General features: G+C 38.0%; 1 protein-coding gene across 4 annotated transcripts; it reads right to left on the bottom strand.

The window, feature by feature from the left end:
• Window positions 1–24,152: 24,152 nt before the first annotated feature.
• DIO2 (iodothyronine deiodinase 2) lies at window positions 24,153–49,481 on the bottom strand. Of its 4 annotated transcripts, none has more exons than XM_070753971.1 (3): window positions 49,406–49,481; window positions 47,716–48,012; window positions 24,153–31,744 (listed from the first exon to the last, which is right to left on the bottom strand). In XM_070753971.1, the coding sequence occupies exons 2-3, from the start codon at window positions 47,935–47,937 to the stop codon at window positions 31,124–31,126; spliced, it is 843 nt and encodes a 280-aa protein (XP_070610072.1). In that variant the 5' UTR covers window positions 47,938–48,012; window positions 49,406–49,481; the 3' UTR covers window positions 24,153–31,123. The 4 variants fall into 4 exon arrangements, with proteins under 4 accessions (XP_070610072.1, XP_070610068.1, XP_070610080.1 ...); XM_070753967.1 differs by lacking the exon at window positions 49,406–49,481 and adding an exon at window positions 48,405–48,627; XM_070753979.1 differs by lacking the exon at window positions 49,406–49,481 and adding an exon at window positions 48,405–48,627 and having other exon boundaries at window positions 47,716–48,003.
• Window positions 49,482–72,089: the final 22,608 nt, after the last annotated feature.

The following is a 72,089-nucleotide window of genomic DNA, read 5'->3' as shown; positions in this document are numbered from 1 at the left end:
ACACTTTTGAATGTATGGATATGAAGTGTGTTCATACAAGTATTTTATTTTTTGTACTCACAAAGACATTTAAGAACATAATGGCAAGTCCAAGGTAGATGGCACCAACTGAGTGGTGGGGCAGAGGGCAGAGCTGAATGTAAGGTTTAGTGTTATTGTATTAAAGAAGGGGGTGCAGAGGTCTTGTCAGAACCTTGAATAGAAATCCAGCAAATAAAATCAAAAAGCCTATTCACCAAAGGAAGGAAGGAGGGAGGGTGGGAGGGAGGGAGGAAAGGAAGGAAGGAAGGAAGAAACAAACTAACTGATTAATTGACTGATGATTAACTAATATTAAGATCTGATTTTATACTATCAATTATTAATTTTATGAATTTTTTCTACCTTCTATTTTATACTTATTTATTGTGACATATTTTAACTATTATTAATTTAATTCTTTTTTAATATTATTGGGGGGTCTTTTAATTAATGGATGATTGGGATGGATATAATCTTGTGCATGGAGTGAATGATTGGTATGAGTGTGATGGTTGGGGTGGGTGTGAGTATGGTATGAATGAGATAATTGGAAATAGTATGAATGACGGATTTGGCCCACCTGATGCTGGAGAGGCGGGAGGAGCGGGGGCGCTAATCTCTGGGGTGAGAGAGGGTCAGAATATCCCGATGTTGCTGGGGAGAGGCAGATATGGCGGGGGCCACAGAGTTAGCCGTTCCAGGGGAACGATGGATCGTTGCTTAATAACGATCCCTTGTTCTGGCTCTGTGAGCTCAACCTTGGGTACTGGTGATGAGTGTAATTCTAGCCCTGGGCTCAGGTTGCTGCTGCTTAATGCCAGGTCGGTGGTAAATAAAGCTCTCCTCATCCGGGACTTAATCCTGGATGAGGAGGCCGACCTGGCATGTATTATTGAAACCTGGCTGGGCCCAGAGGGAGGAGTTCCTCTCTCTGAAATTTGCCCAGCTGGGTTTCAGATATGGCATCAACCTCGACCCCAGGGAAGGGGGGGAGGAGTGGCTATTATAGCCAGGGAGAGCCTTTGCCTACGTGGACTCATTGCTCCAGAGATTGCGGGTTGCGAGTCTCTCTTGATGAAGTTGGACTTAGGGGTTCAGGTGGGCTTATTTCTCACGTACCTGCCTCCCAGCTGCATGTCAAAAGCCCTGCCTGTGCTGCTCGAGGAGGTAGCCGGGTTGGCGGTGGAGTTCCCCGGACTTATTGTCCTGGGGGATTTCAACCTGCCGTCACTCGGTGAAGCCTCTGGACTGGCACAGGAGTTCATGGCCACTGTGACAGCCATGGACCTGACTCAAGTAATACAGGGTCCGACTCACGAGGGAGGGCACGCACCCAACATGGTATTCCTCTCTGAGCAACTGAGTAATGGTCTGAGATTAAGGGGCTTAGAAGTATTGCCTTTGTCATGGTCAGACCATTTTCTACTATGGCTTGACTTCCTGGCTCCAATCCTTCCCCGCAGGGAGGCAGAACCAATTAAGATGTTCCGCCCCAGACGCCTGATGGACCCAGAGGGCTTTCAGATGGCGCTTGGGGTCATTCCAGATGCACTCATCCATAGTTCGGCGGAGTCTCTTGCGGAAGCCTGGAACAAGGCTGCAGCGGAGGCTCTCGATTGGATTGCGCCTTTGCGACCTCTCCGTGGCGCTAGACCCCGTAGAGCTCCATGGTTCAACGAGGAGCTCCGGGAGTTGAAACGCCAGAAGAGACGTCTAGAGAAGCGATGGAGGAAGAGAAAATCTGAATCCGATCGAACACTTGTAAGAGCTTTTATTAAGACTTACACAGTGGCGCTCAAGGCGGCAAGATGCGCGTATCATGCCGCCTTGATTGCATCAGCGGAACCCCACCTGGCCGCTCTGTTTAGGGTGACCCGCTCCCTTCTTAACCAGGGGGGAGTTGGGGAGCCCTTACAGAGTAGTGCCGAGGATTTTAACACGTTTTTCGCTGATAAAATCGCTCAGATCAAGGCGGACCTCGACTCCAATTGGAAAACAGAGTCGGCTGACAATGAGTCAGTTGAGGTGACTGGGGACCGTACTTGTCCACCTATCTGGGAGGAGTTTGATCTGGTGACACCTGATGAAGTGGACAAGGCCATTGGAGCTGTGAGTTCCGCCACCTGTTTACTGGATCCGTGTCCCTCCTGGCTGGTTTCGGCCAGCAGGGAGGTGACACGGAGCTGGGTCCAGGAGATTGTCAATGCTTCCTTGGGGAGGGGATCCTTTCCATCATCCTATAAAGAGGTGCTCGTGCGCCCCCTCCTCAAGAAGGCTTCCCTGGACTCAGCCGTACTCAATAACTACCGTCCAGTCTCCAACCTTCCCTTTATGGGGAAGGTTGTCGAGAAGGTGGTGGCACCAACGGTCAGCTCCAATGGTCCTTGGAAGAAACTGATTATCTAGGTCCCCAGCAGTCGGGTTTCAGGCCCGGTTACAGCATGGAAACTGCTTTGGTCGCGTTGATGGATGATCTCTGGCGGGCCCGGGACAGGGGTTTATCCTCTGTCCTGGTGCTTCTTGACCTCTCAGCAGCTTTCGATACCATCGACCATGGTATCCTTCTGCACCGGCTGGAGGGGTTGGGGGTGGGGGGCACTGTTCTCCAGTGGTTCTCCTCCTACCTCTCCGGTCGGTCACACTCGGTGTTAGTAGGGGGCGAGAGGTCGACCCCGAGGTCTCTTCCTTGTGGGGTGCCTCAGGGGTCAGTTCTCTCCCCCCTGCTATTTAATATCTACATGAAACCGCTGGGTGAGATCATTCAAGGGCATGGGGTGAAGTATCATCAGTACGCTGATGATACCCAGCTTTACATCTCCACCCCATGTCCAGTCAACGAAGCAGTGGAAGTGATGTGCCGATGTCTGGAGGCTGTTGGGGCCTGGATGGGTGTCAACAGACTCAAACTCAACCCGGATAAGATGGAGTGGCTGTGGGTTTTGCCTCCCAAGGACAATTCCATCTGTCCTTCCATTACCCTGGGGGGGAAATTATTGACCCCCTCGGAGAGGGTCCACAACTTGGGCATCCTCCTCGATCCACAGCTCACATTAGAGAACCATCTTTCAGCTGTGGCGAGGGGGGCGTTTGCCCAGGTTCACCTGGTGCACCAGTTACGGCCCTATTTGGACCGGGACTCACTGCTCACAGTCACTCATGCCCTCATCACCTTGAGGTTCGACTACTGTAATGCTCTCTACATGGAGCTACCTTTGAAAAGTGTTCGGAAACTCCAGATCGTGCAGAATGCAGCTGCGAGAGCAGTCATGGGCTTACCTAGGTATGCCCATGTTTCACCAACACTCCGCAGTCTGCATTGGTTGCCAATCAATTTCCGGTCACAATTCAAAGTGTTGGTTATGACCTTTAAAGCCCTTCATGGCACTGGACCAGAATATCTCCGAGACTGCCTGCTGCCGCACGAATCCCAGTGACTGATTAGGTCCCACAGAGTGGGCCTTCTCCGGGTCCCGTCAACTAAACAATGTCGGTTGGCAGGCCCCAGGGGAAGAGCCTTCTCTGTGGTGGCCCCGGCCCTCTGGAACCAACTCCCCCCGGAGATTAGAACTGCCCCTACTCTCCTTGCCTTCCGTAAGCTCCTTAAGACCCACCTTTGTTGTCAGGCATGGGGGAACTGAGACATCTCCCCCGGGCATATACAATTTATGAATGGTATGTCTGGATGTATGTTTGTTTAGAAAATGGGGTTTTTAAAATATTTTTAAACAGTAATTTAGATTTGTCATAAATTGTTTTTCACTTTGTTGTGAGCCGCCCCGAGTCTGTGGAGAGGGGCGGCATACAAATCTAAATAATAAATAAATAAATAAAAATAAATAACTGGCAGGAATAGCCAACTGTCCGGAAGATAGGCTTAAGATATAGAAGGATCTTTACAGACTTGAAAATTGGGCACTATCACACAAAATGAAATTCAATGGTGAAAAATGTAAGGCTCTACATTTAGGCAATAAAAACAAAACATACAGGTACAGTATATGTGATACCTTGCTCAACAGTAGTAACTGTGAGATGGATCTTGGAGTCCTAGTGGACAACCATTTAAATATGAGCCAGAAGCATGCAGCAGCTGCCAAAAAGCCAACACAGTTCTAGGCTGCATTAACAGAGGGATAAATCAAGATCACGTGAAGTGTTAATACCACTTTATAATGCCTTGGTAAGGCCACTTGGAATACTGCATTCAGTTTTGGTCATCACGATGTAAAAAGGATGTTGAGACTCTAGAAAGAGTGCAGAGAAGAGCAACAAAGATTATTAGGGGCTAGAGGCTAAAACATATGAAGAACGATTGCAGGAACTGGATATGTCTAGTTTAATGAAAAAGAAGGACCATGGGAGATATGATAGCAGTGTTCCAATATCTCACAGGTTGCCACAAAGAAGAGGGAGTGAGGTTTTTCTCCAAAGCACCTGAGGGCATGGTTCCCTCTAAGCTGAGCAGTGAGCAATCGCTCACTTAAAAATCATCATCAACTCAGAGTTTTCCAAACCTGCCCAGAAGCCGAGAGGGAAAGAGTGAGAGGGAAGGAGAGAGAGAGGAAGAGAGGAAGAGAGAGAAACAGATAGAAAAAAGAGAGGAAGGAAAAGAGAAAGAAAAAGAATGGGAGTAAGGAAGAGAGAAAGAAAATCAAAATCTAGTTTGAAACTAGCTCAACTATTTAAGTGTCATTTTGATATTGATAGAGTTGCCCTATTATGAGCTCACTGTTATAGACACACAGTACAGTATTTTATTTTGAAATTCTCTGAGGCAAAACAGGGTGGGTTTTTTATTTGTTTGTTTGTTTATTATTTCTGTGCTGCCCAGTCCCGAAGGGACTGCTGCTCAGACACTATACTTTTCCGTCCCCCCCAAAAAAAAAAATTAGAGGGAACACTGCCTGAGGGTAGAACAAGATGCAATGGGTGGAAACTAAACAAGGAGCGAAGTAACTTAGAACTAAGGAGAAATTTCCTGTCAGAACAATTAATCAGGGGAACGGCTTGCCTCCAGAAGTTGTGAATACTCGAACACTGGAAGATTTGAAGAAGATATTAGATAACTATTTGTCTGAAGTAGTATTGAGTCTCCTGCCCAAGCAGGGGTTTGGAGTAAAGACCTTCAATGTCCCTTCCAACTTTGTTGTTGTTGTTGTTGTTGTTGTTGTTATTATTATTATTATTGTTATTATAGAATTGATCAATTCATTAATGTAATAACTGCCTAGTGGTAAGTTAGAGACACCTCATGCACAGCAGATAAATATTTACTTCACAATGTCTGTTGCTGTTATTTAAATCAGGAAATGTAGGAAGAAACCTGCCCTGTTTCTATCTCAGATAGCCATTATGCTCTGTAATAACCTTGTCCTGCTTCTACCATTTTAAAATTAAATGCCTCTTATATGGGAGGCAAGTCAGCTTTTTCCCATGATTACATTATACAATCTTGTCTTTTGATTGCTCCAGAAGGCATTGTGGACTCATTTTTGACTGAAATTAGAGTAGTAGAAAGGTAAACATAAATAAATGAATAAAAAGGAATGGGAAATTTTTCAGACTTGAACAAATGCTTAACAGCTGTATTTTTAAAATGTTTATGCTTTTAAAAATATGATGCAACCTTCTATGAAACAAGTGTTAATCCCATCAAATTTGATTGGGAAAAAAATCCAGGGCAGTGCTGTAAGGACACTGAATATTCCCCTATGGGTGTGTCTTCAATGAATAATCAAGCTTTTCTATCACAAAGACCACTGTTTTGATTATTACCAGAATTCAGGAATTATCATACACAAGAAATAGCCACTGGTCAAATTACTATGGTTACCTGTGATGAACACATTCCATTTTCTGAATGTCAGAAACATTTATGTAAAACACCAGGTCACATTATTCATTTTATTCCCAGGATGATACAATTGGCCATTAATAAGATCACTAATCTATGTTGTTATTACAGGAAATGCTCTGTTGAGTTTACAGTCAAAAAACAGCCCCAGAAGATTCAGGAGCCACTGCCCAAAAGGTTAATTAAAAACAATGCATGAAGGAACAAGGAAAGAGCAAAATGTTTACCAAAAACTTACATAGAAATAGTATCCCATAAAATATGTCAACAACAGAAAGACAGCCAATTATTTATGAAACAGAAAGAATTGGACTGGTACATATTTTTGTGAATGAAGGCCTCTGAGGAACAATTCCACTGCTGAAATAAAAGCAAAATGGGAATGAGAATTACTTTAAGTAGTAATGCTCAAGAATGAGACAATCTGGTGTGGTGTTGCTGGGCTATAATCTTTGGTGGTGAATAAAAATGTTTTATTTTCTCCCTAGATAGCTTTTCAATTTTTTAAAATATGATATAATTTATCAATTTCTTTTAAAGATATTTTATTTGTCCCTTGGGGTGAAGGTAGCATTCTCACATTCTAGTTCACTGCATAGATCCACAAATTTGTTTCCTGCAATAAGCATATCTTAACCTGTCCATGTCTGTTTGTATTGGTTCACTCCTTGCAGCACCTAGAAACAAGAAGATTTTATTTTCTCTGTATCATTCTTTCTTTCCTGGTGCATTTGCTTAGCTTTTTATTGTATGATTTCTTAATTGCTTAGTGACATTAATGTACGACTTCTTATTAGCTCAGTGACACTGAAAGAAGAATTGGAAAGCTGGGTGTGTTTGTGTTTTTTCCACTTGCATCTGGGTAGCAGTTATTTGTTTGGTTTAGAAACAAAGAAAATCCTTCATCATTCCTGTAATAAGAAAATCAGATATTTTAGGTCACCAGATTTATAATCAAAAGGAGAACACTTATCAATCAATCAGAATAGAACAGAAAGGGACCTTGGAGATCTTCAAATCCAACCCTCTGATTAAGCAGGACATCCTGTACAATTTGAGGCAAGTGGCTCTCCAATCTCTTTTTAAAAAACTCCAATGATGAAGCACCCATACCTTCTGAAGACAAGCTGTTTCACTGGTTAATTGTTCTCACTCTTAGGAAGTTTCTCTTTTTGCTTCTCGCATTGATCATTTCTATCCATTGTTTCTTGTCTTGCCTTCTAGTGCTTTTGAAAATAAGCTGATCCATTCTTTTTTGTGGTAGCCTCTCAAATATTGGCATACTGCTATCATGTCACCCCTTCTTTTTTCAAAACTAGCTATACCCAGTTCCTGAAACAATTGTTAATGTTTTATTCTCCAGGCCTTTAATCATCTTAGTTGCTCTTCTCAGCACTTCAAAAGAGATAGGTTAGAACAAACATCTCAAACCAGAGAATTAAATGGCCTATGTTCCTAAAGATAATGCAGGAAGCAGGATTATCATACATAACCACAATGCTACGATGTAATTGAGTCTAATGAAATATTTAGGGATGTATGACAAATAATCCATACAAGGCACTCTATCGTAGGACATCCATTGGAAAAGAACAGAAAGGAAACATAGAAGAAGACAAATGGAATGCTCTGCTTATAGAAATGCCTGATCAAAATCTTAGGAAGAAAAAAAGAAACAGAATTGATTCTGTAATGCAGCATAATTTTCTGGGTGCTTTACCTGCTTTTCACTTTCAGAAATACTGATCTGAAACTATGACAAAGGTGAGTGACCTTTTTCAGATTCAGGAGAGTGAATATTGTATAGGGCACTCCACTCCAAAAAAGCATACACAAATACAGTACATATGTAACACATATATACACATAAGCATGCCTGTCCATGCGTATCAGGTCTAAAAAGAATGCCATGACCCTTATAAAAAATTTCACTGGCTCTAAGAAGAGAGAACTCTTCAGGCTACACAAGAGTATTTGTGGTTTATAGTTAGACCTGGAGTGAAGATTGCTCCGCTCTATTAGCATTTAGATCACTACCAAACTTACTTGTAGAAATAGCAAACAACATTGTGATTCTAGCTAGATACAGGCAAAATCACTGTTGACATTCCCCCTGCACCAAGTGTCCTTACAGTGAAATGTAAGGGAAACAGTATTTTGAAGCAAACACTAATAGTCATAGTGTCAGCAATCCGCACTGGTCTAACAACCAATGATAGAAATACTGTATTTGAAACAGGGTATATGTGGCAGTGGTGATTGTTCAGTCATCAATAAAGACCAATATATAGTAAAGGCATTATTTACAAGATATACAATATCATTAACATTACACAGTAACTATGATACAATTCATAATGCATAATACACACAGATCCATATCATTTAGCACATAGCAATACTTTTAGCACACAGCAAGTACATTAGACCAATTAGCACACAGCAATATAATATATTATCTTATTTGCACATAGCAGGTACATATACAATTACGCACAGAGCAATATAGTATGTTCTCTTATTTGCACACAGCATATACCTTTACAACTTAGCACACATTGAGCATTAGCACACAGCTTATTCTCTTATATTAATAGCAAGCAGCAAAACATACAGCATACAGTTATATAACATGTTCTCTTATTAGCACACAGCAAAGAGTATCAATACTAACCAACATATATACACCAACAACCTCCACTCGAAATAGAATACCCTACGAGACTAGACTTTCAATCCTGGGCCTAGAAAGTTTAGAACTAAGATGCCTTAAACAAGATCTAAGTATTGCCCACAAAATCATATGCTGCAACGTCCTGCCTGTCGGCGACTACTTCAGCTTCAACCACAACAATACAAGAGCACACAACAGATTTAAACGTAATATTAACCGCTCCAAACTTGACTGTAAAAAATATGACTTCAGTAACCGAGTTGTTGAAGCGTGGAACTCATTACCGGACTCCATAGTGCCATCCTCAAACCCCCAACACTTTACCCTTAGATTATCTACGGTTGACCTATCCAGATTCCTAAGAGGTCAGTAAGGGACGAGTACAAGTGCACTAGAATGCCTTCCATCCCCTGTCCTATTGCTCTCCTATATTTCCTATACCTTTCTTCTATTCTTACATCTCTTCTTCTGTTCTTTCATTGATATGTTCTATTCCTATATCTTCTCTTCTCTTCTTTCTTAGATATATTTTACTATGAGTATCTCCTCTATAACCTTCATCATGTATTTTACTATGTGTATATAGATATATACCCACTAAAACCCTCATTGTGTATTGGACTAACTAACTAACTAACTAATTAACTAACTAACTAAACAAACAAACAAACAAACAAACAAACAATACAATGTAAGACAAAAGAACAGACGCAGTGCAACAAAGCTCAACACAATAGAATGCAACTGAAAGCAGCACTTCTGTCTTCTTTATATGTCTAAATTACAGCCTAGCTCATAATTTCTACCTAACTCTTAAAGTAATACTACTATTTTCTCCTAATATACATTGCTTAGGCCCTAAATAGCTCTTTGGAAGCAGTTTTAGCAATTGAAGGGGTGGGGGATCAATAAAGCTTGAAGGGATGGATTGTTTAGAAAGCATTATGTAGAAATGAAGGAGTAGAAAGTAGATTCATCATGGGCAAGAAGTTAATGGATAGAACTGGAAAAGGAAGACTTGAACAAAAAGAGGCGAGGTGGTGCAGCAGGTAGAGTGCAGTACTGCAGACCACTAAAGCTGACTGTAGGTCAGCAGTTTAAATCTCAGTACCGGCTCAAGGTTGACAGCTTTCCATCCTTCCGAAATGGGTAAAATGAGGACCCGGATTGTGGGGGCAATATGCTGGCTCTGTTAAAAAGTGCTATTGCTAACATGTTGTAAGCCGCCTTGAGTCTAAGGAGAAGAGCGGCATAAATAAATAAATAAATAATAAATAAATACTCATTAGAAGAATGAAGATTAGATAAGAAATCTAATAAGAATATTTGTTATCCAATTAGACATAACATAACACAGGAATATCAAGGTTACAGATAATTAACAATCTGAATTGGTCTCTCCAGACATCATCCTTAGTGAAGTATACAAACCAGCATTTTCCTTTTCCTGCATCGGATGAATAGAGGACATCTTTCACCTTCTGTTCTTGGCCACTTTTTACAGATTGAGGTCACTCACGATTGAGAGAATTTTAACAAACTGCATCACTCTTTGGTTTGGTGGTAGCAGTGCTTCAGATAGAAGGTGCATATAGAGAGTGGTAAGGACAGGTGACATTATAGGATGCTCGCTTCCCATTATTCAGAATATTGCTTATAACCACTATGTGCTTAGAGCTCAAAGCATTGTTAGAGATCCCACACAACCACTTTACGGTCTGCTTCTCTAGCTCCTCTCTGTGAGGAAGTTTTAAAGTATTTCTAGCAAGACTACCCAATTCTGTAACAGCTTTGTTTCCTGTGCTATCTGTCTGGTAGACCAATTTGTTTGGTCTACCAGACAAATATATCCAGTCTGTGTTATTGATTGATTGATTGATTGATTGATTGATTGAGCTGTATTTATTTATTTATTATTTATTATTTGGATTTGTATGCCGCCCCTCTCCGAAGACTCTGAATATGCAATAAAATTTCATTTTATTGTATGGTGACAAGTGTACATTTACAGTGACAATCCATGATTGACCTCTCCAGGTTCCTAAGAGGTCAGTAAGGGGCGTGATAAGTGCACTAGTATGCCTTCCGTCCCCTGTCCAATTGTCTCTCCTTTATCTTTTTTTCCTTTCATACATCTTCTCCTTTATTTTTATATCTTTTCTCCTATCCTTTTCTTTATATATATTACTACTTGTCTATTCTCTTCAATGTGTATTGTATATTGGACAAAATAAATAAATAAAATAAAAATCTCCTCATTGTAATTAAGGGCCCTGTCAATCACTACAATTTCTTCCACTTGTTCCGTTTTCCTCTTGTTTTGAAGACATGTGTAAACTTTCAAAGATATAAGCTGTTACTTGTTTGTTCCCATATTTAAATGGCCAGTAAGAGAAACTTACTTCCAGACATCTGCAAATAACTTTCTGATACTACTGCTCTTTGGCAGCTCTAAGTTTGTCTGTTTGTTTTTGCTTTCTGGGAATTTTGCATTTTAAGGAGCCAAAAAAAGAAAAGAAAAGAAAGAAAAGAAGAAAACCCTTGGGCTTGCTCTCCTTTTTGTTGTTCATGTTATTTGGAGAACTGTTAATATGTATTGTCTCTCCTATATCCCATATATCTACTCTTCTATACCTGTATCTTTCTTCTATTCTCTCATTGATTATCTTATCCTATACTCTCTCTTCTATTCTTTCTCTAATTCTATTTCCTTGAAGGTGTCCTCTATTACCTTCATTGTGTATTATTGTGTATTGGACAAAATGGATAGATAGATAGATAGATAGATAGATAGATAGATAGATAGATAGATAGGCAGGCAGGCAGGCAGGCAGGCAGGCAGGCAGGCAGGCAGGCAGGCAGGCAGGCAGGCAGGCAGGCAGGCAGGCAGGCAGGCAGACAAACAAACAAATAAATGTATTAATAAACAGGAAAGGAACAAGGTTTAAGTTTGAAACAATGAGCTCGAATCGAGATCATGTCTTTTGTCTACAACATAGAATAGAATTTTATTGGCCAAGTGTGATTGGACATACAAGGAATTTGTCTTGGTGCATATGCTCTCAGCGTACATAAAATAAAATATACATTTGTCAAGAATCATGTGGTACAACACTTAATGATTGTCATAGGGGTCAAATAAGCAATGAAGAAGCAATATTAATAAAAATCTTAGGATATAAGCAACAAGTTACAGTCATACAGTCAACATGGGAGGAAATGGGTGAAAGGAATGATGAGAAAAACTGTAACATGCTGTAACATATGATGGCTCTCCTGAAGAGTGTCAGTAATTCCAGCGATCTTTTCCCTGCGGGCAGTGATTCCCCATTCTTTAAGGATTCAGAAGTAGTGGAATTGAAAAAGCCTTTCTCCCTATGGTGAAAAGTAAGGTTATCAATGGCCCAATCAACTCTCCTTCCCTCTCTTAAGGAAATGCAAATATCTATAATAAATAAAACCAAATAAAAATGTCATTGTCAAGTTATATCATCTGCCATTTTAGGCTGTGTGTCTAGAGTCTAGACTACTCCTGTGGCATTTGACATAGTGGGTACTCCTGCCAGACAAGTGAGACCACCTGGCTGAGGACACAGCTGGGAGCTGTAGGACAGCATTGCCTATTCTGTTGAAAGCAGGAGCGGAAGCGCCCTGGTGATGTAACTACTGTCTCTTCCAAGAAGTCTGTTGTGTGATTTGTTGATTTGCCTCTGCTGCTGATCTGGGAATATTTGCTTTAAATGAAAGTTAAAATGAAAATAAATCAGTTGAAAAATAGTGATTATATAGACTGCAGATCTCGGTTAATTTATTGATCTCTGGGATATGATAATTTAGACCAGACTACAATAAATTTTGTTTATGAGACAAGTGACTATGTGGATCAAAACAGTGTTTCTTCAAATGTTTTCCAAAAGTACTTTTATTTTTATTATTTAACATAATACTACAGGGATGTTTCTAATGTTCTTTAAGCAATTTTAATAATGTGATCACCACCAGAAAATTTGGCAAATTAATCCTGCCCAAAAGCCATGGGATGGGGAGAGAAGTAAAACTATAGTCATCTGTGTCCAATTTTTGAAAAGTTTGAATAGTGAAGTTTGAATGGAGAAAGATGTAGCAATATATTTGTATATTTATTATATATATATATATATATATATATATATATATATATATATATATACACACACATACATACATACATACATACATATATATATATATATATACATATTTGTGTGTGCGCGTGCGTGCATGCATATGTATGTATGTAGCTGATAAAAGGGAGTAGAGATTATGGCTTAGAGGAAAAATCACTGCCTAGCAAGGCATAAGCAGCCCAGATTTGAATCCTAGAAGGGTATGGCTGGCTGATGAAAGCTAATAAGCTTGAAATAGATCTATACCAGTCTCCTTTATTTCTTTGTGTGTGTGTGTATGTGTAGCATATGTTTGCTGATTATGAAAATGATAATATGTATATGTATATGCAGTGAAGGGCTACCAAAATTTTTACTACCACACTATGGGCGTGGCTTATGCAGGACACCCTGCATTTTCTTTCAACACCTTTCAATGCAAATTGGGTGCTCTAGGGTGGACCTCCATTTTTGCTACTCCACTGCATTCATATTTGGGTTTCTTCCCATGTAAATTTCAGAGATTTCTCGCGACATTTCAACAAGGTCCCACTCGTCATCTTCAGGATGGTGTTTTTTTCCTTGATCCATTTTTGCTACTCCACTGCATCCCCCCCCCCCCCCCCCCCGTCCGGGCAGTAGCAATCTCTGAAACATCCATGGGAAGAAACCCATATATATATATATGAAGGTCTTGGGCATATTCGGGTTTCTTCCCAGGTATGTTTCAGAGATTCCTGGTGACGTTTTGATGAGGTCCCACTGTAAATGGCAACAATAATATATTTAAATTATGCCTATAATAGATGTTTCTTTAGAACAAGCACTAAGATTATGACATTTAAGTTACAATTTCATGGTTATTTGATTAAGGAAGAATTGTAGACACCAGGACTTTTGAGATGATTCAGTGTTACAGGGAAATCAATAAAGGGGATTATGGAACTGTGAAGAGTAACAAATATAATTATACCTTAAATCAGTCTTGCCTATTCTGGTATTTTTGAGATGGCCTAGGTCATGTTAACAGGGATTATAGGGCTTGTTGTCCAACTATATCCAACATAATTTTGAAGTTTATATCATAATAAATTATCTTCATTCATTCCCTTTATGTTGCCTGATTTATTAAAACTAATAATGTAATTTTGAAATATGTCGTATAATAAAACTAATCCAAAGAAGAATGCAATCAAACAAACAAACAAGACTACACAGCAATAAGAGAAATTTGTCGTGTTTATCAAAATGATGAAAGTAATGTCATAACATTATTCCTCAAGCTCTGTCTTTTTTTGTATACTTGTTTTGTCATGGCCTACATAGAAAAGAAGAAGAGCTTTCATTGTGAGTAACAAACTTCAAATAAAAACGTAACAATAACATCATGCTGCTCATATGACCAAGCTCAAATTATTATACTTTATATACATGCAGTGTGCAAAGACCTAACTCTCTAGAGAAGACTATAAGGATAGGTAAAGTCAGACGTCTTCAAACCTGGCAAATTTATGACTTATGGATTTCAACTCCCAGAATTCTCCAGCCAGTGACTGAATGGAGAATTCTGGGGGTTGATGTCCACAAGTCTTAAAGTTCCAAAGTTTGGGGACCTCTGGTAAAATGAATGAAAAAAGAAGATAATCACCAGCAAGACATATGGGCGTGTGTGTGTGTGTGTGTGTGTGTGTGTGTGTGTGTGTGTACACCAATGAAAACATGAATGGCCAAGTTGGGACAGATCATCCTGGAGAAGGTCTGTCTATATGTAGTTGCTAAAAAATTGTAGTTGCTAAAAAGTTTACTTTCAACAGTCTAGATGTATGATTTTTCTATTAGTTGCTGTATCCAGACTAGAAGATTGCTGTAACTCAACCCTCATATTATGAGTTTATGCATCTCTATGCCTAGACTGTCCTGTACAATGAAGAAATATTGTAGCAGGCAATCAACACTGACTTTGAGAATGACATACAATAAATGTAGAAGTTCTTAAGCACCCCTGGGACTCTTTTGCTTTCTCTACAAGATTGCATTCTCATCGGGCAATCCTATACATGTCTGCTGAGGAATACGTTGCAAGGTTTTTTCCTTCTGTCCATTTAGCATTGAATAAATTCTCTGTGACATCCCATCAATCTGGAGTGAGTCAATATGCTGATGACAATGTGAGGTGGGAGCCAAAATTAATCTTTGCTCTGATTTTTTGGAATATGCTTCCCCAAGATCCAGGTAACCCCTATTATAGTCACCTTTCAGAATTATGAAATCCATTGAAAATGCAATTTATTTTATTTAAATATTTCTAGATTATTTTTTAAAACTATTGCTTCTCAGGGCAGATTCATTTCATAGTCTAGACCAAATAAGTGTAATTTAAGGATACACTCAGTGTTCCCTCTAATTTTTTTTTGGGGGGGTGGAAAACTATAGTGTCTGAGCGGCTTCTGGGCAGGTTTGAAAAACTCTGAGTTGATGATGATTTTTAAGTGAGCCATTGCTCACTGCTCAGCTTAGAGGGAACTATGGATACACTTTAAAAAGATGTAACCCAATATCTGCAAGAGAGAGGTCAAAAAACATGAATTGACAGTTGGTGTTGGAAGTGCAGTTGAAACATGCATAAAAAGTTGACAGAAGTACAACAAGGCAGGTCTTTGAATGTACCGTGGTGCCTTCTGATGACCATTTTGACATATGCTGCCTCAATAGACATGGAAGTTGACACTGCAGCATAGGAAAGTTAATGATAAAGAATAAAAAGGCCCAGGAGAACAAAAACATCTTTGCCTGCTGTCAAAAAAGATAATTGAGATAGTGTCCACCGGTGACATATTTTCTGCTGGAGGATCTCTACAAGCATTTGGTGGCACCTTTTCAGACTAACAAACAGCAAAAAGTGGACACATTGTCTGATGAAGTGAACTGTAGTTCATGAAAGTTTATTTACGACTTTTAATAAAACGTGTTAGTTTGAAAAGGTAATGCATGGCTTTCCCTAATTTGTGAGAACCATAAACGCACACAGCTCTCATCATACAAAGCCCACAAGTAGGATTTCCAATTTAGAAAGGGAGCAGAGTAGAGAACTTGATAGTTATGATGAGAAGATTCTTTTCCCTTCCTGACAGCACTGATGAGTCCAGGCAGCATAGCCATTCATTATTTATATCGGTCAGAGAGATATCATCTCTCACCAGATGCCATGGCCTCTTTCTCATTGTCCTTTTCTTCCCATCTTCTCTAACCATTGGTAAGACAATCTGTTTTAAAAGGTAACAAGGCTGCTTCAATAAGCTCATTTCTGGTGATTATTTATTTATTTATTTATTTATTTATCAGATTTGTATGCTGCCCCTCTCCGCTGACTCGAGGCGGCTAACAGCAATAATAATACAATGTAAACAAATCTAATATTTAAGTTAATTTAAAACCCCAATTTAGAAACCAATCATACATACTAATATACCATGCATAAATTTTATAAGCCTAGGGCGAGGGAAAATCTCATTTCCCCCATGCCTGATGACAGAGGTGGGTTTTAAGGAGCTTACAAAAGGCAAGGAGGGTGGGGGCAACTCTGATATCTGGGGGGAGTTGGTTCCAAAGGGTCGGGGCCACCACAGAGAAGGCTCTTCCCCTGGGTCCCGCCAAATGACATTGTTTAGTTGACAGGACCCGGAGAAGGCCAACTCTGTGGGACCTAACTGGTCGCTGGGATTCGTGCGGCAGAAGGCGGTCCTGGAGATATTCTGGTCCGGTGCCATGAAGGGCTTTATAGGTCATAACCAACACTTTGAATTGTGACCGGAAACTGATCGGCAACCAATGCAGACTGCGGATTATATTTAATTAAAGGCTTCTTTTTGATTTAATAGATTGTGAGTGACACCCGATTATAGCATTAGCAATAGCATTTATACTAATATGCCTCTTCATAGTGTTTTTACAGCCTTCTCTAAGCGGTTTAAAGAATCAGCATATTGCCCCCAACAATCTGGTCCCTCATTTTACCACCTCGGAAAGATGGAAAGCTGAGTAAACCTTGAACTGCTGTGAGATTTGAACTGCTGAACTCCAGCTAGCAATTAGCTGAAGTAGCCTGCAGTGCTGCACTCTAACCACTGTGCCACCCTAGCTGTTGTAGCAGAGACCATTTAAAAAGAGGTACCTGACTTTCTACATGTCTGTCAAGTGGACTGATTTATCTCATCAACCACAAGTGAGCATCTGAGACAATTTAATGACAGCTTAATAAGGGGAGGCATGATAAAACAACAGCAGATGGTATTCTGGGTAATGATCCAGCCCATAATGATTTTAGTAATGGCTTGTCTTATCTACTTACCTGGCCTGGAACAAAGCACACCAACAAAGGAAAACTTAGAGTTCAATTGGATTAGATTGTCCCAGAGACAGAAGCATTTAAATCACTGAAGCAGCCCATTTGCTTCTGCTGCAAGATAAAATGTGAAATTGATTAAAACACTTAAAATTCTACCCTTGAGGGCCCAGCCAGCTGCTTTTGCAGCCCAGAAGGCAAGTGAGTCTTTCATTTTCTCTACTATGGGTATCTTAAAGCCCAGCAACTTTAATGAGGTAGGGACTCTGGGACGAGTAGTTAAGCAATTTAGCACCAAACTATGAAGTGGCCAATGAATGGGTGAGGCACAAATATTTCATAAAAACATCATCTAGGTATCTGACATTTGCTTTGCCCAGATTGCCCAGTCCTTTTTTTTAAAAAAATTGAGAAATTCTAGCTGGCTAACATATATTAAAATATATACAGTACACAGTACTGTACTTAAAAAGCTGATTTGTGAACTCTATCTTGCTTGGTACTGTATATCCATTCAAAAACTAAAAACAAGGATATTGGTCAGTTAATCTTAACAACTGAGCCTCTGAAATCTGTTCTATGTGAAGCTACCTTCAGAGACAGCCTGGAAGCTGCAATTGAAATAAATATGGCAGGCACTATCCTGGCAGAATAACCTATCAGTAAATTCTATATCTATTAAAGTCATTGCATTGGCTTCTAGACTCAATTCAAAATGCTGGCTATTATCCAGACAACTCTTAAAAATATGGCATTAGGATACATCAGACTACTTCATCAATGCCAAATCTGTTCTTCTAGATCAGTCATTCAAAGAAGGCCTATTGTAAACCCCACTTTTCCTATTCTACTATATGACTGAGATGGCAGGATTTATAGAGTATCTCTCTCAGAACTGTATGACCACTACCTTGCTGATGTTTTGTACATAATTCAATGTAATTCTATTTCAATGAGTCTTTGGCCTGGTTAACAGTGAAACACGTGTCTTGAGTTTTGTCTTGTGAAGGAGGTTTGAATTGTATTTGTAATTGTTAGGAGGATTGCCTATGTTTTGTGTGTATTTATTATATACAGTGGTACCTCTATTTAAGAATGTCCCTACTTAAGAACTTTTCTAGATAAGAACCAGGTGTTCAAAGATTTTTTTTGCCTCTACTTAAGAACCATTTTCTACTTAAAAACCCGAGCCAGGAAAAAATTCCCAGGAAATTTGAGAGCGGCACGAAATCCCAGCCAGTTTCCTGCCATTCCTCCTTTAATCCCAACCATTTGGGCTGCCAGCCCTTTTGGTGACACTTAAGGAGGCTTTGGCAGTCCAGAGTGAACAAAGCATTTTCCTTTCTCTGGGTGCTTGGACAGGGAATAAACCTCTGCAGTGTATGGGAGACAGCCTTGTGCCGGGTGTATTGGAGGCGTGTGCTCCTCGTCGCCGCCTCAGAGTCCCTCTTTTTTTTTTTAAGCCTTAAAGTTTTGGATTTTTTTTATTCCCCTCACTTCACCTTCTTCCTTCGGCAGTGGTTCTCCTCCTCCTCTTCTTCCTCCCCCTCCAACCCAAATTCTGAGCTTTTATTTCTTTCCTAATGGGTTTGCATGCATTAATTGCTTTTACATTGATTCTTATGGGAAAAATTGATTCTACTTAGGAACGTTTCTACTTAAGAACCTGGTCACAGAATGAATTAAGTTCTTAAGCAGAGGTACCACTGTACTGCCAAGGCACCACAGGGATTGGGTCAGTTTATACATATTTGGAATAAATATTGGTGTTTGAACTAGTTCAATGCAAGTGAACAGAGAACTTGAGGAAGTGAGCACCTGCCCCATTTTTTCTTATTCTGCTCCTCATGGTGTAAACTTGAGTTGGGGACTCTGCAATCCATTGGCAGTTATGTGAAGAAAGAATGGAAGATGAAATGCTGCCTGATAATATTTAGATTATCAACCAAAAAAAAAGAGAAGAAAGAATGAATTGGTCACGATTATTGCTTTGTGTTTTAATGGCTTGCAGTGGAATGGAAGAGGAGTGGCTTCTTTGGGTCCTTGAGTCAGGAAGGCTTTTATTAATAAAAGCAAATTGTTTTGTAAAAAACTGCAACTTTGCTGGAGTCTTCAACTAATCAGCTAACAATACGTAGGAACAGCATGAAGGCTGTTCTACACCCACAGTCTTGAAAAGAAAAGGAATCTGTTAATCACAAGGGAAGTGAGTATAGCCTCTTATTTTTCCAAAGACTTTTTCCTTTTGCAACTCCAAAAAGAGTGACTTAAATGGAAGTGCAATTTTAAGCATTTATCAGCAGCATTGGGATTACAAAGTTAACCTTTACTGGCATATGATTTATCCAATCAAACACCAAAGAGAAGGTAACCTGCACAAATTGTTCATTAGAGTTATGAATTTCATACAACTATTATTCATTCGTACTGAAAGTTTTTAACCTTACGGCAGCTTTCCTGAGTGTCAGATTTGCAAGACTGGTGTCCATACAGATTGGTTGAATGAGTAGATAGATATAAAATTGATACACTTTCAAAATATATTACATTGCATCGAAAAGATTCAAAAGATTCACTTTTGTGAATCAAAACATGTGCTGTTGTGCCAAACTCTTTGCAACCCCATAGACAAGTGATGGCAAACCTTTTTTTCCTCAAGTGCCAAAAGAGCATGGGTGTACACTATTGTGCATGCGTGAGTGCCCACACCCATAACTTAATGCCTGGGGAGGGCAAAAACAGCTTCTCCTGCCCCCTGGAGGCCCTCTGGAGGCCAGAAATGCCCTGTTTCCCAACTTCTGGTGGGCTCAGTAGGCTCGTGTCTCACCTTCCCCAGGCTCCAAAGGCTTCCATTGAGCTGGTGGAGGGTAAAAATGCCCTCCCCCGTCCCCCCAGAGCTTCTCTGGAAGCAAAAAAAACCCTCTCAGAGCCTCTGTGCAAGCCAAAAATCAGCTGGCCGGCACACACATGGATGTTGGAGCTGAGCTAAGGCAACAGCTCGCATGCCAGCAGATATGGCTCTCATATCCCGTGCCATAGGTTCACCATCACTGCACATCAAACCCCCATATTAAAAAATATAGTAAAATTTAACTCAAGAGTAAAAAGTCAAAAATATTATTTCATTTGTTCACTCTATATTCAAGAGAACATTATGAATAGGATGCTGGGCATGATAAACTGATGAGACATTAAATTGTGATGGGGTTTATAAATCCCATGCCTCAAACTTTAGAAAGTTTTCATTTAAATAAGAGCTTAGTGCTAAAAGAAGCCTTCTCTCATGTTGCCATAATTTGATATCCTGGGAAATGAGGTAGAGTTGAAGGGCTTTAATCAAGCTATTTATGTATCCAACTTCTCAAACTAACATTAGTGGGCAAGTTATCTGTTCTGTAGATCTGCAGGGTAGTCAAGCAACTGAAGGGACATGTAGGACGAACTAACAAGTAGGATGATAGATTGATACATTCACCCCTGAGTTTTAGACAGATCTCTGAAACAAACCTAGGCTCCTTGAAGTTTCAATCAAACCATCAGACCAATTTACAGAGTCCAATTTAAAACATAAGCCATCTTGGCAGAAGAATTTTATGTCCTTTGGTCCCCCCCCCCCCCACCTCTTCACAGGCAAATCTGGAACCATCCTCAACTGAGGAAGATTTAACTGTCCTTTTTTTTTTACTGTAGACAGCTTTTTTCCTTGCCCACTAATGTCTGTTTCTGAGGGAACAGTGAGAAGAGGTGAGTTCTTTCAAGACTTCAGGCAAGTTCTACAAACTAAATGGAAGAATCTTGCAAAGGAGTGTTTTTCATCCTTCATTTTCTCTTTGTAACCTATCTGCTTTCATTATCTCTTATACACTCTTTCCTTTCCTTTATACAAATACAGATTTTAAGCATTAGTGAAACTTGTTACCAACAAAACTTTACTACAAAGTATTTATCATACTTAAATAATGCCATCAATGTTTCCTAAGCTACTCTGGTTAAAAGATAGAAGACTTCTTTTATGATCTGGGGAAGTGAAACATGTTGGCTACCCATTCTTTTTCTTATCTCCAGGAATAGCTAAACTATGGTAAGTTCTCTATGCTGCTATTTTATTCTGCAAGCCCATTTTGTTATGGATCCCAAGAGAGGACCAGAAAGATAATCAAATTCAATTCCTATCTCTTATGATAGCAGAAATAAAATGTCTGTGAAATCTGACTGACTTTACAATCAAACTTATAATTTCAGGTTCCTTCAAAGTGGTCCATAGAAGCATTAAATTGTAAAAATGAAAATGGAAAAAAAAATCAATCACACAAAATTCTAATGGCATATTGAATATTAACAATCTCTATTGAATCACTTAAAATTTATTGTTGCTTCTGGGGTGTTGGAGAACATGTCTACAGAGAGGGGCAGCATACAAATCTAATAAATAAGTAAGTAAGTAAGTAAGTAAGTAAGTAAGTAAGTAAGTAAGTAAGTAAGTAAATAAATAAATAAATAAATGTGGTAAAAATTGAACTCTTCTGGATGGCTGCTGAAGAAAGAAATTTCATTGTGGCTATTCTGTTTTTTATTGTTGTAATACACTTATTTATTGTCATCAATATTGATACTTGGATGCTATTTTTATACATTATGAATTTTGTATAGTGGAAACTGTATTTGTTTTATGTGGTTCTATAACCACATGGAACAAACACCCAGGTCTGTCAGGAATCAATGGGGTACAATTTTAATATATACTGTACAAGTAGAATTGGGAAGGGACATCATTTCTTTCTCCAATTTAAGCAGAAAAATTATTAATCCTACCGGCAACTAAATCAATCTTTTGAAGAAGCCAAATATTTTTAACCATCCTCTTCTATTAGAATTTTTTTATTAAGAAAGCAAGATGGAGCTTATTCATCTATTACTCCATTATTTATTAATTTATCAATGAATAAAATATTAAGATCAATTTGATCCATATTAACTGAATGAGACAATGGCCAACAGAATTTGGTTGACAGAAAAAAATGCTAATGAACTTCTAATGTATATTGGCAGCACTTATATCCTCTTACTTGCTCCTTATTCATTTGTATGACTCTTCCTCTCCAGTAATAATCAAGGCTGATAATTAAACTTCCTTTAATTTTCTGTGTACGTGGCAAAGTAAGGAAGTTCAGTGGGATTTATTTTCATATAGGATTGCACTGTTAAGTACAACTAATTGAATTAAGAAATGTGGTACCTGTTTCATTTCAGAGAGAAAAAGAATGTGGAATAGTATATTCAAAGTGCAGCATAGCTGCGTTACACATAAACCATTAGATTAAACTGCATGTTTTTAAAACTCATGTGCTGGATATCATTTAAAACATTTTATGCATTATTGGTTGCAATGGAGTATTAAACATGTGCTTAAAACTGTCCCAGTAAAATCAGTGATTCTGAAAATGTAATAGCTTGGTGTCAGTATGTATCATGGTAAACCCAAGCGTCTGATACTGAACTTCCTATTTAATAACAACAACATTTTATGCTCTGGTATCACACAGAATTTCAATCCTGGTAGTTGTTACCATTACAATCTCACAGGCCTTGGGGTCATTCACCCTGCCTTAGCAGGGATCAAACCCAAAGTCATTATACAGAGAAACAATAGTGGTTGCGACTGATCCTCCTAGACTCATACTACTACTACTACTACTTCTACTACTACTACTACTACTACTATTATTATTATTATTATTATTATTATTATTATTATTATTAATTAGATTTCTATGCCGCTCCTCTTCGGAGACTTGGAGCAGCTCACAACAAGAAAACATTACAAATCTAATGGTTAAAACAACTTTAAACCCTTAATATAAAAAACAATCATACATCTCATACAAACCATACGTAAAGCAGAAACGGCCCAGGGGAATCAATTTCCCCATGCCTGACGGCAGAGGTGGGTTTTAAGGAGTTTGCAAAAGGCAAGGAGGGTGTGAGCAATCCTAATCTCCAGGGGGAGTTGATTCCAGAGGGTCAGGGCTGCCACAGAGAAGGCTCTTCTCCTGGGCCCCACAAGACGACATTGTTTAGTCAACGGGACCCGGAGAAGGCCAACTCTGTGGGACCTAACTGGTCGCTGGGATTCGTGTGGCAGAAGGCGGTCTCGGAGATATTCTGGTCCGATGCCATGAAGGGCTTTATAGGTCATAACCAACTAAACTAAGGAAAGATTGAGTAGCCAAATATATATTATTGTTGGAGAGGTCACCCATCTCCTCTGCTGCCATCTTCTCCCTCTCACCCTGGGATGGCAAACCTGTGGCATGCGTGCCACAAGTGGCATGCAGAGCCCTCTCTGCAGGCATATGAGCTGTTGACAGTGATGGCCTACCAAAATTTTCACTACCACACTGTGGGCATGGCTTATGCATTTTGTTTCAACATCTTCCAATGCAAATTGAGTGCTTTGGGGTGGAGCTCCATTTTCGCTACCCCACTGCATCCCCCCCCATCCGGGCAGTAGCCCACCCCTGGCTGTTGACCAGCTCAGCTCCACTGTGCATGTGCAAGGGCCTCCCGCCAGCCAAGAGATTTTCAGCTCAGACAAGCTCATGCTTTCTCCTCACTTTCTGCAGCCTGTGTCTTCCCAGATCTCTGGAAATTCTACCTAGCTCCATTTGGGAAAATAGGCTTTCTTCCCCTCCCAGCTCTGTTTTGGGATGTGAGATGAAAACAGGGGAGGTTTTGCATGTATGCATGGTCAGGATGCATGCATATATGCAGGGGACAGGATGTGTGGGAGGGGCATAGCATTGTGTGTGTGGGTACTCATGCACATGTAAAGTGTGCATGCACACTTTCGTTTGCCATCATTGCTCTAGCTCTTGATAAACAGACATTTAAAGTCCCCTCCCCCATCTACTCACATCAGTTTAGCCACTGTGGCTCTGATCTGAACAAATTGGGCTCCTGCCAGCTTTTATGTTTTCTTTTTTCATTTGCATTAAAGGAATCTATAATACCACCCAAATCAGTCTATTGCAAAACTTGTAAAATACATAAGGAGATTTGTTGCCTTCAGAAACACATCTCCTACGATAATTTTAAAAAGGGGAGAGAGACAGAGTATGTATTGCATTTCTTCCACTTTTATTAAAATACAAGGAGAAAAAAACAGTTCTATAAAGTACATGGTCCACACAGCACCATTATTGTAACATGTTTTGCTCATTTTTCTACAAAGAGTATTTATGACATTTAAGAATAAAACAAGCATACTCATAAACAAATGTTCTCCACCATATTGACCTAGGACTCATATCAAATGGATTTCAAACACATCCACATTTCTAAACCCAGAGATGTAAGAAGAAAAAAGAAATGCCAGTATAGAAAGCATCTGATCACCAACTGAGCATGGGGCTCTTTTATTAGTGGTCTTCATGAAAATACCAGCATCTCTGTTTCATCCAAACCTCTCCTCTTCGCAAACCAAGTCTTGGTTCCAAGTAAAATTTGGTCAATATGGATTTTGAGTTGATTATGGTAAAGAAATGAATATGACTGGCCTGTATTCCCTACCTGATACATCTTTTATTGCTTTGGTTATATTATTGAATGTAGGTTTTAAAGATCTAAAGCCAACATCTGCCAACACAAAAGATCACACACAGAACACCAAATAAGCTCACAAAAATATACTTTACCAAATACCCTTCATATAAGTGATCTCCCCTTAAGACTTCTCACAGATTTATAGTACATTTTATCTTAAAAAATAGTATGAATCTGATTCACTGATGTGCCTTGTCGTAAATGTAAAATATAAGCAAAGTATACCTCTAGTCTAATGTTAAGATGCGTGAAATCCGCTTTTCACAGATTATATTTTCACAGAGCTCAAAATACAAGACAAAACAGAGCTTGTTTCCTAAGTGGCATCTAAGACTGAATACTAGATCTGCCATTGTGTAGAATGGTTTGGATCTAGCTCTGATTATACTTGATTTCAAGTCAGATTGTTCTGGATAAGACTAAGGTCTCATCTAAACACTTTCCCTGTGTTAACATTGAGATGGCCTGCTAACTATATGTTGAGGACATGTCCTCCCAATGGAATTTCCATCTTAGTGTCAGACTGAGACTGAGGCAGACTGAAACTGGATCAGTGATCTGACAGAAAAGTTATCTTTTCCATTGGAAAATGCGATGAAATTTCCTAAGTGAACATTCTGATTTTAGCAGGAGGAGCCTGAGAAATATTGACAACCTGCATGGCTCCAATAGGTCCACTACATGAGAGCTCTATCCTATCCAACCATACAGCCTTGTGCTTCATTGGCCGTGTCTACTGTTGTTATGGAGTGAAAATAACTTCCCATGAACCCACATTTGTTTTTCTCTCCCCCCACCCCCCAGCTTGGATCAGTATCACAATCTGGAAGGCATCCTGGGAGGTTGGAGTTCTTACCTATATTCTCCACCTGCTGGAACAGAAAAAAAAATTCTAAGGAGACAAAGATCCTTTCGCCTTCCCTTTTTCCTGCACTTACTTACTCCTATCACCATGTTTTGCCCCATAGCACTCCTACAGCCACATGTGAGGGCAGCAACTCATTTTGGAAGTATGGAGGCAGTGATTTTTGCAAAGAAATGTTTTCCTCCCTTATTGTGGCCATAAGGAAAACAGATCACTGTGAGAGAGGGGTGGTAGTGGAAGAACTAAATCTCCTTGGGCTACACTGATCTTTGAAAGACTGGCCAGGCTCAGTGCCAAGTTTGAGTGCAAACATGTAGCTTTGCAAGTGACATTTTTCAAGTTACTGCTTTTGCCTCATGCTCAGTTCAAAACATAGAACTGCAAAGTATATTCCCTGACAATTATTCCAAAATGAAAGCAATGTTCCTATCTTTAAGAGTTCTTTGTTTTTGATGAGATGAAGGTAAGTCCCATTCAGATGTTTGGGAGGTTCTTTGAACCCGCTTGAATAATGAAACACCATTTTCTGCCCACCCTGCTTATACTTATGGTGTTTGACAAACATTTAAAACATATACTAAAGTTTAACTGTCTAAAAATTGAGAGCTGTATATTTTATTTTAAAGTCATGATAATCCAAGGGCTGTTTTTTTTCTAATGTGGGTCTAAAATGTAGGTCCTCATTATTTATTTCACTAATAGTTTTATCTGGGATAGAAATATTTTCTCCTCTAGATTTTTCCCCTTTCTTTTTCAGAAGGAAGGGAAGAAAAGAAAGTGCTAGTAAACACAGAATTTTAAAAGGTTAGTTCTAGGTTGCTAATTAAGGAAAGAAGCAACCTAGAAATAAAGAGAAATTTCCTAACATTTACAACAATTAATCAGTGGAATGACTGTTCCAACACTGGAGGTTTTTAAGAAGAGTTTGGACAACTGTTTGTCTGAAATGGTATATTCCTGCTGAACAGAGGGTTGGACTAGAAGACCTCCAAGATCCCTTCCAACTCTGTTACTCTGTATCTTTGTCACAATTATGGTACTGATTGATAACACCAAATCATAATTTCTGTATTTTTTTTAATGTGCTCAATTATATTAAAGGTTAGTCATTTTCAGCCCTTTTGAATTTAGACATATTACAGCAATCAAACAAAATATTTTGGCCTTTCTGACTTATAAAACTCTCATATAAAAGAGAGAGAATGGGGAGGAGGATGAAGGTTTGCAGTGCTCAAAAAGAGAAAAAAATCTTTTGCAATAAATAATGAATACACAGAAGAGCATAAAAATTAAATTGTTATTTTTTGTCTCTATCGAAAAGAGCTTTTGTTTTGTTTATTTTATTTTCATTTCATTCAGATGAATGAAACAGAATGATTTTCACAAACAATAAGGTTTAAATGGTATAAAACAGGTGAAAAATGAGATGTGCAATAAATGTCTTCTTTTTCTTAAAAAGATGACAATTTATAACCTAGTTAATTTAGATGCAACCAAATAAATAATTGTAGCTTTCTAAAACTGCTGTATCAATTGATCTGAGATGCTACTTGCCATTTTGAGATGTGTAAATACATGTTCAATAAACATAGTAAATATACAGAGAATGAGATTTCAGAAGCAAACAGCAGTCTTATGGCACCTGGATGACTAACAAATAATCTCAGTTCAAGCTCTAAACTGTCATTCTGGTTTAAAAGTTAATTATTATTAGACACACAGAAGGGGAAAACCTCTTCATCAGCACAACAATTGTTCTGGACTAAGCCTTCAATGGGATCAATCTTAAGTTAAAAAAGGCTGCCTGAAGCAGAATTTTATATTAAGGGGATTAGATAGCAATCCCAAAGTGTCATTCGCCTAGAATCTTTCTGCCTTCAATTGATAAATTACACAGATAGTCCTTGACTTATGATCAGTCAATGAGCAACAAACGTTACAATGGATGCTGCAATTCAGGTTTGAAGTTCTGATGACTACCCCTACAGCAGTCACATGGATGTATTTTGGGCATTCAGGAACTCACCTACATTATGGCCATTTGTCCCAACATCACACAACTGTGATTTATAATTTTTGGGGGGTCAGAAATCAGCATTTACGACTGGATTCCAACAAAAACTGCCCATTAGGTACAATGGTTCGCCTAATAATTATGTAGTTCGCATCTACATAACAACTGCAGCATTCATTTAATGGTTTCAGGGTTTGTTTTATGACCACCACATTTACTTAATTACAGTACTGCCACAAAAATGGTGTTAAAATTGGGTCAAAGATGGGTTCCTCTCGGATGGATCTCTCGAACCGATACTGATCTGTTGGTGATGTCACTGAACTGGATTGGTTGGTGCTGGTCCATGGCTGCCACACTCTTTTTTTTGGGGGGGGGGGGGATTTTTTGCATTTTTTTTATTTTTGTGAAAGTTTTTTTCCTGTTCTGCTTGTAAAAGGGCCCTTCTGCCCATCCCTGGGTTTAAACTGACCTTTATTCCTTTGTCCAAGACACAGCTGATCAGCTCCTCAGCTATGCTTTAGGCCGATTGCACCTACTGAGCATGTGTAGAAGCCAAATTGCATGAGGGAACACATGAGCGCATGCGAGCAGAGCATCTGTACACATGCAAAATGTCGCAATGTGAACGGTGGCGAAGATAAGTGGAACCCACCCCAGAATTGGGTCTGCCCTGTGGTTTGTCATTGACTTACAATCAATATGCCACATTGCAGAAATTCCAAACTCCATTACAGTCATAGCTCATCAACTACCTATAATAGCAAAGTAAGGAGAAGTAAAAAGAAATTTAAAAACAATTTGAAAGAAACATTAGGGAATCTGGAAGATCTTTTTTTTAATGCCACTAAAATCATTTGCTAAGAAATATGTTTTGCATCCCTGCCAACAGGTTACTATTTGAAAAGATGAGCATTTCACTTATAACGATTGCTTGTTTCATATTTTAGCAATGCTCCCCATCCTAAATTAAAATACTACTTTCCTGCAACTGTCTGCCTCTATACCTTCACCAAGTACTTAAATTTTTCAAACTGTAACAACATATGCCACCTCCTCACCCTCCATCTGTCAGCTTTTTAGAACTTTCATTCTCAATTCCTCTGACATCTTTCTCTATAATTGTGTGCCCATGTGTTGTATACCTGTAAAAGAACAGCAACAAAAAAAGTGGACATAGAAAAAAAGCATTCATTCCCCACTGTCAAGATTATATCCTTTCATTGGAGGGGAACATAATTTAAAATATGTGTTGAGTATTAGAAAAAATCTTGACCAGTATCAGAACAATGGTTTCATAAGGAAGCCAACAAAAACTTAAAAAGGAATTTAAGTCTGTGGAATTTAATTGGTTGCTAATGCTTCCTTGCCCTCTTTGAGTTTTGTCCTCAGAAAAGGACTTTTACCCCTTCTCTTTTCTTTCACAATCTTTATGTACTTTGAATAAAAGCGGGCAAATGGATTCATTGTGCCAACAAAGCAATTCTACTCACTCTATTCCAATTCATTTTTTACAGAATATCTTTCAAGAAAATACCACCCAGCCTTTCTCTCAAAACCATTCCACTTTGTGTTCTTCTTCCAAATTTGAACATCCCAACTATTTCATTAAAACTCCTTCCATTTTTGTCACCCCAAAATGGGTGTGGTAGAGAAACAGGCAGTTGAAGACGAATAGTAACCATGAGGCCAAAATTAGTATTTAAGAGGAAATTATTTTTTTAAAAAAAATGGAAGGTGGACAAAGAATTTGGCTTTCTATTGCTCTGCAGTTCATCAGCCCCAAAGCTGAAATCTGTTTCACATTAAATTAATGTGACTAAAAGCTAATTTCAAGTTATTGGGTAGAAGGGCAAACAATGCATCAACAAGAATTGATCAATCCAACCACATTAATTTATGAATAAAATCTCGGTCCCAAAAAAGTAGTATGTCTTCCCCTTTTCATTTTGTCTTCTTTATATTCAAGAAACATACGCCACTTGCATTATTTTTAAATGCAATAAATTATTTTTTAAAATATACATTAACAGCTAATATTAACTGTGTTGTTGTTGAATTTGTTTTAAAAAGGCAAGTTTCCATCCATACATCCAGGCTTAACGTAAACCAAGTTTGTTTCTATATTGAATATAATTCTGGGCATTCTCCCATCAACTTTCCCAAAAGATTGTGATATACACAATATTTTTCTTTTTCTCTCACAGAAATAACTTTGCAATACATTGCTCAGACATTACCTCAGTTCAGAAATAATGCAAGGTAATGTTCTTATGATTGTTCCTTATGAGATCCAAAACAAAGTACCTCAATCCATGTCACTTTCATGATCCCAACAACTTTTTCCACATGTAATGATCCCTCAGTTGAAAGCTTCATGTACGATCAGGAAAGGATAAAGATTTACAGATAATTTGTACCCTCAGAAATTCTTGTGTCCGCCCAACCCTCCCAAATAATGTGATAATGAGACATGAGGTTGCCATGAGATATGCCTTAAAGGCAAAGTTTAAGTTGAAAGAAAATACTTCAAGTGTTAATGTTTTTCACCTGAAGAACTTGCTTTCGAAAATTAGTTTATGCTGGCAGAAAACACAAGCTTTTCTTTCCCCCAATAAGTGATATTTACTGAAGCATGTTTTTCACAAACCAGTTATAGGAATTGGATAAGAGAAATCAATTGCATACCTGATTGCATAACTGCCCTGGATATATCAGACATTATAAGTCTAATTGTGATCTTTCACAACAAAATTCTGAGAAATGGGTTTGGGGAAAACAAAAGAAACTGTCAGTTGATTGAAACAAGTTTTTCAATATAAATTATTTCTTTTTTAGACAACAAATGGTAGAAATCCATTTGAGCTAGATTCTCTGAATTAGCTCAAAACACAATAGCTTCACTACTTCAAAATTATTAAGAAATTCACTTTGGGGAAACAGAACAGCCCAAGTAATTTCCATGATGACTGTTGCTAGGAGATATTTCAGCTTAATCATGCAATGCAGAGTTAGGGTATAACCTGCTCTTACAGAATTCTTTGTCTTTGAAGCACTAAAAGAGTTAGAATCAAAGTGAAAGATTTCCAAATTGCAAGCTGTACTACATTGCAAAAACAAAAAGTATTATAGCAGAGTAACTACCAGTTCTTATTTTCAGCAATTAAGAAAGCAATTAACTATGCAATTTATAGAAGATGCCTGGAATCTGGAATGTCTACCAAATGGTACCTCACTACAGAAAACTAAAATAATTATTTCAGGGTAACTGAGAAGCTTTAGATTCTGAACATGCTAGGATGGAATGCAACAGCACAATTTCTGAAGGACAAAGTGATTTTTATCTCAGGGTGTGATATATCGTTCTTCATAAACCTTCTGGAAATAATGGTTTTGGGTGCATCTATTTTCTCTTGCCACAACGATCTCAGAAGTCTTATTCTATGAAAGGAAAAAAAAATCTCAGCTCCTTTTTCAGAGAGCTACTGAGAAGTCATTGTTGTTTGTAAGCACTTTGTGCATTTAAACTTTATACTAGGCCTGTTTTGTCCCCAGAGGCAGAATAATCCTATTCAAAACAAAATGTGACTTTTTGTTTGAATTATTTTAAAAGGACAGTCCTCTTGACTTCTTATCTGGTAAATTTGGATTTCATCTTTTCCTGAAGTTTTGCTCCAGCCAAAGTTGAACCTCTTGAAGATTGTAGAAAAAAGGGCCTTTCCCCCCTAGGTAAGCAATTTTTTGTCTTTGTATAATGCATACACGCTCAAAGGAGACTCCATAAGCCACATTGGCATTATTGTCCATGCAATCAGCCACTATCTGGCACTGTGGTGGCAAAGAAAACTTCTTTAGAAGCTGGTGAGCAGCAGCACATCTGTCTTCTTGGTTCCTGTGTTTCTTGACTTCAAATGAAGATGAGATGCCAGGAGCAGCCCAGCCATCTGATGGGTGAGCCTCATCAATGTAGACTAACAAAAAGTCAGCCACACTAGAGAACTCTTCCACCAACTTGCCAAAGGCAGACAGCTGGTTTGTGAAGGGAGGTCAGGTAGCTGACCCAAAGTTGATCACAAGTGGGCGCTCTGATTTGGCAAAGTCTAAGAGATGGCATTCACTACCATGTTTTCCCATGGAGCTTTTCCATCTGCAGTTGCTGCTGGTTTCAACAGTGCCATTAGGTATGTGGATGACATTGGAATTAGGAGCATCTCCACCCAATTTCACCTATTAATTAAAACAAAAATATAATCAATTATTATGATTTGCTACCATTTACCTTGCATTGTCCCCCTTATTAAACAAAAACTGTTAGCTTCTCCACCTCTAAGCCCATTCAGAAATAAATACTAGCATTTATTTGTCTATCTATCTATCTATCTATCTATCTATCTATCTATCTATCTATCTATCTATCTATTAGATTTCTATGCAGCCCTTCTCAAAGCAACTCAGGGCAATGTACAACATAATGAAAACACTATATAGATAAAGAAATCTAATTATTGTTAAAATATATATATTTATAAAATCATAACGCGCCCCCCCCCCCATATGCAGTCATTTCCATTCATTCAATTCAATCATTCATAACATTGGCAGAAGACAATCTCATCTCTCATGGCTCCAATGCAGAGGTAGGTCTCCAGAGCTTTATGAAAGACCAGGAGGGAGGGGGCAATACCTATCTCTGGAAGGAGTTCATTCTAGATGGCCGGGGCTGTCACAGAGAAGGCTCTTTCCCTAGGCCCCACCAGATGACATTGTCTGGTCGATGGGACCTGGAGAAGGCCAACTCTGTGGGACCTAACTGGTCACTAGGGTGCATGAGGCAGGAGATGGTCCCATAGGTAATCTGGTCCTAAGTCATGTGGGGCTTTGTAGGTCATAACCAGCATTTTGAATTGTGCCCAGAGACCAATTGGCAACCAGTGTAGCTCACAGAGTGATGTTGAGATGTGGGCAGATCTTGGGAGCTCCACAATAGCTCGCATGGCTGCATTTTGCACAATTTGCTGTCTCTGAACACTCTTCGAAGGCAGCACTATGTAGAGAGCGCGTAGAGAGACTTCCTGTCTTGCATTAGTTATCTGACAACAATTATACTGTTGCATAGATACTAATATCAATAACAGATTAATAATCAGTCTTTTAAGTCTAAATTTCCAAGACATATACTGTAATTGAAAAAATTGATTTGGCATCTAAAAAAAATATCAAAAATCAACCATTGATGCTGACCACGGTGGATAATATCATAAAATATTTGCAGTATGGACTCTACCAGTCCATTGTCAGGCAGATCAAATGCAAATCATTTTCCTCAATAAATAAATTATGATGGTATTGAGTATTTCACATTATATTAATGAGTAAATAAAAATAAAGAAGTCTAATGTTTTTTATTTATATGTTTAATTTCACCCTTCTTATCTAGATGTAGGACTTGTGTGGAGAACATGACACACTTTAGGTCACATTAGTGTAAAAATATTGAAAACTCACATGTGGTCCTAATAGAATCTGTATTTAATAATTTTTAATGGGATTATAGAAAACAGAATGTGGCCTATCTTTTCATTTAGGACTGTATCAGGAGTGAACTGTAGCAGATTTTGACAGATTCTGGAGAACTGGTTTATTTATGTATTTATTTATGGTTGCGGAAATATTGAGTAGTTCGGAAAATCAGAAAATACCACCTCTGGCTGAGCCCACAGGTGGATGGGAATGGAGATTTTGCAATATCCTTCCCCTGCCATACTCACCAAGCCATGCCCTCAGAACTGATAGGGAAAAAAATGAATTTTACTCTTGAATGCTATCATGAATCCCCTTAGTTTTCTCAAGGCTAAATGCTTTCATTTCTTTAATTCCCACCCAAGGTTGAGTTTCTAACTCCCCAATTATTTCCTTTGCCATTTCTTGGTCCCATTTTAATTTGTCTGAATCTTCTTAAAGAACAGTATTCAAAACTGGACTGTAGAGGTGAGGTGAAGTGTGACTAATTCAAAATAAAATGGAAAGATTATCGTGATTAATCTATTGTACTTCTATTGATGCAGCCTGGAATGTATGCATGTATTTATTTATTTTGCAGACACTTTACTCTGCTGACTCACATTCATCTTATGATAATCTTCAATCTCAAGGTCGTTTGGACATGGACTGTTGCCAGTCCATGCAGCCTTGATCTTATTGCTGTGCATAGATTTCATTTTCCTAGATTTTTTTTTAAAAAAACCTTCCCCCTTTTGGCCTTTTTTTTTAAATCTATTTTCTCAGTTCTATCAAGCTCAATTTGAACTTCATATCACTTCAAGGGTTTTAATTATCCTATCCAATTATCTGTCATAGCCAGATTTAATAAGTATTTTCACCACCTTGTCATTCAAGTCATTAATAAAACTGGTAGAAAATATCTAGCCTAGGACTCTACTCCTTGCCATCTCATTTAAAACCTCCCTCTAATTTGATGAGGATATGACAAACATTTTAAAGTATCCTTTGCAAACCAGCTGTGTATCCCCTTAATAGATGTATCATTCAGCTCATACTTAACTAGCATGCTAATTAGAACATTGATGTATCCTCTCTCATTCTCTCTGTAGAATATATATGGCTAAAATGAAGATACTATTATCTGCATGAAATTCAATTCTTACCCTGGCAAAGCTATTGATGATTTAACATATCTTTGTTGTTTCATTGATTTTTATTGAGCTTTTTGCTCAAAATACCGTATATAGTTTCCTTCTATCCCTCCCCACCCCCATACACACACAACTTTATTGTGGCTGAAGAAAAATTATTGAACCTAAGTCATCTTGTGAGCTTCTAGATCAGGGCTGTCAAACTCTTGGCTCGTGGGCCAGATGTGTCATGCACCACTGGCCACATCCAAGCCCAGTTTAGTAAAGAGGGGGAAAGTCTTGATACATCAAGTGTCACCGTTGTGATGACACGAGTTTGACACCCCAGTTCTAGACCATGCTACATATATATCCAAGACAATATAACACTCCATGCAATCAAAACCAGAATTGTCCTATAGATATTTCTTTATTTTATCCCACCTTTAATGCTTTTATAAATAACTCCAGCTAGCTAACATACCTAATATTCCTTCCTCCTATTTTCTACACAACAACAACATTGTGAGGTGAGTTGGCTGAGAGAGACTAACTGGTCCAAAGTCACCCAACCAGCTTTCTTGCCTCAGGCAGGAGTAGAACTCATAGTCTTCCTGTTTCTAGCCTAGTGCCTTAATCGCTAGAACAAACTGATTCTCAATTTGTATTAAATATAAAACTAGTTCTGTCAGTTGTGGCTTCCTGTTTGTTTTTCCAAATTATAAAAAGCTAGATTGCTATGATAGCACTTCCATTTTGAAGGTTTCACTAAGAATATTTTATGTCATTCTTTAAAAATTGGGAACTTAAAATTTGGAAGAAGAAGAAGGAAAAACTATATTCAGGATCTTTACTATCATTGTTCTTTCATTTATCAAACCCTCTTGGTGCTGAAACATTAGTTTAATTATGTTCTAACAAAGGAATATTTAACAAGTGCCTTCCAATCAAGGGGTCACAACAGACTCAAGAAATAAATAATACCAGTTTCACGTCATCACATATCTGGAAAGAAGCCAGGACATCCCCTAGTATGGATTGCATCACTGAGTTTCCCACATCAGCAAAATAAATCTTGTGGCCACAGGTTATCATATTAATTTTTTTTTCTATTAGAAGTCCTTGTGTTTGTTTGGAAAAATTGTCCTTAATGAGACAGGCTTGCCAAGCAAACATTCACAAGGCCTCCTCGGCTCTTGCAACGGAGTAATTAGGTCGGTGCCTTGTTCTGTGCTAGCATTAGCCACTCCAAAAAGCCAATCCTGACTAGTAGTTAATGCTTAGACACAACTGGCTGCATCTCCTGCTAATTGGTCTTGATGAAGCTGTAACATTCCCAAAGGTCATCTTTATTCTAGCAGGTTGAGAGATGAGATTGACATCCATTTCGAGGGACTGTTTGGTTTCTTTGTTGTTGTCATTCATTACTGAAGAGGGTGGAATTAGCTCTTGGAAAAATACTTACAACGCGCCGCAGTGAAATGTCATCCAAAATAAATAATTTTTTTAAAAAAAATCTCTGCCAAACTTCTTTTGAAATTACAGACAAAGGCAGCAAGAGAGCAGTTCTGAGAAGCAAACCCAGAAAATTTCGCTCACACGCAATATTTCTGGCTCCAGCTTTCTTTTCCTATAACCATGGACTTCTTTTCTAACAAGCAAGTTACATAGTCTACCATGGAGCTCTATGAAAATGGGATTGAATTTCTGTCTCATCTTAGTTCTCTAAAGGGAAGATAGGACGTTGCTCTTCCATCACTAGCTCTGTTGAACCAAAAGCAACAGTTCAAGTTATCCATCCTTTGATTTCTCTCCTTCATTCCATTGAAGATTGTCTAGTGAAAAGGATGAATGCATAATTGATTTATTGATTTTATTTCTACATGGTGAGCTGTGGTTACCCAGTTTTAAATTGTAATGGGACACAATTAGCTTATACTGACAGCTTTTTGTAAATTTCTCGGTTTTTTCACATACATCTAAATATCATCAGATCTAATGACAGTAAATTCCATAGGTCAATCACACATCAAAGAAGTCACATGATCATTTATTTGTCTCAGGAATAATTCAATACATATCAAAACCCAGTGGATCTTACCTATTAGCAACAGATATTTTGGCTGCCTACATCAGAGTTTTGCAATCTTGGCAACTTGAAGACACATAGACAATAGCTTGGGGAATTCCGGGAGTTAAGGTCTACATGTCTTCCAGTTGCCAGGATTGGGAACATATGGCTCAGATCAGTGATGGCGAATTTATGGCATGCATGTCATAGGTGGCACGCGGAGTCATATTGGAGGGCATGTGAGCTGTTGCCCTATGTCAACTCCATCACACATGCACACACTGGCCAGCTGATTTGCAGGCTTGGGGAAGGCCGTTTCTCCCTCTGGAGGCTTCAGGAAAGCTTCCATGAAGCCCCGGAGTGCAAAAAATAGCCCAAATTGGCAAACCAGAAGCTCAGAAAAATGGACTTTTGGTTTGCCCGCTGTGCTGTTTTTTCTACTCCGGGGCTTCAGGAAGCTTCCCTAAAGTCTCCAGAGTGCGAAAAACAGCACAATGGGCAAACCAGAAGTCCATTTTTCCAAACTTCTAGTTTGCCCATTTGCTCATTTTTTTCCCTGTCCCAAGCTTCAGTGAGACCCCTGTGTGTGTGTAGGGGCAAGGGGGTCTGTGTTCATGTGCAGGGGGCAGTGTGGGAGTGTGCATGTGTGGGGCAAGGGAATGGGTGTGGGCAGTGAAGGGCTACCAAAATTTTAACTACCACTCTGTGGGCGTGGCTTATGCATTTTCTTTCAACATCTTTCAGTGCAAATTGGGTGCTCTGGGGTGGAGCTCTATTTTTGCTACCCCACTGCATCCCACCCCATCCGAGCAGTAGCCCACCCCTGGATGTGCATGTGTAAAAGGGCGTGCACACACACCCCATTTTGGTATGCCAACCAAAAAAGGTTCGCCATCACTGGCCCAGATCATTGTCATTATCCTACTAGATGTAAGTTGTTTTGTAAATACAGTTCAATATGCAGTTTTATTTGATACGCTAAGTCTAAGGGATCCCTCTTTACTATTATATTCAGTAGCAAGATCATGATTGGCTTGCTTATGCAGGCAAAATGAAAAATGAGGTGTCAAAGTCAGGGAGACAAGAGCCTCATTCATAAATCACTGACTGGAATTAGAATTGCCAGTGTAGCATTCATGAGCAAAATATCCTACCCTTTACACAATTTTCTCTCTCTTTAAAGAGCAACTTTAAGTCTTCAAATTCCCCATAGGGGTTAGACTGTCAGACTGTGTCAATTCCTTGCAGAAAAAAGATGTTGCCAAATAATCAATGGGCTCAGGCACCAGTCATTTAAACCCAGACTTAATACTGTATATTAGAGTTATATTCAGAATTTCTTTGAGTAGTCAGAAATGTTTGAAGATTTACTCTTTTTATTTTGTTCCATTCACAGACATCCAAGTTCTTAATAGTCTGTCATTTCACAATGATTCATCCAAATCTTCACAGCCATTGGCATGAGAACAGTTCATAGCTGCTATTGTGTTGCTGTTTTTCTCTGACAGGACCCACAATTTTGCTGTTCTCTTCAGTGGCCCTATTCATTATATACAGTTCCTGGAAAGCCACACCTCTAAAGAGCCAGATGCTGGAAGCTATGAGTGGAAATATATGGCATTTCCTTGCCATTACCAGGGGCTAGAATCACTACATCTTTCTTCCTCACAACTGACACATCCCAGTGGTTCAAATGATTCCTTATTTAGGAATCCTAAATGTTAAACTTTCTTATGCTTTAGCTGAAAGGGCAAACAGTTTTATGAAGACTTCAGATCTTTCTTGATTCAAATCACAGATGAAAATTTTTGATGGACAGAGGCTGCATCTATCTAACATTTTTACAGAGTATGAGGGCTAAAGTGTAGAGAGGTAATGAAGTTTGGAGTTTAGTGACATTTAAATAAAATTAAGCCTATCTCAAAATCTTTACAGAATTTTCTGAATTTTTCTTGCTTCCAGATGATGGAAACCTTTCTATTGTTTTTGGTACTGGATTCAAAATTGCATGGAGGATTTCCAAAAATTAGGAAGCACTGAGGCTTCAGGTTTCTGATTCCTGGCTTAGATATAACGATTGTTTATTCATATGTTCATAAATCCAATAATTATTTCAGCCAAAAATGAGGCTGAAATGGGCGCTGTCATTCTCAAGTTAGGAATAATATTATTGTGTCAAAAACAGTATCAAAGAAACTCAAGCAAGTTGTAAATTATATGAAATGACATTAACTGATCTCATTCTATACAATTTATTTATTTATTTATTTATTCATTCATTCATTCATTCATTTATTTATTTATTTAATTGGATTTGTATGCCGCCCCTCTCCGAGGACTCAAAGTAACATGAGAAACAATCTGAAGTCTTATTTTTCAGTAATAGTTTTTGCATATTTTCACCTGAATATTCTACTAAGATTAATTGTCTTGCAATATACAGTACATTGTTCATGGCTCTGAATGTCACCTCTGGAGAAATTAGACACTGTTATCAATTAAGCATCCTATTTTGGAATTAGAAGTATGAGATTTTTTTTAAAAAAAAAATAGAGATTTTCTTTCGCAAGCTTCTCACATGAAATGCAAGGAAAGATACTTCCTTGAATTCCAGGCCAAAATAAGCAAAGATGATGAAATCAAATGGGTATAGGCTAAACGGCTATGTTCTACTGCCCTAAAAGCCTGCCAAAATATCTCTGACCAGTAGGTCAGACAGACGTGTCATACATACAAAGAATCCCACCCACTCTTCGTTACAATATTTCCTCTGTCTTTACACATACCACTCCTGGGATGATACTATATTGCAACATGTTTCATTAAGGCACTGAAATGCTTTACATTTCATTTACAAACATAAAAATGTTGCATGCTACAAAGTTATTATTGACAGCTGAAGTGATCCTTCCCCCAAACTGGAATAATTTACTGATTTTCTTTACAGTTCCTGAAATACTTCTAAGTTCCAAGGATCAAGTATTTTCTGAAAGCAGCAGTTATGCACTGTTCAACTGAGAGAGTTAAGGGGACTGCTAAATTATATTGTAAAAACATGTTGTCTTGCTCCCCCCCCCCCAACAAAATTCTTTACATATACTAGCATCTGGAACAAATATTGCCCTTTGACAATTTGATGGTGATGTTCCAAACAAGGGCAATTGCTCTTGGCTGCTGGGTTTTTCTTCCGTTCTGGCTCATAGAGAGTAAGTGCCTTAAATAGCTATGCCAATTGACACCTAAGAAAAGATCTGAGGAAAAAAGAGTAGAACTCCTGTTTCTGGGAGTTAATGTTTTCTTTGTGACACACATGCCTGATGTGTGCAAATGTATTATTGTCTTCTGGACCTTCAACCATTTTTCTCATAAGAATGCCCTAATCTGAAATACAGGATGCACCCATAATACTGAAATCCTGGAAGCCTTAAACCACGAGAGAGAAAAGTACACCCATTCAAGTAAATTTATGCTGCAATTTCACTGACTTAATGCCCTTGAGGTTAAATTTCAGTAAAAGGCTATTCTGTACTTTGAGAACAGAATAGAAAATGTTTCAATTCCTGATCTATAAAGATGAGACTTTTGTCAACTTGATCTTGTGTTAACAGGACCCTCAAGTAGCATTTCTGACTCTGATCTCAGGAATTGTTTGAGGTATCTGCAATCATTGTAACCTCCAATCATATATAAACAAAGACATACACTGTATATACTGCACTTTCTCTTCACCCTGCTGTATCAGGTTTCTTGACCTCCTGGCTCTGGTTCTTAAAATAAAACTATAATTTAAGATACCATTTTTTACTTCAGAAATCCTCAGAAACCTTTGCAATGACCCACAAATGTCCTCAACATTGCCATTTGAGAGCTAGTCTGGTATAGTCATTAGTGTGTTGAAGTTGTAACAGAGAACTACAATCAAGTCCACCATCAGTCATGGAAGTTCACCTTTGAGTCAGTCATATTTTCACAGCCCAATCTACCTGTTGTTGTGGGGGAAGATTGAGATAGTTTTATAGAAACATAGAAACATAGAAGACTGACGGCAGAAAAAGACCTCATGGTCCATCTAGTCTGCCCTTATACTATTTTTTGTATTTTATCTTAGGATGGATACATGTTTATCTCAGGCATGTTTAAATTCAGTTATTGTGGATTTATCAACCACGTCTGCTGGAAGTTTGTTCCAAGGATCTACTACTCTTTCAGTAAAATAATATTTTCTCATGTTGCTTTTGATCTTTCCCCCAACTAACTTCAGATTGTGTTCCCTTGTTCTTGTGTTCACTTTCCTATTAAAAACACCCCTCCTGAACCTTATTTAACCATTTGACATATTTAAACGTTTCGATCATGTCCCCCCTTTTCCTTCTGTCCTCCAGACTATACAGATTGAGTTCATTAAGTCTTTCCTGATATGTTTTATGCTTAAGACCTTCCACCATTTTTGTAGCCCGTCTTTGGACCCGTTCAATTTTGTCAATATCTTTTTGTAGGTGAGGTTTCCAGAACTGAACACAGTATTCCAAATGTGGTCTCACCAGCGCTCTATATAGCGAGATCACAATCTCCCTCTTCCTGCTTGTTATACCTCTAGCTATGCAGCCAAGCATCCTACTTGCTTTTCCTACTGCCCAACCACACTGCTCACCCATTTTGAGACTGTCAGAAATCACTACCCCTAAATCCTTCTCTTCTGAACTTTTTGCTAACACAGAACTGCCAATACAATACTCAGATTGAGGATTCCTTCCCCCAAGTGCATTATTTTACATTTACATTTACATTTATGTATAGTTCCTTAATCCCAGAATAAAATATAGCATAAATTTAACAAACGCCATAACTCTTAGTTAATCAGTGATATGGCATCGAGCTAGTGCCCATCTTCAATTAATCCAGTGTTTAATTTCACAACAAATTAATATTTATTTATTTATTTATTTATTTTATTTGGATTTATATGCCCCCCTCTACTATAAAGATAGTAGAAGAATAAAGCTGAGCTTTTTCTCTTTTGTAAGCTTTGCTATATGATATGGTGCAATGGTATCTTAACCTCAAAGGGAATAGAAAATTTGAAACTCTGGATGATAAGAGGATTCCTTCTAATGCCCATCCCCAAGTTCCTTGCTTTCTCCTACAATGATTTACAATGATTCCTTCTTTACTTTAGCTCTCCATAGTATCACTGAACCAGAAATAAAGTGGCTGTACTGCCAGATATTCCATAGGACCATAGTATTGATTAAAATCTATTAAACTTTGTTGGGTAGATGTAATATAGCACAAGCTTCACATGCAGAAAATCATGGGTTTGATTCCTGTAATTGCACTTCTACTTTCAACTACCAAGTCAGCTTTTGAGGTCATGCTGACCATTATATAATAGTAATATAGCCAGCATCCTATTTTTCTGCGATTATGACTATATTTATGAGAGATAAGAAAGGCAGAGAGCTTTGGCTTCTCTTCTCTTTGGTGGATTTCCCAGAGATCCCTGACCAAATAGGGTGCTGGAATAGATAAGCCTTTGGTCTGGTCCAGAAAATGACCATATTTAATATTTAATATTTATATGAAATTCCAGTTTAAGCCTGAGTGACTTTTTATTTGCAAAGAAAGGAAATTTCAGTGTACTGTATATTACATGAACCTTTGGATTCCTTGCATTTTCTACTAAGAATCACATCATTTCCATCACCTACCCAGAGTGATGGGCTGCTGTCCCCTAAAGAGGGGAGGGAGTGGGTGTAGTAAGTTTATGCACTATTTATTGAATACTTAATAGTTTTTTATTGTCCTTCTTTCTCTAGTACCTTAGTATGATCCTTAATGACTTTTAAAATAAGAAATTATTAAATAGTATATTTTTACCAATAACACTTTAATCATTTTAATCATTATCTAGAACTGAACTTTTATAGCAATTAAAGAAAATTGAGCTACTTGCCTAATCTGTTATCATACTGAATCTTGTGGGTTCAGTACAAAACCTTAAAATATTACTGTGCTCCTCAACAAATAATGCTGTCTATCATTTTTCCTTTTTGTGGCTATTCAAATAATGTGACTTAATCAACTGATAAATAGTCCAAGCACCATTCTGAAAACTTACCTTGGTCAGTAAGCCACTTGCACCCAGTCACATGGCCTTAAAGTCACCTGGGTCACATGATTATCAAGCCACTCCCACCTGGTTGCATGGCCAGCAAGCCACTCCTACCCAGTCACATGAGCATCAAGCCACACCCACAAAATAAGCCACACCCACACGGTGGTTGTAAAAACATTTGCAGCCCTTCACTGCCTATCCATAAAATAAAGATTCAACCTATACTTTTATTTTCTAACCTCTACTTAGCATGACGTATCTGCTTTGCAAGTAAAAACTGCTTTATTAAAAAACTTATAAAACTGGATATTTATATGTGCCATACTATTTATGCAATTGTGGAATGATAGCATCCCTGAAAATGAATTTTTGCTGAATGTTATTCCTATCTTTATTCCTGGAATTTATAAAGTGAGATTCCAGGCAAGGTTGAAGCATGATCTTATGAAAAGATTGCCACATTTATATTCTAAATAAAGGACAAGAATGGTGTCACTAAATCTGTATTGGACGATCTATAGAAATGATGACAAGTGTGGATATCTTGCATGTATACAATAGCTGGAGTGGGATGTTTTCATAATATATGATAAAATACAACTGCCTTTTCCATTCTAATAGTCTAGTACCTTTTGGAGCAAGTAAATATAGTGCTCTCAGAAACAAGCCCTTTCTTTGACTTCTTCTTCTAAAATGAAGTGACCCAGTGTTATAAACCCTATAAACTCTATTAACCCTCATTATGATAATTAGCCCTGTTATAATGAACCACTACATGCAACATAGGAGGTGCTTGCCTCCTGAGCCTGCTTTTCAAATAATAAAGAGGGAAGAGTGCAAAACTGAACTCCATTGAACCTGGCAGGTGTCCAAAATTGAAACCAAAGTTCAACAAAGTTTGATAGAGAAAGTCCTACTAAAGCTGGGGGAAAATTGAGCAAATAGAAGGGAATCATCAATAACTGGATTTAGACGTGGTAGATAAATCCACAGTAGCTGAATTTAAACATGCCTGGGATAAACATAAATCCATCCTAAGATAAAATACAGAAAATAGTATAAGGGCAGACTAGATGGACCATGGGGTCTTTTTCTGCCGTCAGACTTCTATGTTTCTATGTTTCTATGTTTCTAACTTTGTCTAAAGAAACATAATCTGGAACCAATTATTATTAAAAGCAGTTTTAACAATAAATTGCTCCATATTGTATTGGCCAGTAAATAAACTTATTTTACTTTAAATTTTAATGTCAGCATGGATTCTAACAGAGTTTGCCTACTATGCCAGCTTTCTAACAATACAACTAAGTTCCTTCTTTCTGCCTGGCAGAGATAGCCTGCTGAAGAGAAGGAAAGAGACACAAGCTCATCTCAGAACAGGTGTTAGTGCAATGTTACTTACCCATCTCAATATAATCTGAACATCCACTGGGTTGCTTTTATCTTTTACTATCTAGTTATTTTGCTGTGCTATTGTAAATTATATTCATACACATTCTAGGATGCCCCAGTGCAAAATGAGATGTATAAAGTATTGATTTATTTTAAAGCTGTTAGCTTTTCTTTCTTGGCACCCTGCTCTCACAAGAGAATTAGTAAGATGATATAATCAAATGAATAAAATATAGCAGTAGATAAGCATTTTGATATTAAGTCTAAAATGTGGAACAGGAAAAGTATTTAAAAATTACAGTGATAGGAAAAGACTTCCTAAGGCATAGGGCCACCAAAGGAAAAAATCTTTCTACTACAAGGGATTTTATAATAGATCAGAGTTTAATAATTGATGCTGATTTTAATGCTGCTGGGGATTGAAATAAATATAGACCATCTTTCAATTTACATGTTCTGAAATATTTTTTTAAAGAAAGCTAGCATTTTTCATTAGGCCTGGATATAACCACTGTTGGATATAATAAAATCTGAGTAACTAGCATCCACAAACATTCCATCTGCCAAATGTAGGCCGTAGTCCAATTTTGTTTAACCATCATTTCAATATCATATCCAAGAGTATTTCAACGAAGATGGTTCATAAAATATCCAATTTATAGTACACTGCTCAAAAAAATAAAGGGAACACTTAAACAACACAATATAACTGCAAGTAAATCAAACTTCTATGAAATCAAACTGTCCACTTAGGAAGCAACATTGATTGACAATCAATTTCACATGCTGTTGTACACATTCAGCTTTGTAGAGAACAAAGTATTCAATGGGGATATTTCATTCATTCAGATCTCGGATGTGTTATTTGAGTGTTCCCTTTATTTTTTTGATTAGTATATTTTGACATAGATAGTTGCACATTTTTTAAGACTAGAGAAGGACAATTAATGTACATCTACTTTATGGTTGCAAGAAACGATCAAATGCAAACATTCTGCAGAGCCATTGGTTTCTTTCACTGGCCAGCTAATTGGCATGATCTATTGACAATCTGAAAACAGATTCTTGGTTTTCTGCTGCCATTAGTGGTAGGAAAAAGCTTTTTTTTTTTCCTGACAGGCAACTGAATAGCCTGATTATAGTGACTGTAGAATAAGTTAGCTGGGCTTTGCTCAAATACATTAGTGGTGCAGTTGAGTAGAAAATGAAAACATTTTATGAAAATGAGATTCAAGCATAGTACATCATCCTTTTTTCTCCTTACTGCTCTAAGGTATAGGGAAAATACAGCCATCCCTTTTAATGTGTATGTTCTTTTCATACAAACATCACTGGGAATTATTTAATTAAATTATTTCTCACCTTGTCTAGTATAGACCTTTGTTTTGTTCTCCATAAGCAACTTGCAGAATAGGATGACCTTCAAGGTCATTGAGCAAGGTTGACTTAGCCTTCCATCCTTCTGAGGTGGGTAAAATGAGGACCCAGATTGTTAGGGGCAATAAACCACTTAGAAAGGGCTGTAAAAGCACCATGAAGCAGTATATAAGTCTAAATGCTATTGCTATTGCTATTCAAAGAAATCTCATCTCCCATACTTCTCTGAATGATTGTGTCTAATGCAGAAATGATTATCCTTTGTGAGGGTAAAAAATAAAATAGAAGAAATTGAATGGGGGGCATAGGTTTATTTAGACTTTGTAAGTTCCCAAGAAAGTTTTTTCTGTAAGTTTATCTATGTATGAAAGTTGGTTATTAATCAAAATATTATTTATATAATTGTTTCTTGGCATTGACCAACAGGTGTTTATGAATATATTACAGAGTAGGAGCAGAAAGAACTGAAGAACTGGATTGAAGAGTTTTAATAACATAATGGTGAAGATGCTATTATTTGCCTGGGGGAAATATTTGCTTGCTTGCTCATCTACTGGAACTGTTAGTATTCAAGAAACCTAGGCTGCATTTCTTGTAAACTACATTGTAGGAAGGGATTCAGGATTACAAAATGTATTTTATGGGTTATTGTATTATAGTCACTATGATATATTGCATAATTCTCCTCAGCAGAGTGATGAACATCTGATACCCATAGGAGTACTTCACTCAAGTTCAGGATTTATACGGCTTCAAAAAGTGTTGTGGTATGTAGTTCTTCAAACAGGACAAATACTGCGTTTGTGTGGGGGGTTTACTACTCCAGGCAAAATTTTAATATAGGACAATATATTAAAACATCTCCAAATAAATTCATACATTTGCAATTTTAAATATTCATAAAATCTGATTCTCTGATTCTTTTTAACACCAATACTTTCTGTCCATTGGAAAAAATGGACAGAAATCCACCAAATATTAGTTTCTGAAGTCTTTTTCTTTCCCTTGAAAAAAAATATTAAACAAAACAACTGGCTGAAATCTGGACACAACATTCACTACGGTATACAGTAGTATATAGGTCTGCCTCTATGCTATTGCCTTGTAGAATGTCCACACTTCTGTATAAATTCTGCATTGAAAGAGTTTCAATTTGTATATTCCCAAACTTCAAGATACCAATAACATTCTGGCAAAATATTTCCTATTACAGGATTACACAGAATTGGAAAAAAGTTTTTACAGAAATGTAAAAAATGTTTTGTTTATCTTGAAATGTTTATTGAACATTGTGAGAGTTATTTTATTAAAGAATATTTCTACCTATTAAAGGGAAATATATGCAGAGAGTTATCCCTGGGTACCTAAGACTCCAATTTACTCTTGATGAAACTACCATGGGAGCTCTCCATGGTGCAAGAGATCCGTCAGAAGTATACATATACCACAGAAATGGAAAAATTTGTTGAATAACTTTTTTTGGGCAAAAATAGAAAGCACCTTTGATACCAACCAAAAGCAAGTGTCTTCCTATCTAAGGTAATGGAAAGGTTGGATTTATCTATCTGAAGCAACATAGCACAGGTCTCTTTGAATTTTATATTCAAATTCTGTATGGAATGCTCACCCTAGTTGAAAAATGGCTATTATTCTTTCAGTGGTTTTTTTTCTTTTTTCAAAAATCAATTTCTAGGATTTATGTTTTTTTCTTTGTTAGCAATTGGGGAAATACCAAGTCATAAAATGATGTCAATAGGACAAGTCCCTCCATGATTTTTTTCAGGGGGGGGGGGAATCAGCCAATAATTCACCAAAAGTATGGAAATTTTGTATGCTCCTCTTGCAAAATGCAAGGACAACCTGCACTTTCTTGCAAGGGATATGTGTATTGCTTCAATAACTGACAATGACCTTTCCTGCTTCACTGTTTCCATCTGAAAGATGGAACTTAGGCCAGAAAAATAGTGAATGGCTACTTCCATTTTGCAGAGGGAAATAAGTGAAGTGAAGAACTACTAATTCTTCCTATCTTTTTAAAAAGTGACAATACATATATTATCAGGATTGGTTAATTTTAATAGCTGGCAGAAATTTGTCTGTTAAGTCTAAAGTTCTACATATCTGTGGACTCACCTAACTTTATCATTATATTCACAAAGGAAAGACAGGAGTATTTTTCACTCCCTCTGTGTGTATATGTGTGTGTCTCTATTCACTGGAAAAGAAGTATTTGGAGGTCACAAAGAAAATCGTCAATATAGGTAATAGTGCATCTCTAAGACCTTAATATAATATTATTAATTACTCAGGAAGTGATCTCTACCAAAAAGGTTTTAAAAACAGAATAGCTAGATCCAAACAACTAAGTTAGAATATGAATGTATATCTTTTAATAAAACAACAATGAAACAAATGAGATGGTCCCAAAATTAGATGGGAAGTTAATACATTCTGCACTAAATACCTAGGATAGTAATATTTACAATCCTTGTGTTCATTTGGTAAACATTATATCAACTTCACACACATGCTGTTTTAATACCTCTCTGCAGTGAGCCCAAGGACTCTCTTCAGAGGTTTGGTCTTCAGTCCATGCCTGTCACAAACCTACCTGCTTGTAGGCATCTAGGAGAAAGCTATTCCAGACGCAGCGCAAGCCTTCCGATGTGAGCATCCTTCGCCATTCACCACGTGCAGCCTTGGAGCAACTCAGAAGAAGCACCATGTGCTTCAAGAGGACCACCGAGTCATAGAGGGCGAGGAAAAGGCAGTTGGAGAAAAAAACCGGCAGGATCTGAAGTGTGATCAACAGGTCAATGCTTAGCAAACCCATCTTGCTTGCTCTTCTTCTTCTTCTTTTTCTTCTTCAAACGGTTCCTCTGAGTTTCCTCTTCATACTCTGTGTGCCCTCATGAAAAACAATAATAAAAAATAATAAAACATAAGGGGCTTTTTTTAAAAAAAAAATTCACAGTGCTCCGTTAGCTCTCTTTCAAAGTTGGCTCAGTTCTCCCTTTTTTTAAGAGCCGCTTAAAAAAAAAAGAAAAGAAACATGAATGTTTTTCCACCCTGAGCTGCTTTTAATTTTTCAAAAACTCTAACTCAAACTACTGTTGTTTTTACTTAGCCAGAAGCCCTTTGCAGTCCTCTAAACAGAGAGAGAGAGAGAGCGAAGGAGGGAGGGAGGGAGAGAGAGAGAGAGAGACTGGCTGCCAATTGCCTATAATTCTAAAATTGAAACAGAACAGGCTAACTTTCCTCTAATTTTCTCCTATTTTAATAGTTTTCTCATTTTATTACCGGAGCTATCAGGTGAAAGAATACTTTTTTTTCCATCAAGGGAGGGCTCTAGAGGAAAGTCTTTGCACACAAACTTTCTGCTCTTCCCCTTGCCGGCTGGGCTGGCTCTGCTCAGCCTTTCTCCCTGCCACTCTTCCGTCTCTCTGCCTCTCGCTATCTGCCTGTGGTACAAAGTGCTTTTCCTCTGGAGTCCTCGCTTGGTTCCCTCAAGCCTTTTATACATTCCCTGGCTAATTGCTGCAATAGAGAAATGAAACCCTAATCTTAGTAAAGATCTTGACGTCAATGTAAAAGAGGGCTTTACTTTGGCCAGGACTACAGTGAATAGAAAAGTAAAATTCTCAAAACTTTCTCTCTCTCTCTCTCTCTCTCTCTCTTCTCTCTCCCCTCCCTCCCTCCCTCTTTTAGAACAAGAAGGGAGGGGGAGGGAAGAATGTTGCTTTGTTGTTCCAAAAAAAAAAAATATCCACAAACTATATACCTCAGATGCACATTTTTCTGTCTTTTGCACATGCTTTCAAACTTTGGGAAAGCATGTTCAAATGACAGATGGTGACAGAGAGAAAAAAGGTATACTATTATCTAGAATGTCTCTCTATCTCTTTCTGTTTTGTGGCTTTTCCTCATTATTATTTTGCCCTTTGTATTTTCCAAGAAGGTGTAAGGACTGATACATTCTAGAAAAGGGCACATTCTGGTGCATTTCCCTCCCACAACTATCAGTGTGAGCTGTTTTAAATATCTTTTGTTGTCTTCTTGGTATTTAAAGAAATACAAGAAACACCCAGTCTGACTTCAGCTGTTGAAGTAGGAGAATAAAAGAACAGGAAAGAGAAGAACAAATTTAAACTGAACACATTGACTAACACTTTATTTCAAAGGCAGCATTGTCATTCCTTCTAGATTAAATGCTTCAAAAATGCTATTTTATAATCTTTTAATTTATCTCCACCATGGCTATTTCATTCTTTACTTTAAAAAGCAACAACAAACAAACTTACAGAGCTAAAATCTCTGGAAAGATGACCTGTGGAACTCAAATTATTTTGGATTTCTCTTGCATCAGGATAAAATCTGTTAGGGAATCCTCCTCGGTGTAGCTGTGGAAACCTGGCTCTAGGTATCTGACAGTGTCAGATAACAGTTGGCTCCACCAACATACCTCCCAAAGGTTTTGTTATAGTGAATTGCCTTCTTGTCTGAAGCAATAGAATGGACTTAAAAAAAAACAACCTAAGCCCCTATATAAAGGGTGGAATGAATTCCCTTTTTCTCCCATGCATCCCTGCCATCATCTTAGATCTATATATTATTATACTTTCTTATGACTGTTCTTCTGTATCTTCTAAATAAGCACGGTATTTTATGCCACATGTAGCCCTGTAGCATTATCAGAAAATTAACTTTAAAACAAAATTACTATTGATACTTATTGACTGAAAGGCAATTACATTTGGTATGAAACTATGATTTGGACAATAGAACCACTCGAATTAACCAGTCCATCCAAATGTTGTTGAAACAGAACAATATCTCAACATCTATAAGAATCAAACACCAAAATGCTAAACATAAAATACAAAATGCATTCAGTGCACAAATATTGCTGCATATTCCCAAGAGTGTTTGTGAAATGATACCTCTTGAAAATTACATTTGAATAAACATAATTTAATTATAATTGAATAAAGATGATTTCAATCTGATACCAAAAGGGAATCTAGAACAAAAGAACAACAACATCAAAGAGACTTGGCATATTTTATCAGATTAAACTGGGTCTATCCTTTCACATGCCTGTCTCTCAAACCTTAAACATTCTGACCAATTGAACATACGGGAAAAATGGTTATTGGAGAGAAGACTAATAAGTATGCCTAATTTCTAGCACCAGTTCCTGTCTTTCTCTTCAACATTTCACAGGATTGTTGTGACAATAATCCATAGGAAAAATAATATTATATATGATATATTGAGCAACTTGAGATATAAAATCAACCCATCAATCAGGTGTTGGACAACCATTTGTCTGAAGTGGTGTAGGTTTTCTTGCCTAAGAAGACCTCCAATGTCCATTCCAACTTTATTTATTTGTTTGTTTGTTTGTTTGTTTATTCATTCATTCATTCATTTATTATATTTGTTTATTTGTTTATTTGTTTATTTATTTATTTATTTATTTATTTATTTATTTATTTATTTATTTATTTATTTATTTATTTATTTATTTATTTATTTATTTATTTATTTATTTATTTATTTATTTATTTATTTATTTATTTATTTATTTATTTATTTATTTATTTATTTATTTATTTATTTATTTATTTATTTATATGCTGCCCCTCTCCAAGGACTCAGAGCATCTTCCAACAAACAATACAGTCTACAAATCCAATATTAAAAACAGAACACATAAAGAAACCCTTATTAAAAAAACAATCACACAACTCAACAGACCATTCATAAAGCGGGGCAGCCGGGGGAATCAATTTCCCCATGCCTGGTGACATAGGTGGGTTTTCAGAAGTTAACAGAAGGCAAGGAGGCTGGGGGCAGTCCTAATCTCTGGGGTGAGCTGATTCCAGAGGGCCGGGGCTGCCACAGAGAAGGCTCTTCCCCTGGTTCCCACCAAACGCCATTGGTTTGTCAATGGAACCTGGAGAAGGCCGAAGTCCTCGGAGAGGGGAGGCATACAAATCCAATTAAATCTAAATCTAAATCTATGGGACCTAATTGGTTGCTGGGATTCGTGTGGCAGAAGGCGGTCTTGAAGGTATTCTGGTCCGATGCCATGTAAGGCTTTATATGTAGGGCTGTTCTTCTTGTTGTTATTATTCTAAATAAAGTCCGTTAATCAACTCTTATATTATTATTATTATTATTATTATTATTATTATTATCATTATTATTATTATTATTACGTCAGTTAATCAGTATTAAATAAAGGCTAAGAGGAGATTCCAGCTACAAGATTCACGGTGGCGGTTTAGCTATTAAGATGTTGAGAGGCTAGCAGAATGTTTGCTACCTTAATCCATGTCAGTCATTCTTTGTTTTCCCCCATCCATAGGCCAAATAAGCAGGAATGTGAAGAGGGAACCAAAATATTGAAATAAGCCTTGGGATTTTGCTTTAATTGTTTTTATTACTTTGAATGACAGTGATCTTTCTTATTCAAATACTTTACCATACTTTGGATGGGATCCTTTCCATCTGTGGCTCTTTAGAAATTGCTTTTAATTTTCCCTTCAAGCTGTGGCTGAAATAAAAGAGTAAAATGGTGAATTCTTTTTCAAATACTGTACTTGGTTCCTGGCAACATCATGGTCATATATGAAAATGATTTGCCATTATTTCTTAGTTTTATTTTATTTAAATTCCCAATCTAATCTACAATTTTAAGATATTCTGACAGGTCCTTCAGTAACATACTCTGCTTAGTTTTCAAGGTCAGCCATAATTCATAGATACTATTATCTGACTGGGCTAAAAGGGGGGAGAAAGGATCCAAAAAGCATTTTATAAATTCTACCTTAATATTTTCTGAGTTTTGTAACTTCAACTCAATTTTTAAAAAAAGGTCTCTGGAGTCTTCGGAGAAGGGCGGCATACAAATCTAAATAATAATAATAATAACAATAACAACAACAACAATAACAACAACGATAATAAGATTTTTTTCCTTTAAAAGGTTTTGTCAATAATGGATCTGCTCATTTCAAGCTCCTCCATTTCTTTTTAACTTCATTTGTCTGTTAAATACTGTATAGTTTTAATTTGCCATATTTAAATTTATGACAGGAAAAAAAACTTTAAAATATAAAGATATAAAGGAGGGGAGGTACAAAATGCAATAATAGTATGACAACCAGAGCCCTTTTCCCTTTAAAATATCTGTAATCCAAATCAGTAATTTTTTTCACTAACATATTTTTTCTCTCTCCAAAGAATTCTGTCAATTGCCTATTAATTTTATTGGACAGAATATAGTATCAGCTGCTGACAGTAAGAATAAGAGCTGTTCTTTTGGGTGTAGGCCTGGTAGACCAAAATTCTTGATGATGAGTACAGTACCTAGGATCAGTAAAATCATGGTCATTGTAACAATGCTACAAGGGTAGATATAAAGAAAGACCAGTATATTGCAGAAGTTTGGGGAGAAAAACCTAAGTGGAGACTAAAAATTGTCCCATAAACAATTTAAATGGGAAAATATCTCTGAGTGATATTATAGATTGTGACTTATTTACACTTTCTGATTTCTGACAGTCTCAAAATGGGTGAACAGTGCAGTCAGGCGGTAGGGAAAGCAAGTAGGATGCTTGGCTGCATAGCTAGAGGTATAACAAGCAGGAAGAGGGAGATTATGATCCCGCTATATAGAATGCTGGTGAGACCACATTTGGAATACTGTGTTCAGTTCTGGAGACCTCACCTACAAAAAGATATTGACAAAATTGAACGGGTCCAAAGACGGGCTACAAGAATGGTGGAAGGTCTTACGCATAAAACGTATAAGGAAAGACTTAATGAACTCAATCTGTATAGTCTGGAGGACAGAAGGAAAAGGGGGGACATGATCGAAACATTTAAATATATTAAAGGGTTAAATAAGGTCCAGGAGGGAAGTGTTTTTAATAGGAAAGTGAACACAAGAACAAGGGGACACAATCTGAAGTTAGTTGGGGGAAAGATCAAAAGCAACATGAGAAAATATTATTTTACTGAAAGAGTAGTAGATCCTTGGAACAAACTTCCAGCAGACGTGGTAGATAAATCCACAGTAACTGAATTTAAACATGCCTGGGATAAACATATATCCATCCTAAGATAAAATACAGAAAATAGTATAAGGGCAGACTAGATGGACCATGAGGTCTTTTTCTGCCGTCAGACTTCTATGTTTCTATGTTTCTGTAAAGTCCAATGTGAAAATCCCATAAGTGCTTTTTTTCAAAAGGAAGCTAGACTTTCTTATTTTTCTTCTTCAGCTCATATGTGAGAAGTGATAAAACTCATTTATATAACCATACCCTTTTAATTTCAAAGCACTCTGTCAATTTTGAGTCATATTAGAAGATATCAAATATTAAGAATAAAAAAACATTTAAAAATCTAAATAACCTGTATAATCTTTTCTTAATGTATCTTTATCAAGTGGGCAGTCATGATTTTGGGAGAATGTGAGGAAGGGAGGAAGGAAAGGAAGGAAATCATAGAGTCACTAGATGTCCTACTGACTGAAACTAAAATTATAGAACATCCATTTTTATTTCCATTTTATTTATTTATTTATTTGTAGCCAGGCCTTACGAAATATAGCAGCGCGATATACAATAACAATAAAAAACATCTGGAATGGGTTACTTTTCATTGTCTTGGATTATGATCTTCAAATACTCTTATAATGACACTACCAATTAATCAACATTTTGCTACCTATCTCCCCATCTCCTTTTAAGAGCCTGAAACGTATAAATGGACTACTTCAATTTCTGACCAATTATCACAGTGAGTGGTAAGTACAATAAAGGAAACAAGATAAGTAATGGACTGTATGGCAACCTCTGAGCCAATATAGAAATGTTCCATGTAAGAAAGATTCTTCACTAGCATCAAGAGTAGGCACTGAATGTTGCTCTCATGAGTGTTCTTTTGAATGTGAAGAAACAGATGTATTTACTTGACAGAATAAAGACCTTTGTTTTCCTGGATCTATGAAGTTCATTTTCCATCATAGGATTAAGTGTGTTCACGCATGGTTAGAAAGCATGGGTCACACATGTGTTATGGATGCCAAAACATTGTCAACTAGAAAGGGGATTTTAATGAGCCAAAAACACTGGTGACAACTGAATTGAAATCTCTGGATTCCAGTGGATACAACCTACAATGAACTTTCTTCTCCTTTTGGGAAAGACAGCAACTCCCTGAGATTGAGACATTGTACAAACTGTACCTTCACAAAGGACAACATATTCTGTGAAAACTTGCTCTGCAAAGTTTTAATAGTGGGTTGAGAAATGCGGGCCTTCCCATCTGCTGAGGAGATTGGATTTTATGCTTCTGGTTTATTTGTGATGTTTTATTGTATTATGTTTGCTACTTGTTTGTTTTTTTTGGAGCTGGCAAGATTTGGTCTATTAATGCTATGAAATAAATAAACAAGCAAATGAAATGCAGTAACAATATAATATATACTCAATCGCTGCTGTAAATATTCTTTGTCTTGCAGTACAATTACAATCATTGGACCCGGGCAGCCTGCTTTACATGACTCTGCCCTCTGTGATTTGTCAAGTAGAAGAGATCCTAAGCACTCTCCTTCATGTTGAACTTCTGCTGAATTCTATCTGTCTTGTTTAGTTCTAAACTAAATTTAGTTTAGAAAATTACTTCAATGAAAAGAAAATGCCGACATTATTCCCAATGATATACTAACTTTCTCCCCAAGCCCAAAAGAATCATAAACGTTGCTTTTATTCTCGTAAAATTAAATTCTTAAATTATTAAAATTATTCTTAAAAATTAAGAAGTGTGGTGATGCAGTGGTTAGAATGCAGTACTGCAGGGCTAACTCACTGCTCACTCCAGGAGTTCAGTTCTGAGCGTCTCAAGGTTGACTCATCCTTCCATCCTTCCGAGGTGCATAAAATGAGGACCCAGATTGTTGGAGCCAATAGGCTGACTCTGTAAACTGCTTAGAGAGGGCTGTAAAGCACTGTGCAGCAGTATAAGTTCTAACTTCTATTGCTATAAAATATGCTTGAAGGTCTTTCCTACTTTCTGCTTAATTTAAGTAACCTCCAAAGAGGAAGGACTAACTTAATCAGATGGTCTTCAAAACCAGGACCATTGCATGTACGGAATATAATTTTCTTCATTGTCATAAAAAAAGTCATCTGCTTTGAAGAACAGAGACCTGGCAATTTATATTTTCTTTTTAAGAAGGTTAATGAATGTATATTCTTTATTTATATTCCATGGTATATAAGACATACAAGAGTGTTGTCCTCAGCTGAAATCATAGTTTTATTTAAATTCATTCCTGTGCAAAATATTCTGAGAAAAGTTCTTTACACCTTCTCTTTGTGCTTTTTTTCCCTATTAGTTTCTACTAATGGGGGGAGCAGACAACAAATTCTCCTTCTATCAGCAAAATGTTCTGAAGCCAACAATGGCATGCTCCCTCCTCTAGAGGTCATGCATTTCACTGTAAGAGTGTGAGAATAAGCCTCCAGCAGATAATATTATTCATGTGCCTTTCTGCAGGAACTTGCTTGTCCTGTAATAATCTTGGGAAGGATAAAGACATTAAAAATATTTGGGCCCTAATTTTTATAACACTCATGTCTTTTGGGTCCAGTTTGTAGCCAAACTAGATGTGACAATTTGTTGTGCTTCTGGGTCCTTAGAACAAATATGTTCATTTGACATGAAGTTCATCTGTTTAATCTTAATGATATAGAGACCTCTGTATCTTGAGCAAAGTACATAATACTAACATGAACAATGTGAAAGTTACGTGGAAGAATGTATATGATAATTATACAAACTGAAGCATTTTAAGACTATACAGTAACTTCATTGAAACTGGGTACATTGGCACAGTTCCTGGCCTTCTAAAATCCATCCGGCACACTCAAATTTAACAAGGGAATTTGTTAGCTGTTTTGCTTTGGCTTTCTGGGAAAACTAGATTATTGAATGACCAGCTGCTATTAAACACAGATTTTTTTTGGGGGGGGGAGGTTCTTAAAACAATAGTAAACAGAAAACAATGTATGTGCAGATTTAGGTATTTGAAACAGATTCGTAAAATGTAAATAATAAGCTCTTGGAATAGATAAGACGGATTATGAAAAATGAAGTGAGGAAACATTTCCCAACTGTTCGTGGAGGGAATCCTCCAAATGATTTTCAGACCAAGCTACTATGATAGCTAAGAAAGCAGGGGATAAAATTATTGGGGAACATGGATATATAACCACTGAACACAGACTTTGTATATGAAACAAGAAAGGGCAATAGCTAAGTTAAGAATATTAACATACAGAAGAAAGTAACAAAAACCTGAGGTATTTTTAAAGAAAAAATAGAAATCATATGAAATGTTACACTTAACATAGGACTAGTCAAGAATAATCATGGACGAGGTCTAACAAAATTAAATTAGATTAAATAAGAGTGGAAGACTATCTGAAATGAAATTGTAGAATGAAATAAACAATTGTAGAGATAAACTATTTTGGGAAAAGTGCAATGCAAAGGCATAGAAATGCTCACTGATAAGAGGCAGTTAAACAGCAGTTAAAATGCTAATAGTTTTCTATCAATAAATATGAGAATGGTATATGTATATAAAAATGTATATAAAATCAATGTATGTAAATGATTAGTGCATAACTGCCTATACCCAAAAAGATAGATGAAAGAGATTGCATATCACAGTAATTCCTCATGCAAGCAAATTTTTGGCTAAAGTTTTATTTAAAAAAATATAGCAAATCCATATGAACAAGCAAGTTTCAGTAAAGCAAATTGGATAACTAACACAAGATAGATAATGGTGAGAGTAAGAGAACTTAAGAAGGAAATTTACCTACAGTATATGTCAGTGATGGTGAACCTTTTTTCCCATGGGTGCCAAACATGTGTGCACACCCACTATTACATATGCGTGAGTGCCCACATCCATAATTCAATGCCCCCTCTCCCTGGAGGCCCTCTGGTGGCCAGAAATGGCACGTTTCTCAATTTCTGGGGGGCCCAGTAGGCTTGTTTATTGCCCTATCCAGGCTGTAGAGGCTTCCCTGGAGCCTGGAGAGGGCAAAAATGCCCTCCCGCATTCTCCTGGAGGCCTTCTGTAAGCTGAAAACGCCCTCCCATAGTCTCTGTGTGAGCCAAAAATCAACTGGCTGGCATGCACATGCATGTTGGAGCTGAGCTAGGGCAACAGCTTGTGTGCCAGCAGATATGGCTTCATGTGCCACCCGTGGAACCCATGCCATAGGTTCGCCATCACTGGTATATGTAATGAATATGTATTTATTTACTTATTTATTGGATTTATATGCCTCCCCTCTCCATGGACTCGAATTATTGAATATGTAATTATTTGAGGGGGCATTGTTGCAACTGACAAGGAACTACTTCTATAAGAAATATGTTTGAAAATATTGATTTAAAAGTGGGAATGGAACAAGAATGCATCCGTTTAAATTGTGAAGCAAATGTAATATAAAAAATAATAGGATTGGAAGAAATGACATAGCTCCCTGAAATGTCCAGATGATGCTATTTTGAAAGTAAAAAAAGTCTTAAATACCTCAGTAGCAAAGTAAAAATAAATGGTTAAATATGGGTTATTGTTAATATTGAGAAATCAAAAACTAAGTGAACCAGCATTTTTATCATATTTTTAAAATCCTTCTTTTATTACTTTATATGTAACTCAAGGTAGCAAATATTGCTTTCTCCTCTTATTTTCCCCATTTCAACAACCCTTCAAGTAGGTTGAGCTGAGAGAGAGCAACTGGCCCAAAATCAACCAGATTTCATGGCTAAAATTCACAGCTTCCTGGTTTCTAGGTCAGCACCTGAATCACTCTTGATGAACTCAAACGTAATAGTGAAGAAATGAAAACATGATATATTTCATCATCTTGGTGTCAAGAGAGTGTATTGAATAATTAAAGGGGAAATTAATTATAGTAAAGGCAGGAATGACAATTAATTTGAAATCCTGAAGGATAAGGATATTTCTATGACAACAAAAATCAGAATAATTGAAAGAAATCATATCTTAGTGGAACTTGATATAATGGATTTCAAACACAATGGGGCAGATTTCTGCAATTATTTACATAGTGAAAATATTTTGCAAACGATGCAAATTACATCACTCCTGCCAATTGTGTCACTTGCGTACTGATAGCATTATGCAAATGATATAGAAGTATGCAAATAGAACAATTTGTGTCAGTTGTGGGATGCAATCATTGTGTAAATTGTGTGAGTTGACTCAAATAACATAATTTGTAGAATTATATTATTAAGCAAATTCTTTAAAATTCTTATTTGATGTACTTTTGTACTAAATAGACATCAATGAATAAAATACTTTTCTTCCGATTAATCCATTAAAATAGATTTTATTGTAGTAATGAATGGCTTGAAAAGACAAAAAGAAAATAGAACCATTCAAATTATGGATTTGGAAAAATTCATAGAATACCATGGGTTACAAAAAGAAGTCAAATTAATGGACCAAATAAAAGATGACTGCTCTTTGATGTGATGGCCACCAAGCAGAAATTCATATAGTTTGTAACTTTGTGTACAGTGAAACCTTGTCTTACAAACTTAATTGGTTCTGGAACGAGGTTCTTAAGGTGAAAAGTTTGTAAGATGAAACAATGTTTCCCATAGGAATCAATGAAAAAGCAATTAATGTGTGCAAGCCCAAAATTCACCCCTTTTGCCAGCCGAAGCGCCCATTTTTGCGCTGCTGGGATTCCCCTGAGGGTCCCCTCCATGGGAAACCCCACCTCTGGACTTCTGTGTTTTTGCGATGCTGCAGGGGAATCCCAACAGGGGAATCCCAGCATCACAAAAACGAGCGCTTCGCTGGCAACGGAAGTCCGGAGGTGGGGTTTCCCAGCGAAGGGAGCATCAGTGAAATCGCAGCATCACAAAAACACGGAACCCCACCTCCAGACTTCTGTGTTTTTGCGATTCCCCTGCAGCAATACAAAAACACGGAAGTCCGGAAGTGGGGTTTCCCATGGAGGGGAGCCTCAGGGGAATCCCAGCAGCGCAAAAACAGGTGCTTTGCTGGCAACGGAAGTCCAGAGGCGGGGCATCCCAGCAGCGGCGGTGGGTTTGTAAGGTGAAAATAGTTTGTAAGAAGAGGCAAAAAAATCTTAAACCACGGGTTTGTATCTTGAAAAGTTTGTAAGACGAGGCGTTTGTAAGACGAGGTATCACTGTATATTGTATGTGAGTGGATAATAGATTGAGTAAAAATATGCTGTTCAAAAAAATAAAGGGAACGTTCAAATAATACATCCTAAATCTGAATGAATGACATATTCTCATTGAATTTTGTACAAAGCTGAATGTGCACAACAGCATGTGAAATTGATTGTCAGTCAGTGTTGCTTCCTAAGTGGACAGTTTGATTTCACAGAAGTTTGATTTACTTGAAGCTATACTGTGTTGTTTAAGTGTTCCCTTTATTTTTTTTGAGCAGTGTACTATATATGAAGCAAATTTCAGGGAAATAAAAGAACAAAACCAACTGATATGATGCATGAAGAGGATTAAGATCACTAGAATGTCCTTGAAGAGTTGATAATTACAAGAGATAAAGATGCATTATGTTAACAAAGAAAGGCCCAATTTGATAGCGCCTCATAAACTAAATGAGTAAAACTATGTAATCCCAGTCTTAGTCAATGATTCACTAAAAACTCATTGTATAATATTATTTGGGTCCCATTAGGGAATAGCTTTTATCTGTAAAGCCCTACAACAGCAATAGCATCTTCTTTGAGACAGAAATTTTGCATCCTAGAAGAAGTATTGTACAAATGTAGTGATGGCATGACATGTTGACAATGTACTCATTAGGCAGATCCTCTTTATCAAAACAGGAGAGATGACAACTCCTTCTGAATTGTGGTACTTGGAATGGCCTGTCACAACCTTAGCATTCCAAATGTTGCATAATTCCTTTTAAGATTAAGTATATCCTGTTGTCTCTGTGGCAAATCATGGGAATTTATAAGCTCTCAAAGTTACTGCCACACAATACAGAACCCTTATTCTCAGATATATATATATATTTTAAAAAACCTCTTGTTTCGCTATTTTTAAAGTACAGAATTAAGCAGAAATAGAAAATTTTCAGCTAACTGTTTCATCACGGTTTAAAAAAGGGTAAAATAGATTTTAGTGTGCTAGTCATTGCTAGCTATAGGTAATTTTCTTAATGGTTAATTGCAACCATGCTTATTGATTGAAAAATTTCAATCAATAAGTAAATGCAAAAGATCCTAAGATACTATAGCAATTCAAATGCAAAAATTTTGAATTATTTACACTATTGCTAGAAATCTTCTAAGGACATTTGTTCATCCTTATTTTCTTGGTGTCTCAGGCCAGGCATAAGCAATTCCAAGTAATGTCAATAATTAGCAAATGCTGGTATTTTTGTGCTGGGAAGGGGCTGTAGATCACACAATCAGTTACTTACCTCAAACATTTGGCATCAGTTTTCCCCAAGAAGAGACTGAGAGCCTTTGCTGCAACTTATATACATGTGTTCCAAAATGAAAGAATAAAATTATTTTGCAGAAGCAAAGGAGTATTTTGCTTAGAGTGCACCACAAATAAGTGTTTAAGAAAGAGCTACAAAAATTGAGCAATTGAGATACAGTAATACCTCATGATACGAACTTAATTGGTGCAATGAGGAGGTTCGTAAGACAAAAGGTTCGTAAGACGAAACATTGTTTCCCATAGGAAACAATGTAAAGTCAATTAATCCGTGCAACCAAAAAAACCCCCGCAAAAAACCAGCTTTCGGCGACTGCTGGGAAGCCGCACGGCTGTTTTAAAAGGTGACAGACAGCCTGGGGGGCTTCCCAGCACCCCCCGGGGTTCAGGGGGTGCTGGGAAGCCCCCCAGGCCAGCTGCGACCTTTTAAAAGAGCTGCGCCGCTTCCCATCTGTCTTCTGAAGCCGAATGGCAAAGCCGAACTTCCGCGTTCGGCTTCAGGAGACAGCTGCGAAGCGGCGCGGGTGTTTTAAAAGGTCGCAGCCAGCCTGGGGGGCTTGCCAGCACCCCCCCCCCCGCCGCCCAGCTGTTACCTTTTAAAACAGCCGCGAGGCTTCCCAGCAGTCTCCAAACGCCGGTTCGTAACTCGAAAAAAGTTCGTAAGAAGAGGCAAAATTTTTCTGAACCCCGGGTTCGTATCACGAGTTGTTCGTAAGACAAGGGGTTCGTATCTTGAGGTACCACTGTATATAGAAACAATGCTTTTGAAGCTACTTAGAGTCAATATGGCCATACTAAAAGGGAAATCCGGTTGTCGATGTAACAGCTAATCCAGAGAGCTGCTCTAAAAACAAGCAAGTGTTCCAGCAATATTGTTAAGATTAAGAAATCAGACCAGAGTGAGTAGCTTTACATATTCTGGTGCAATTTGGCACCTGGTCACAGAAGTTTAAGAAAGGCAACGTATGACTCTAGATATTATGGAAGTACAGTTCCTTGGATATAAGGCCAAAAGGTTGCTTTGGAGCAGATGCTTATATAGGGTGCAGGATCTGTCTGCACTTTCTCTTCAATGCACATTTGGGAAAATAATTATGTGCATGTTCCTACATGTTCTGAAGCATTTCTTTTTCTTGAGATCCCAAAGTACTGCTTGTTAGACAAGACCTAGTGCAGAGAGAAGGAACAGCATTATATCTATATATACTACCAATACGTACTTGACAAAATAAAATAAACAAATAAATAAATAAAAACCCACAATTATTTTCAGAGCCTAAAACTAAGGTCATATATAGTTAAAAGGCAAGCAAGAGCATCTGCAAAGGCAGGTTTTAAAAAAATCAAAATAATGGCCAAAACCAGGTGACCAAAACCCTGCCTGCCCCTGTTTACCATGTGAAGCCTGAAAACAGTTATTGGACTTTTACTGCATGATCTTGGCTGATCAAGTACTGTATGGTGATGGCTGCCATCTTGACTTTTGTAAGTTGCGCCTTAAGATAAAATAAACAGAAGCAAAGAACATGATCCATATAGAAGATGTAAAGGAAAAAGTAAGAATTTAAAGCAATTTTAGCTCTTTCATTTCATTCCTAGTGAATGCTGGTTGAAAAATCTGCCATACTTACAACTCTACAAGATGTGTTGCTATGGAAGAGTAACACTAATATTTTAGTGAAATCATGATTTTTGGAATCTCTTTGTTAAAAACAAAATCCAGTAGCTGATTTGCATTTGAAAAGTGACAGGTGAAAAACTGCAAAGTTTTTCTCCTCTCTGACAGATAATCCCATATTGTATACAAAATAAATCTACAAATAAAGAGCCTTCACATCAATATTTGACTCCTGGTGGATTGCCTTGAATCTGAAGCATTATTTGCAAGATTTAAAAAATCTTGCAAATAAATCTGCTTCTTAAATTGAGACAGAGTTGGCCCAAAGTCACCCAGCTGGTTTCACGCCTAAGGTGAGACTAGAGCTCTCAGTATCCCAGTTTCTAGTCTCATGGTTTAACTACTACACCAAGATGGCTTTGTATGTGAGAAAGAACTATGTGAGAAAGAACTACATTTATCTTAGTAAAAAAATAATATGAACAAACAATAAAACCAGGGTTGAAATTCAGTAGGTCCAGACAGTTTCTGTAGAACTGGTAGCGAAAATTTTGTATAGTTTGGTTGGCGCAGAGTGGGGAGGGAATGGAGATTTTGCCCTGCCATGCTCACCAAGCCATGCCCACAGAAACAGTAGGGGAAAATTTTGAATGTCACCCCTAAATAAAACACATTTCAATGGGTCAGAACCATTTTTAACACATAAACTAAGCATCCTGCCCAACCCCTAACAAACCACTTACAAAATAAATACTTAAAATGATGGACATATATATTATTCCTCCTATTTGCTGCACAAGAACCCTGCGAGGTGAGTTGGCTTGAGAGAATTTGTGAATGGTCCAAAGTCACCCAGCCAGCTTCTATATCTAAAGTGGGACTAGAATTCACAGGTAATGGTTTCTAGTCTCATATCTTAATTACTAGACCAAATACAACAGTTTCATTCCAGAAACTGGGAGTGTTTCTCATTATTGGAGTCAGTGGGCAAATATCCCCAATAAAATCAATAAAATCCATTGTGCTTATAGAAAGAAGCAGTTAAAAATCCATCAGGAAACACCTATACGGTAAATGTCTTATAACTGTTTCCCTTTATATGATGAAGATGGATATTTTATCTGCCTGTCAATTATTCTCAAGTAATTTTTTTGTCCCCTTTCAGACAAGCACATTAAATAACAGGTCATAGTCATTGGTGTTTCTGACATTTATGTCATGGAGTAAGGTTAGCTGAGCTTTAGCTAAAGAGTCAGGGTCATAGTGGAAGATCACAGGATTTGTTCATGTTGACTATATAATACCATGTTTTTCAACCTTTTTTCTTCAGGGGAACCCTTTGGTGTCGTCAGATTTTTGGTGGAACCTGTACTGTGTACTGGTACTTTTTATCCCCCTTCAAGGCAAGACCCCAATTTTTTCCATCTAAAAGCTACAGGATTTTTTGTTTTTAATTTTCTTTTGTTAGCATCTGATTGGCTATACAAGGTTTTCTTGGTTTATAGAAAAATGTATGAAGAAAGTAAGGAAGCACTTTGGCATAATGGTTAATAAGTTAGAAGAAAAATTGGTGTATTTTTTTGAAGGAACATTAAGGAGGGAATTTAATTAAAAGGAAATGTATGTAAGTAGATGACAAAATTAGAAAAAAACCTTTTGCAACTTTTTTGATGATTGATATTAGTTACTAACAAAATACGTCATTTTATTCATGGAAAATTAGATGGTACACTGTATTGTTTGAATGTATGCTCGCAACGAGGACAGCTGTTTCCTGCTGCAAGACCAGCCGAGACAACACAGACTTCCTCACCCCTCCACCCCCTGCGCCGGCTGCCGAGGAAACCATCAGCGCCAACGTTGCCCCTTCCGGGACGCCATATGCCGCCGCTGCAACCGACGGGGCCACATTGCCGAAGCCTGTAGAGCATCTGCACCAGAGGAAACCTTCTCCACACCGCGCCACCAACGACCCCAGAATCAAACACCTCAACCGCGAGAAAATCGACCTTTTCGTTTTTCGAGCCGTAAGAACTACTCATCCGCTAACCGCGACTACTCAAGAGGTAACACTCAATTTTCCGTGAATACCACGGCAACAGAAAATGGGGGCAAGATTGTTATTTCTTTACTTTTAAATAACAAGCCATGTTCTATGGAACTTGACACGGGGTCTAAATACACCATTATGCCATGGGAAAAGCTTAAATTGTACATGCCTAGCCTGTCTAAATCTGAACTATTGCAAACCTCGTTGGTAATTAGAGATTTTCAAGGGGGGATAATCTCTGTTCTGGGCAAAGTGAATGTACCTATCGTATTTAAGAATGTTAAATGTACCCTACCCATGATTGTTGTTACAGGGGCTAAACACTCTCTCCTGGGGTTGGCTTGGATGGAACCTTTGGGAATTGAAATTTCTGGTATTTGCAATGTTTACTGTGATAGCATGCCTAACTTTTTACAAGAGTTCCCTGAAGTGTTTAGCCCCACCTTGGGGTCGTATAAAGGGCCCCCTATCTCGTTTTCCATCGATCCCAAGGTCCCACCTGTCCGGCTCAAACCTCGCAGGGTACCCCTTCCGCTACTCCCCAAACTTGACCTACAGCTGGATAAGCTCATAAGCCAGGGCATTTTAGTTCCTGTGGAGCAGGGACCATGGGAAACACCCATAGTCACCCCTCTAAAACCGGATGGTTCCTTAAGAGTTTGCGCTGACTACAAATCTACGCTAAATAAGGCCCTCCAACATCACCCTTACCCCATTCCAGTGGTACAACAACTCCTGCACTCCCTGGGGGAAGGGAAAAGGTTTGCAAAGATCGACCTCACCCAGGCTTATCAGCAACTGCCGGTCGATGAAGCGACAGCAAACGCGCAAACGATTGTGACCCACAGGGGTGCCTTTAAATGTACCAGATTACAGTTTGGAGTAAGCATAGCCCCAGGGATATTCCAAAGCATAATGGAAAGATTGTTATCAGGGATTAAAGGGGCCATTCCCTACTTTGATGACATCTTAATTGCAGGGGAAAACCAAGAACAGCTCAACAAAAGGATTAGGGAAGTACTCCAGAGACTTCAAGACAAAGGGTTGAGAATTAAGCCTGATAAATGCGTATGGGGAACCAACAGTGTAGAATTCCTAGGGTACAAAATCGACAAGGAAGGTATCCACCCCACCACTGAGAAACTGAGAGCTATTAGAGAAGCCCCAGAGCCACAAAATAAGACTGAATTGCAAGCCTTTTTAGGCCTTCTTAACTTTTACTCCGTTTTTTTAAAACAGAAGGCAACAGCAGCAGAGCCTCTACACCGTTTGCTACAGAAAGAAACCCCTTGGACATGGGGGAGAACTGAACACGAAGCCTTTGTACAAATAAAACAATTATTGACCTCTAAAAGTGTGGTAGTCCAGTATAGTACTTCGCTACCTATCAGGCTTACGTGCGACGCCTCCCCGTACGGCGTGGGAGGAGTCTTGGCTCACGTTTTGCCTAACAAAACAGAGGCCCCAATTGCTTTCTTTTCCAGAACGATGACCAATACTGAAAGGAACTATAGCCAGCTAGATAAGGAGGCTCTAGCTCTAGTGGCAGGAGTAAAAAAGTTTCATAATTACCTTTTTGGGAGGAACTTCGAATTGGTTACCGACCACAAGCCCTTATTAGGCCTTTTAGCCCCCAACAAGCCTACTCCTCCATTTATGTCCCCAAGATTAATCAGATGGGCCCTTTTCCTCTCAGGATACCAGTACGAGCTCATCCATAAAGGGGGTAAAACCATCAACCACGCAGATGGCCTCAGTAGGTGCCCCATGGCAGAGTTAGTGGAGGACCCTGCCCCTTCTGCGGATGTCTTAATGATAGAGCTCAAAGACAACCCACTAACTACTGCAAGGGAAGTGGCTGCACATACGCAGCAAGATCCAATCCTAAAACAGGTGGTTAACTGTGTACTAAAAGGATGGCAATATGACTCTGTGAAACCTGAATTGTGTGACTTCAAAACCAAAAGACTTGAATTGTCATATGTAAAAGGTTGTCTATTGTGGGGGGATAGAGTGATCGTTCCTAAAAGCCTAAGGGAAAAGGTACTTGAAATGTTACATGTGGGCCATCCTGGGATTGTCAGGATGAAAGGCCTAGCTAGAGGGCATTTATGGTGGCCGGGTTTGGATGCTGATATTGAAAATTGGGTAGCCAAATGTGACCCATGCCAAGAGTCACGGCCTAACCCCCCCAAAACAACTCCAGCAGAGTGGGAGCAACCTGCAGGACCTTGGTCACGGGTCCATATTGATTTTGCAGGGCCAGTGGGGTCACAATATTTCCTAATAGTGGTTGATGCATTTTCCAAATGGGTGGAAATCATAGCAATGAACAACATAACCACAAGTGCCACCATCAAGGTTTTGCGCAGACTGTTCGCTACCCATGGTTGCCCCGATATCCTAGTGTCTGACAATGGGCCTCAATTAACGGCCAGGCAGTTTGAATTATTTTTAGATAACCTAGGGGTCAGACATGCACTCATCTCACCTTACTCGCCCTGGGCTAATGGGTTGGTGGAACGTTATGTTCGCGTGGCAAAGGAAGCATTACGCAGGTCAGGCCCAGGAGATGTACAACAGAATTTGGACCAGTTCTAACCCAGCACATTACCCCAAACTCTCACACGCACGTGAGTCCTGCTGAGTTACTAATGGGAAGGAAATTAAGGTCCCCACTACATAGGTTACACCCAAGGTTTTGTACTAATGACCCAATATATGTAAACCCGGAAAGACAAATGTATTTGGGACAAAATGTATTTGTGAAAAATTTTGATGGACGTGTAAACTGGATGAAAGGAATTGTTGTTAAGCAGACTGCTCCAAAAAGATATTTGGTGAAACTGGAGGATGGCCGAATGTGGAAACGGCACATTGATCACATTCGGAAACGCTTGGGAAACCCCCTGGAGCAAACCGCTGACAAAAACTCTCCCATTCCAGCAGACTGCAACTCGCAACCCGATTTACTAGACATTCAAATGGACTTATCGGGTCAGGGGGAATCCTCCAGCGACGCCGAACCATCGTCCTCCTCCGAAGCCATCGTCATGCCGACCAGGCCGAATCAACAGGCCGGAGCCCAAACTAGGCCCCAGCCGTGCCGGGGAAGCAACAGCGAGCCAACCTCCACCGCCGATAGCGAGGACGCAACTGAACTGCGCAGGTCAGAGCGAGCCTCGCGGCGACCCAACAGATTGGACGATTTCGTCACATGGCTTTCGTGATGGATGCATCCAACTAAGGAGGGAGGGGTGTTGTATCCTGTAATGGCTACCTTGTATCTCTGTAAATAGTTTGTTCTTACTAAAGCGCTGTCTGAGCTGGAAATCAGGAAGTCGCTCCTGATTGGCTCAGACGCGCCCTGCTCTTGCTTTGGTGGGAACCGCAAATGTATAAAAGAAGCGGTTTCTCCCAAGCAGAGCAGACGGTACTCGCTGAAAGTCACTTACCTATGCTGAGCTGAATAAAAGTACCGTTCTAACCAACCCTGCCTCTGGGTTTACTTCAGTGGGGGTTCATTTTTGGGTGCATGGCTGCCCACCTTAGAGGGAACAGTGCCCTCGAATAAGCATTCTGGGAGGAGGAGGAAGCAAAAGCGGAGTAAGGCAGAGGGGGGCGGCGAGGGCTGCTGCTGCTCCTAGTCAGGGGTTTTTTTTCTAATTAAGTCGCGGAACCCCTGGCTGGCCCTTGCGGAACCCTTGGGGTGTGTGGGGGTGTGGGTGTTTTATTAAATCACCCTGGTATACCCAAATACCAAAACATGTTACACAGAGACACACACATACACACACACACACACACATATCTTCCCTTGTACAAGCTGAGAGGAGGAGAACCTGTGGTCTAGAGGTTAAAGCTACTGCCTTACAGGCAGACTCCCCAGGTTCAAATCCCCTAAACTAGCTGATCAGAGCAAAATAAGCTTAAAATAGATCTATACTAATCTCCCTTTTCATTATCAGCAAAAATACATTACACACACACACAAACACACACACACAAAACCTGTCTCTCTCTACTCTCTCTACATCTCCCAACACACATTTGAACTTCTATAGGAGTAAAGCAGCATATCATAACGTCAAAATGCAAGCTATCTAGCTTATGTATGCATGTGAGAAACTAAGACACCTTCAAATACAGATACAGGTACAAAAGACCAAGTTTTATGTTTTTACCATTTTCATATAACTGGGTTCCAGATGCCTATGTTCTTAACAGAAAAGATTATTGGGTTTTAGGATTGAATCAGAGAGACTACTCTGATTGGATAATTATTTGCAAACACTATCAATTCATTCTATGACAGCAGACAGCGACGTATGTGTAAGCATGATGGAAGGTTGAGATGCAATATTCATTAACTGGACAGAAGTAAACACTGATTGGTTAACAGTTATCTGCTTTTTACAATTGATGAAAAAGAGAAAGTACAGACTGGCTGATGGTTCTTCATGAGCTGTAGACTTGGAAAGTCATAGGTAGAAATTCTGTTTATCTTAATGAGAGCATTCAAGTCATCATTTAAACCATCTGAAAGAATATAGCATTTTCCTCTGGGTAATGAAATAACATGTTGAAGCTCTCTCCTTTTAATGTCTCTGCATTATGTTTTTGTGTTTTATACTTCTATACACTTGGAGATTGCACACTTTCCATGCTGGATTGTTTGATTAGAAGGAAGGAAGAACAACAGCATACAATGGAGGAGTCAACAGTCCTGGCTAGTTTTGGCTCAAGGTTTCTTTTGCCAATTTCTCTCACCATACAAATTTGGTTTCATTCCCTTCTGTTTTCAAAGAATTATCCTGCTGATGAGAGGCCCAAGCCTCTTTAAATATTCTTTCAAACATTCCATTAGATTGAAAAGCATAACAAAGTATGAGCAGCATAATTTCTGGGATTCTTTCCAATGCCTTCATAGCCACTCTATCCTGGGTCACATGGCCAGAACAAAGAGAGGGGATTCAGAATGGAGCAGCAAACAACATTCCGAGCTACTCCTCGTTGACTTCTCCTATAGGGAGGCACTGAATGAATTTCTTCAGAAAAGTTTAACTCCAGTTTGATCCAGATTATTTTCAAATGTGGTCTTTCTCTTGTTGGCTTCTTCCAATACACAACATTTGGTCTTGTTCTGCTTTTTGTTGGAGGGTTATACCATTAAAGATAGTCTATCCCAAGACCCTTAATGTCTTTGGAACATTTTGTTGGATAGTAAAGAATAATCTCCTATAATTCTGTAATTAACTTCCTGTAAATTGCCTGTATTTGATAGCCCCATGGTGATACAGGCAGCAAATAAATTAAATAAATAAATAAATAAATATCCATAGGTATCCACATGGAAGTATATATTTTGTTTTATGAAATGGTCATTTGGGTTATCACAACATAAAGTCTTTCCTTCTTTTTTCCTTTTCTTGTAAAATATATTTAAAAATATTAGTCAAAAAAAGAACAAAAAATGATAGAAATGAAATGCACAAGTTGATTGGTTTCTTTATGAAAAGAATGAAAAATAATAATGAAAAGTTAGAATTTGTGTTCATTTTCCAGTCCTTATGGTTAAGTGAAGTTAGGTAAGAATGCCAAGGCTGGAATGAGATAATAATCTGCCTGCTCTACAGATTATTTAAAAACATCAACTTCAATGTCAATTGTGGTCAAAGGAGTGACCCCATGTAGGAGATTAATTACAGTAGCTCACTGGGATGGACATATATTCTGAAGAAATCTGGTGGAACACCTCTGAAATCATAACATGTTATCTATTGCTTGGATCAGTTGCATAATCTATGGGGTGTGGTCCACCAGGTGGCTTCATTGTGAAGATCAACATATAGCAGGCCAGTCGAGAATACAAGATAGCTGAACTGGCACCCTTGTGAAATCAACATAGCTGTCTTGCTTCATTGCTAAATTACAACGCGAGCACATGCCTCCCACTGAATGCTTTGGCATACAATTGCCTAGGCAAGTAGGATAAGCAACAGAGGCAGGTTTCTGATGCCTGTTCAATTTGAGCCTATCCAACAGATTAATTTTAGCAATATGTCATTGGGGAAGAAACATACTGTCAGGCCTGGAAACCATCTTGGGCTTTGGATCTTCAGCCTGCCGCATTTAGTGCTGTGGTAAACTGGGAGGGAGGACTTGAACTTTCTTTTGGGGTCTGGAAAACCGGAAGCTTTCAGCTTCAGGTTTTCCCAGATGTGCCAATATGACATCTCTAATAAAATGGAACTTTGAGAAAACTTTCCAGAGCAGCTTTCAAGTTGTCACTCAAGCCTTGGAGTTTTCTTTCGTTGGGGGTGTTACTTGGAACCCTGACACATACATCTTATACAGGTGGTCCTCAACTTACGACCACAATTGAGCCTAACATTTTTGTTGTTAATTGAGGCATTTGTTAAGTATGTTTTGCCCCATTTCACAATCTTTCTTGCCACAATTGCTAAGTGAATCACTGCAGTTGATAACCCCCAACATTTTACCCTTAGACTATCCATGGTTGATCTCTCCAGATTCCTAAGAGGTCAGTAAGGGGCGTACATAAGCGCACTAGAGTGCCTTCTGTACCCTGTCCTATAGTCTCTCCTATATCTCGTATTTCTTCTCTACTATATCCTCTGTAACCTTCATTGTGTATTATTGTGTATTGGACAAAATAAATAAATAAAAATAAAATAAATAGTAGCACAGTTGTAAAGTGAATCTGGCTTCCTCATTGATTTTGCTTGTCAGAAAGTTGTAAAAGGTGTTCACATGACCTTAGGATACAGCGATGGTCAGTTGCCAAGCATATGAATTTTGATCACATGATCATGAATGCTGCAAAGATTGTAGCTCAAAGATTGAGTCCCATGGGATTGGATGGCATATAAATCAATTAAATTAAATTAAATTAAAAAAATAAATTAAATTAAAAAATATTAAATTAAATTAAATTAAATTAAATTAAATTAAATTAAATTAAATTAAATTAAATTAAATTAAATTAAATTAAATTAAATTAAATTAAATTAAATTAAATTAAATTAAATTAAATTAAATTAAATTAAATTAAATTAAATTAAACTAAACTAAACTAAACTAAACTAAACTAAACTAAACTAAACTAAACTAAACTAAACTAAACTAAACTAAACTAAACTAAACTAAACTAAACTAAACTAAACTAAACTAAACTAAACTAAACTAAACTAAACTAAACTAAACTAAACTAAACTAAACTAAACTAAACTAATTAAATTAAATTAAATTAAATTAAATTAAATTAAATTAAATTAAATTAAATTAAATGTAACTGAGAAAAACAATCATTAGTCATATTTTTCAGTGCCGCTGTAACGTTGAACACTCACTAAATGAACTGTTGTAAATTGAGGATTACCTGTATATCAATATAATATTCTTGTTGACCTGTGTATTGAAAAGCTTGCCTTTCCAAATTGGAATTACTGTATTTTTTTGGAGTTTAAGACGCACCGTTTTCCTCCCTAAAAGAGGCTGAAAATTCAGGTGCATCTTATACTCTGAATGTAGCTTTTTTTTCAAAGCATTTTTCCCCAGCCCTAACTAGGTGCTAACGATCTTCCAGCTCTTTCCTTGCAGGTTCTTTCATCGTTACTCTTTGTAAAGAACGTTTTCCAAGCCCTGTCTTTGCAGGGGTTTTTCATTGCTCTACTTGCTCCGAATGTTTGTTTCCAACCCTACCAGGTCC

The sequence above is a fragment of the Erythrolamprus reginae genome, chromosome 1, assembly GCF_031021105.1.
Source record: "Erythrolamprus reginae isolate rEryReg1 chromosome 1, rEryReg1.hap1, whole genome shotgun sequence".
In the NCBI taxonomy this organism is placed as follows: Eukaryota; Metazoa; Chordata; class Lepidosauria; order Squamata; family Dipsadidae; genus Erythrolamprus; species Erythrolamprus reginae.
The sequence above is the reverse complement of the archived record's forward strand: the minus strand, read 5'-3'. Positions and strand labels throughout refer to the sequence as shown.